General features: G+C 36.9%; 3 protein-coding genes across 4 annotated transcripts; 1 reads left to right on the plus strand and 2 right to left on the minus strand.

The window, feature by feature from the left end:
- Positions 1-20,254: 20,254 nt before the first annotated feature.
- On the plus strand, positions 20,255-23,233 carry LOC145794950 (phosphoglucan phosphatase LSF2, chloroplastic-like). The gene is made up of 4 exons (XM_082877405.1): positions 20,255-20,650; positions 21,266-21,471; positions 22,313-22,483; positions 22,767-23,233. Exons 1-4 carry the CDS (start codon positions 20,410-20,412, stop codon positions 22,968-22,970), a joined length of 822 nt encoding a protein of 273 aa, XP_082733531.1. The 5' UTR covers positions 20,255-20,409; the 3' UTR covers positions 22,971-23,233.
- Positions 23,234-23,909: 676 nt separating this feature from the next.
- On the minus strand, positions 23,910-37,543 carry ETG1 (E2F target protein 1 (ETG1)). The gene is made up of 14 exons (XM_082877397.1): positions 37,146-37,543; positions 36,936-37,049; positions 36,730-36,837; positions 36,361-36,501; positions 35,823-35,867; positions 35,105-35,224; positions 34,834-34,992; positions 33,720-33,794; positions 33,476-33,589; positions 33,075-33,277; positions 32,854-32,989; positions 32,417-32,644; positions 24,281-24,348; positions 23,910-24,193 (listed from the first exon to the last, which is right to left on the minus strand). Exons 1-14 carry the CDS (start codon positions 37,314-37,316, stop codon positions 24,067-24,069), a joined length of 1,809 nt encoding a protein of 602 aa, XP_082733523.1. The 5' UTR covers positions 37,317-37,543; the 3' UTR covers positions 23,910-24,066.
- Positions 37,544-47,587: 10,044 nt separating this feature from the next.
- On the minus strand, positions 47,588-55,076 carry LOC114257931 (potassium transporter 2). Of its 2 annotated transcripts, none has more exons than XM_028197749.2 (10): positions 54,998-55,076; positions 52,714-52,817; positions 52,275-52,509; positions 51,947-52,192; positions 51,810-51,863; positions 50,086-50,346; positions 49,674-49,726; positions 49,425-49,542; positions 48,987-49,241; positions 47,588-48,890 (listed from the first exon to the last, which is right to left on the minus strand). In XM_028197749.2, exons 2-10 carry the CDS (start codon positions 52,750-52,752, stop codon positions 47,770-47,772), a joined length of 2,382 nt encoding a protein of 793 aa, XP_028053550.2. In that variant the 5' UTR covers positions 52,753-52,817; positions 54,998-55,076; the 3' UTR covers positions 47,588-47,769. The 2 variants fall into 2 exon arrangements, with proteins under 2 accessions (XP_028053550.2, XP_028053549.2); XM_028197748.2 differs by lacking the exon at positions 54,998-55,076 and adding an exon at positions 52,993-53,503.
- Positions 55,077-72,089: the final 17,013 nt, after the last annotated feature.

A 72,089-nucleotide genomic window follows, 5' to 3' on the forward strand; every position in this document is an offset into this window, starting at 1 on the left:
TCTTCTTCTTCTAGGTTGGGTCGCTGTCCATGCCGTCTAGCTACCATCTTTGTGGCTGTCTCACCATCACGACTATCACCCCACAACTGGTATGTGAGTTTGGAACCTAAATGGGCCACCCCACTCCATTCCATAACCGTCGCAAACCTAGATGCACTCTTCTTTGCCTTTGTCGTCAACTGCTTTGAGTATGGAATCAGCAATGCTGAATAGGATTGAGATCGGGGTCTAGAGATAGCCAGAGAGAAGAAGAAGCTAGGGGTGGCGAAGGAGGTTGGTGGCGGTGCGCCGCAGCGAAGGGTGTACCCGGAGTTAGCCTCGTATTCAATGGCCACTGGAGATAACGGCAGTGGTTATCGGAGTTGGTGGGGATGAGATTAGGGTTTGGGTTTAGATTTAGGGTTAGGGGTATAGTTGGTATTAAGGTGAGGGTTTAAAGAGAAAATAGAGAGGCTTCATTTTGCTGGATGGAGATTCAAAGAAATGGGAGAAGCAAAGTAAAAAGGTGGGAGCAAATAGCAACTCTTTTTTAAAATTAAAAGAAAGAATTTAAATTTTATATTAGGGTAAATTACAAATATACTCCTAACGTTACTTAAAATACAAATTGTTCCTATAGTTTCAAAAATTACAACAAGCCTTTTTCAATTTCTAATTGCATAACAAATTATTCATTTTATTAATAAATCATTAAGTTAATTAACAATTTTTAGAAATATTAGAAATTTAATTCAATTAACAATTCTGATAATTTTATTATTATATAAGAGATTAGTTAAAAAATTATTTTTTCTGTTAAGTTTGTTAAATAAATTTTTTTGACAAAGGAGTGTTTGTAATTTCTAAAACCACATGAAATAATTTGTATATTAAGTAAATTTTAAAAAGTGTATTTGTACTTTATCCTTTTAGATTTTCTATATTTGTAGGGTGGCTCTATTTATTAGTTAGACATCCCGATTCTTTGAACACCCCATTTTAAAATTTAAAATATATTATATTATTTGGAACGTCCTAGCTAATACCTATTATACCCTCAAAACCCTTAGAGAGATACTTAGAATGCTCCACAAACAAAATTGATCCTAATTATCTCTAATTCAGCTTCTCACATAGAATAACAAATCAAACCTCTCCCATCGCCCCCCCATCCCCATCGGGGCCGTTGTCGCCCACAAATGATGTCATAGATCACCTTAAAGCATAATAACAGAAGTTAGACAATTTAAATATATGAAAATGCATAGTTAAATATTTTTATTTTTTTAATACTCAATACCAAACAAAATTAATTTATTTGGAAATAAGTTTCCAAACAGATGTAATTTGTTTGGAGATATAATACCGAGTAGTTCTTTTTGGTTTGGTGTTGGAATATGAAAAAATTAGAAAATTAAATGTTCAAAAACAATAAGTTGAACATAGAATCTGTTTGGATATATTGAACAATGTCAAATCATTCGGAAACATAGTGTCGAATATATGAAATTTATTTTTGAATAAACATAATTTGTTTAGTACTAAATTTTTGAACAAATCCTGAAAATCTATTGACCATAAACGATGAAGATGAACAACAAATATACATTTTCTATATAAATAAATAAACAACTTGAAAACATTTTTTTTCATTGTCCATTATTAATTTCAATATGAAATAGAATATAAGAATAATGAATTCAAGAAAAATTTGATTGAATATAAAAATACAAAGGGAAGAGTGAAAAGAGAAGATAGAATAAAAGATTGAGACTTATTGTAACACCTTAAATATTTAATTAATTTTTACATCACGTATATATACATAGTAATAAATATATTTAATTTCATAATTATATATGTTAAAATGTAATTTACTCTAAGTTAGTCATTGTATTTAACCATCGGGAAAAAAAAAATGAAGCAAGTGATAAGGATAAGAATAAAGCTTTGGACCCCAGTGGGGGTACTGGGGGTCACCTCCCATTGGTCCAAAAAAAAAAATAGTTTTTTTTTTTTTTTTTGAGTTTTCAGCCAACCCCAGGCCGACACGTGGCGCTGGGGGTCATCCCCAGTGGGGGTCTGTAGCATTGCTGTAAGGATAAAAGGTGACAAGGTTGGGGAATGAAATGACTTACCACATGGTATCACCACGTGGTCATCTTGTCTAAGGGAGATACACCAGCACACTTATAAATAGGGCGGGGTAAGGAGGAGGGACGAGAAGAAATTGTAGTCACTCAGTAAAGGAGGGAGTTTTGGGGAATGGAGAAGTAAAAGTAAGGAATTTATAGTAAGGTGGGTAATATTATATTTTGAATTATTTTACGTATATTTTGAGTTATTATAAATTATTTTATGTAATTTATGTTTATAAATTATATTAATGTTCAATTACGTTAATTATATATAAATCCTATGTGCACAAAAATGGAAACTTATGGATATAACTGTTTATTAAATATATTTTTGAGCAATTATTTTATAAATACCACCATAGAGATCCCATGCATTGGGGGCATAAATAACCATTCACCCTCTAATAATCCCATACTTTGGGGGACTCAAATAATTATGGGCTTCTGATTAGTCACTTTGTGACCCTTTGTGTGTCATGGATCTATTGACTCCTCTATTATATTCTGTTCTATACCATGGTTACGATTATTTTGTTACAATTCTGCATTTTGTTTCTGTTATTTAAATGATTTACTCGAACCCAACTATTCTCTATTTGGCTTAAATAATTATTCATGGTGATTTTGTACCATTATCCTCTCAGTATAATATTTCTCACTTTGCCATGTACTTATAGCTGTTATCTTTTTTCAGGTGATAAAATGTAAGGAACAGCAGTAATCTCGTGTAATGGGACGAGTACAGGACTTAATGCGGACGTCTTGTATTTCTTTTTTTTGGGTAATAATTGTCCGATCATTAATAAAATAAATAAAAGACTTGAGGATTTTTTTTTTTTTGGGTAACATTATTGAGTATTTTGATTATTTATTTACCCATTAATTCTTTATCTCATCTTTGTCTACGCTATTTAATTTGTTAAAATTAAAATTATTTAACTAGTTGCAATCCAGTCCTAAGCACTCGGGGTTTGGTCACAAATGCTCCAGCAGCCTTTATGAACCTCATGAATTGGATGTTCAAACCAATGGTTTGAAAACTGGACCAATGAGCGAACCAAAAAATGGACTGGGTGAACAGGTCACCGGTTCAACCGTTGGGTCAAAGCGGTCGAACCGTGACGTCATAATTAATATTATATAATTAAAAATTATAATTATAAATTATAAATAAATAAAAATATATATAAATACTCAAATAAAAATAAAAATTGTTGCATAGTATTTATTAATAAAGTCATAATTGATAAGAAAAAGTCATTTTTTTTAAAGAAATTAAATTTTTTGACATTCTCTCCAAACAAATTGATTACATGCTATATTTAATTTTGGAGGGAAATGAAATTTTCAACTCTCTCTCCAATTAATATGATTCAAATAATTTGATTGAATCCCATATAGAATTTTGTAGATTCTCTTTGAAAAATCTTTTCCTATAAATAGGAATAGATTTTCATAATCTCTTCAAACTTCCAATGAGACTCCTCCTTATGAAAGGAAATTCTTGAAGTAAGAATTTTTAGTCAAAATTTTGAAATATATATATAAGAAAGAAAGAACGAAAGAAAAAAAAAGAAAAAAAATTATATATAACAGAAATGGCCAGGTCTCAAAACCCAGTCCGGGTCACCGGTTCTGGCAGTTCAACCACCGGTTCTGCCAATTTTTTAATTTTACATCGATTTTTTCCTTAGTCCGGGTTTACAGGGTTTTCCGGACCAGAACAAGGCCCGGTCCAACCGGCCGGTCCAATTCGGGTTTCTAAACAATGGTTCAAACCCAATCTTGACAAGTTCGTCATCATCTGCATTGACGACATTATCATATATTCCAAATCACCATAAAATCATGAACACCATTTGCAAAGAGTTCTACAGACACTGTGTGATCACAAACTGTATGCCAAGTTAAAGAAATGCGAGTTCTGGATCACTAGTGTACAATTCCTCGGTCACAAACAAAGATGACATCTCAGTCAACCTACAGAAGGTTGCAGCAATTATAGATTGGCCACGACCCATTAATGTGAAGTTCGGAGCTTCTTGGGATTGGCAAGCTATTATCGACGCTTCGTTCAAAACCTCTCGAAGCTTGCATCACCCTTAACGCGACTAACCTAGAAAAACACACTGTTTGAATGAACTGACGAACAGGAACGTTTCTTTCAAGAGTTTAAAAGCAAACATGTGTCAACCCCAATACTAGCACTCCCTACGGGAATAGATGGGTTTGTAATTTATAGTGATACCTCATACAATAGGTTGGGTTGCGTCCTTATGCAAAATGAAAAAGTCATTGCATATGTCTCGCATCAACTAAAGACTCACAAGGAAAACTACTCAACCCATGATCTAGAATTGGCTATGGTGATCTTTGCCCTTAAGATCTGGAGTCATTATCTCTACGGAATAACCTGTGAGATCTATACTGATCATAAGAGTCTTAAATATCTGTTTACACAGAAAGAACTGAATATGAGGCAACGACAATGGCTAGAATTTATGAAAGACTCCGATGTATAGATTCATCACCATCCAGACAAAGTTAACGTAGTAGCAGACATATTAAGTCGAAAGACCGCTAGAAGCTTAGCATGTACCCTCATTCCCCTCAAGATCAATGGATTGCTCACCAAAATAATTGTAAAACCCACTTTGATTGTAGAAATTAGAGCGCGCCAATATGAAGATAAAATTATAAAGAAAAAAATAAGATAAGCAAGGAAGTACGCCCAATCCTGATTTCGCTATAAGTAATAGGATGCTAAAATTTTGAAATCGAATTTGCATACACGACATTCTAGAGCTCAAGAAGAAGATATTGGTGAAAGCTCATAGCTTGAGGTTTGCAGTCCACCCCAGCAATACAAAGATGTGTCATAATCTAAAGGAGCACTATTGGTGGACATGAATGAAAAAGAACATAACGAGCCATGTTTCCAAATGCTTGCAATGTCAACAATTTAAAGCGGAACATCAGAAACCAGCAAGATTTACTCCTCATTCCTGAATGGAAATGAGAACACATTACTATGGACTTTATTATTGGAATACCACAATCGGCCTCGAAGAACGACGTGATATGGGTTATAGTCGATCGATTGACAAAGTTGATGCATTTTCTACTAGTCAGAGTCACGTACTATCTCAATAAGTTCGCCACATTATACATCAAGGAAATCATTAGATTGCACCACACCTTTGTTTTAATCGTGTCTGACCAAGACCCTCAATTCGTGTCTTATTTTTTAAACAAATTACAAAAAGCTTTGGGAACTACACTGAAGTTTAGTATCGCCTATCACCCGCAAACTGATGGACAATCCAAAAGGACAATTCAAACCTTGGAAGACATGTTACCGGTATGCGTACTAGACCTTAAAGATAACTGGGATGAGCACTTGCCTTTAGTAGAATTTACTTATAACAACAGTTACCAAGCAAGCATTGGAATGGCTCCCTACGAAGCACTGTATGGAAAGAAATGTCAATCACCTCTGTGTTGGACAAAAATTGGAAACATAAAGTTATTGAGCCCTGAATCATACAGATAGCAAGTGATAAAATTCAACTCATCCAACGTCGAATTTGCACTGCCCAGAGTCGCCAAAAAAGCTATACAAACACACGGAGACGAGACTTGGAATTTGAAATAGGAAATCATGTTTTCCTAAAGATCTCACTAACAAAAGGAATGATCCGATTTAGAAAGCAAGGAAAGTTAAACCCACGTTACATCGGACCATTTGAGATATTAGAAAAGATTGGTCATGTAACATATCACCTTGCACTGTCACCTGAACTGTCCAATGTCCACAATGTGTTCCACGTTTCGATGCTTCAACGACATCTATAAGATTCCAAGCATGTTGTCAATTATGAGAACCTGAAAGTTCAAGAAGATCTCTCTTATGAAGAACAACCAGTGTAAATTCTCGATCGTCGTGATCAGATTCTTCGAAACGAGATCATACCTCTTGTAAAAGTCTTGTAGAGAAATCATCCGGTTGAAAAAGCAACATGGGAAACTGAAAATCAAATGCGGGCCAAATACCCACACATTTTCGAAAATCAAGGTACGTCAAGTTTGGGGACAAACTTCTATTTAGAGGGGGAGAAATGTGACACCTCAAATGTTTAATTAATTTTAATACCCCGAATATATACATAATAATAAATATATTTAATTTCATAGTTGTATGTGCTGAAATGTAATTTAATTTAAGTTAGCAGTCATTGTGTTTAACCATTGAAAAAAAAAATTGAAACAAGTGTTAAGGATAAAAGGAAATAAGGTTGGGGAATGAAAGGACTTGCAACGTGGTATCACCATGTGGTCATCTTGTCCAGGGGAGATGCACTGGCACACTTATAAATAGGGTGTGGGTAAGAAGGAGAGAGGGACTAAAAGAATATGTAATCAGTTAGTAAATGAGGGAGTTTCGGGGAACGGAGAAGTAAAAGTAAGGGGATTAATAGTAAGGTGAATAATATTATACCTTGAGTTACCATAAAATATTTTACGTATATCTTGGGTTACCACAAATTATTTTATGTAATTCATGTTTATAAATTATATTAATGTTTCAATTACGTTAATTATTTCTGAACCCTATGTGCGTAAAAATGGAAATCCATGGATATAATCGTTTATTAAATATGCTTTTGAGAAATTATTTTATAAGTACCACCACGAACGTCCCATGCATTGGGGGACTTAAACAATCCTTGGCCTCTGAATTGTCACTTTAGTGACCCTCTAACAACTTCATGCCTTGGGAGACTCAAATAACCATGGGTTTTTGATTAATCACTTTGTGAACCTCTGTGTGTTATGGATCCATTGGCTCTCTATTTTGTTCTGTTCTGTACTGTGGTTATGATAATTTTGCTATAATTATGCATTTCGTTTATGTTATTAAATGATTTACTCGAACCCAACTATTCTCTGTTTGGCTTAAATAATTATCCATGGTGATTTTATACCCTTATGCTCTCAGTATAATATTTCTCACTCTGCCATGTGCTAATAGTTGTTATCCCGTTTCAAGTGATGAAATATAAGGAACAGTGGTAACCTCGTGTAATGAAACTAGCACAGGACTTAATGCGGACGTTTTGTAATTTTTTTTTTTTTTTTTGTAATAATTGTCTGATCATCAATAAAATAAATAAAAAACCTGAGAAATGTTTCTCTTTTTTTTTGGTAACATTATTGAGCATTTTGATTATTTATTTACCCATTTATTTCTTTATCTCGTCTCTGTCTGCGCCATTTAATTTGTTAAAATTAGAATTATTTAGCTAGTTGCGATCTAGTCCTAAGTACTCGGGGTTAGGTCGTGACACTTATGCGATGAAGTATCTAAAACACTATATAATTTGTACTTTTTTCAATATCAAATACTTTTTGACCATCTTAAATAGAAACATAGTAATAAAAAAAAATTATTATTTGAGTCATATAATCTCTGTGCTTTTCTACATGCCTTTTTATAATAAACAAAAAAAATCAGCTTATAAGTCATGCCCAAAATAACCCTAATTATAATGTCTAAGCAATAATTTGGATTGTAAATAGAACCACCCATATTTGTAATTTATCTCTAAAAAATAAAAAAATAAAAAGGGTAATTCTATTTACACACTGTGGGGATATATTTTCTGAGTCCTAATACGTGACCAAGGTGACGCCGACGTGTCAGCCGATGTGCCACGTGTCCAGGTCATAACGCCGAGGTGATCTCGGCAAGGCCGAGGTTATCTCCGAAAATATCGGAATCCGAGATAAACGGATAAGGGACAAGAGTCCTAGAATGATAAAGGACTTCAGCATGGATAGGGATAACACTTTTAGGGAGTATATCTTTATCTCTTAGAAAGTCCAGGATAAGCATTGAGCAAGAGTCCATTGAAGCTAGGCTTCTAGTGGGACAAGGATTGAGTTAACTATAAAAGAAAGGCACCCCATGGGTCTAAGGTACGCAATTTATATTCAGTACAGTAAGTTTAGCACTATTGATTATCTTTGAGAGATATACTGACTTGATCGTCGGAGTGCCCCCGGGTGGAAGAACCACCGCCGGAATCTTTTCTTTCTGTTGCAGATCGGCCAGGTGCCATCTATTCTGCCAGTACTTTCCAACTGAATACTAAGTTTGGCAGTGTCATCAGAAAATCACTCACACAATTTGGCGTCATCTGTGGGAAAGAAAGGAGAATAGATGGCCAGTGACGGACAGAAGGAAAAGATTAGGGACGACACTCCTGCTAGGAGTGGCAAACTTATCGACATTGACGTTGAAGGAGACAACCGCAATATAGAAACTCGTGACTAGAATCACAGCAAGAAAGACGTCGGCCAGGATGGCGACGTACCAAAGCAGCCAGATCGAAGTAGGTACTACCATGAGGATGACCTCCAGGTATGGAAGGACAGATGCCTGCGAAGGGACGAAGAGGTAAAAGAGATGGCAAACAAATTGGCAGACCTGTAATTGGTCGTCAATTTTATGATGCAAAACAATGTCATGCAGCCACCATACCCGCTGCAAGACACACCAATTCCAGCAGCTAATGCCCAGAAGGGAGGGCAGAAGACAATCCCAATAGCCCCTCAGCACACCAGAAACGAAAAACACTCTCACCGGCCTTCTAAGGAGGTCGGGCGAAAAGAATCGAAGAGAAAAGAGTCGCGGAGGACGCACCGCGCCAAAGAGGCTGACCCTAGAGAACATCGGCATGTTCAGAGACAGGCACTTTGCTTCGACACAACTCACAGAGAAAGATCGAAGAGGACCCACCACGAAGCTGAGAGTAGTGTGCCGAAAAGACTGAAGTCAGGAGACAGCCAAGCCCTAGACGGAGCAAAGAAGACTTAAGGGATTACCTCAAGAAGAAGCAGCAGAATGTCGATGCCGAGGTAACTTCCCCTAAAAAGTCGAGAACACCATTCTCGGTGGAACTAGACAAATTTGATGCACCAAAGAAATTCAGTATGCCGAGGTTCCAAATTTACGATGGTAAGTCGGACCCCAACTTCCACGTTGGATTATACTTGAACTTGATGGCATTATATAGTGGGAACGAGCCGTTGCTCTGCAAAGTGTTCCCCTCATCTTTTGGGGAGATTGCATCAGATTGGTTCCACAAATTACCGAAGGGAAGCGTCAAGACTTGGGAAGGCCTGGCCGAGATGTTTGTGGCCAGGTTCGTGACAAACAAGCTACAGCCATTAAGGGTGGACGCATTAATGGCTCTGAAGATTAGTAAGGAAGAAGGTCTTAGGGCCTATGCAAAAAGGTACTATGAGGTGTTCAACCGAATACCAGAGTGTAATCAAGAGGTGGCGGTCGTATCTTTCAAGAACGGCCTAAAAGACAACTGTCCACTACGAAAATCTTTGGAAAAGACATTGCCAAAAAGCATGGAAGAGCTCATGGCAAGAATCGAGAAGTATGCCAGAGCCGAGGAAGATACGTCTTGGACTAAGGAAACAAAGCAAGAAAAGGGAAACGGCTCACCGAAGCGAAGCCGAGGTAACAATGGATCAAGCAAGCAAAAGACAGAACTGAGGGCTGCACAGGCAGTGACAAATGTGTTCTGAATTCCAATTCACAAAGTCTTAGATCAAATTCGGAATCAACCCTATTTCAGAACACCAGCAAAGGCACCAGGAGAATTCATGGAAAGAAACCTCGGAAGGCATTGTACTTACCATAATGAAAACGGGCATATGACTCAGGGTTGCAGAGCCCTGAAAACATACTTGGAAGACCTGGTGAGGCAAGGCCATCTGAGAGACCTTGTCGATGAGGCCAGGACAAGGGAAGAACAGGCAAGATTGCCTCAGGCGCCAACAGCTCCACCCCCCCAGCACAGCAACCTCAAGCAGGAGGACCTCGGGTAGTTAATGTGATTCACTCGAAGGTTATTGAGAACGAAATTAGAGGGGAGACCCAGAAGGTGAAGCACCTGCAACATGTCTACCAAGTCGAGGAGAAGAGGCACCGGGCAGCGGAGTGCCAAGGACCAATAGTGTCCTTTTCAGAAGCCGACCTTGAGATGGTACAGCATCCGTATAATGATGCCTTGGTAGTATCCCTCCAGGTTGGGGAGTGCCAAGTAAAACACATCCTGATTGACCAAGGCAGCTCTTGCGACATCATGTACGTTCGATGTTACAAGGAGCTCGGCCTTCACCCAGATGATATGGAGCAATCCAATAGCCCAATGGTTAGGTTCAATGGAATGCCGACATGGCCACTAGGAACAACCAGCTTGGAGGTACAGGCAGGCACTAGGAGGGTAATAATAGAGTTCACCATAATCGACACACCCTCCCCTTACAACATCATCTTGGAAAAGCCATGGTTGCATGCAATGGGGACTGTTCCCTCCACACTGCATCAACTATTGCGGTTCCCAACAGAGCATGGGATTGAAGAGATCAGGGAAGACCAACTGCAGGCAAAAAATTGCTTCATGGAAGCAATGAAATCCACCTGCAGCATTCGAGAACCAGAGAAGGCAGAGATTGAAGATGAGGACGTGGAGGTCCTAGAGGATGTCAGCAAGGAGCCAGCCGAGAAAAGTGAACAAGCACTAAAGAAAATCCTCGTCTAGGAGGGGGATGAAGAATGCTTCTTTCTTCTCGGCTCAGGCTTAGCCGAAGAAGAGAAAAAAGATTTGGAAGCTTTTTTGAGAGCAAACATTGAGGTGTTCGCGTGGACACCTTACGAAATGCCAGGCATTGACCCCGAGGTCACTTACCATAAGCTGAACATTGACAAGTTGGTCAAACTTGTAATCCAACGAGCAAGAAGTCCGACGTTGATACACGTCGAAGCAGTAGAGGAAGAAGTAGACAAACTTCTCGAGGCCAAGGCCATTCGAGAAGTAGATTACCTGACATGGCTATCAAACACAGTGGTAGTGAAGAAAAAGAATGGTAAATGGAAGGTCTGCGTAGATTTTATCAGCTTGAACAAAGCCTGTCCCAAAGACAGTTTTCCTCTACCTAAGATTGACCAGCTGGTAGATGTCACTTCAGGACATGGAAGGATGAGCTTCCTAGATGCCTACAGGGGATACCATCAGATAGCCATGTATTCCCCAGATGAGGAGAAGACTGCATTTGTCACCCCAAAAGATCTGTACTGCTACAGAGTGATGCCTTTCGGGTTGAAAAATGCAGGAGCAACTTTCCAAAGACTGGTAACCAAGATGTTCAAACACCTGATTGGCCGAACGATGGAAGTCTACATCGACGACATGGTCGTGAAGACCAAGGAACCAGAAGGACATCTGGCTGACCTCAAAGCAGTCTTTGGAATCCTAAAAACATATCGGCTCCGACTCAATGCAGCAAAGTGTGCATTTGAAGTGGGATCTAGTAAGTTTTTGGGATACCTAGTGACCAGAAGGGGCATTGAGGCCAGCCCAGATCAGATTAAGGCCATCATGGAGTTGAAGAGCCCAACGTCAACAAAACAGGTACAAATGCTAACTGGAAAGGCCGCAGCCCTGAACAAGTTCATCAACAGAAGTTCAAACAAGTGCAAACCGTTCTTCAACTTCATAAAGAAAGCCACAGACTTCTTATGGACTGAGGAATGCGAAGCCGCTTTGACCGACCTGAAAAAGTATTTGACCACAGCCCCAATCCTCTCAAACCCAGAACCTGGAGAGGAGTTGTTCCTGTACTTAGCAGTTTCAGAACACGCAGTAAGCGCAGTGGTAATCTGAGAAGAAAAAATGGAGCAAAGGGCTGTTTACTATGTAAGCAAAACCCTGGCCGATGTAGAAACAAGGTACCTACCCTTAGAGAAATTGGCACTGGCCTTAGTAATGGCTTCAAAGAAGCTGAACCATTACTTCCAGACCCATAAAATTGTGGTGCTAACTGAACACCCCTTAAAGTCATTGCTGCAACAAGGAGACTTAACAGGAAGAATAGCCAGATGGGCAGTCGCCTTAGGCCAATATGACCTGCAGTACAGACCCAGAACAGCAATCAAGGGCTAAGTTTTGGCCGACTTCATGGCGGAGTTCACGCCAGAATCCATCGAACATCGGGCTCCGTTAAGCCGAGGTAAATGATATCCAAACAAGCAATGAGGAGCCCAGGCAAAGGCAAAAGAACAAAGCAAAGAGGAAAAACTCAGACCCCGCAGCATTTACATCAGCGACTCTTTTTGACTGTTAGTTGATGGGAGTTCCAACCAACAGGGAGCAGGGACAGGGGTAATACTGGTATCTCTAGATGGGCAGATACTAGAACAGTCGATTCGTTTGGGTTTCAAGGCCTCAAACAATGAAGCAGAATATGAAGCACTCATTGCAGGACTAAAGCTCGCAGGAGCAGTACAAGCAGATGAGGTAATAGTTTTTTGTGACTCACAGCTTATAGTTAACCAAACAACAGGTGAGTTTACAGCCTGAGATGAAAGAATGTGGGCCTACGCAAAGGAGGTCATCAGGTTGTCACCCTTGTTTCAGAACTGCCGACTACTTCAGGTAAGTCGAGATGATAATAGCCACGCCGATGCGTTGGCCAACCTAACTAGTGCAATACAACTTGGAAAAGCAAGGACCATAATGGTTGACTACTTGTCAAGCCCGAGCATCGAACCACTGGCCACAGAGCATGAAGCAATGTGTGTGGACATGAGACCAAGCTGGATGGATACAATTGTTGCATTCTTGAAAGAAGAAAAGCTACCAGACGACCACAAGGAGGCACACAAGACCAGATTGAAGTTGGCAAGATTCAGTCTAACAACAGAAGGACATCTCTACAGAAGATCCTTCACTGGACCCCTTTTGAGGTGTGTACATCTTTCACAAGTTGAAGATTTTTTATATGAAATACATGAAGGAATTTGTGGAAGTCACGCTGGGGGCAGATCACTTGCCCATAGGGCCATTACCCAGGGGTATTGGTGGCCCTACATGTAGAAAGATGCAAAAGCCTATGTGAAGAAATGCAAAAAATGCCAAAGATTTGCACCTCTGATACACCAACCAGCAGTAGATCTGAACCCTGTATCCAGTCCTTGGCCATTTGCCCAATGGGGCATGGATCTCGTTGGGAAACTACCCCAAGCAACTGGGCAAAGGAAATACTCGCTGGTAGCAACGGATTACTTCACTAAATGGATAGAAGCTGAACCCCTTGCCAAAATCCGAGATGTAGATGTGAAAAACTTCATTTGGAAAAATATCATCACAAGATTTGGGATTCCAAGAGCAATAGTTACCGACAATGGAACACAATTTGATAATAAGCTAATCAAGAGCTTCTGCGCAAAGTTCAAGATCAAGAACTACTTTTCAACCCGAAGTTTTCATCAGAGCAATGAACAAGCAGAAGCAACCAACAAAGTAATCTTGGATGGGATAATGAAGAGGCTGCAAGTAGCCAAGGGAAAGTGGGTGGATGAACTACAAAGTGTGCTTTGGGCATATCGGACTACGCCGAGAAGATCAACGGGGGAATCCCTCTTTGCCATGGCCTATGGCACAGAAGCTGTCATTCTGCTGGAGGTCGGCATTCCTGGGATCAGAACCCAGGGAGTAGAGAACGGGACTAATGATGTACTCTTAGCCCAAGATCTGAACCTACTAGAAGAAAGAAAAGAAAGAGCTGCAATTCAGCTGGCAGCATACCAGCAGCAGCTTGCCAGAGCTTACAATAAAAAAGTTAACCTAAGGGAGTTCCAAGTCGGCGACCTAGTCTTGAGAAAAGTCGTCGGCAGCAAGAAGGATCCCATGGAGGGCAAGCTTGGCCCAAACTGGGAAGGACCCTACAGAATCATCTCGGTTCTGGGCAACGGGGCATATCGGCTTGAAGATAATGAGGGAAAAGAGCTACCTAGGCCTTGGAACACTTGCAATTTGAAATTTTTCAATCACTAGAATATTTTGTTCTTTTGTCATTTGCCGAAATAAATCAATAAAGTCTCAGCTTGTTTATATTTATACACTTGTGACTGATAAAGATATATAATGTTGTTTCTAGAATCCATGTATAATGAGAACCCAAGTGGAGCTTAGGTTCACATTAGGGGGCAGAGAGAAGCGAAAGGATGTTTAACACTTGTTGAAACTTGAGAAAAGTTTACAAGTTGAAGTTAAACCGATATGATGTTTAACACTTATTGAAACTTGAGAAAAGTTTGCAAGTTGAAGTTAAACCGATATGATGTTTAACACTTGTTGAAACTTGAGAAAAGTTTGCAAGTTGAAGTTAAACCGATATGATGTTTAACACTTGTTGAAACTTGAGAAAAGTTTACAAGTTGAAGTTAAACCGATATGATGTTTAACACTTGTTGAAACTTGAGAAAAGTTTGCAAGTTGAAGTTAAACCGATATGATGTTTAACACTTGTTGAAACTTGAGAAAAGTTTACAAGTTGAAGTTAAACCGATATAATGTTTTACACTTGTTGAAACTTGAGAAAAGTTTACAAGTTAAAGTCAAACGAAGTCTGTATGACCGAGGTATGTTATCCCGAGAAGATTGCACAAAGATTGAAGCATATGCTAAAGATATATTTTAAGTATGGAATCATACAAGAGTAATACAGAGAAGGCACACATACAAGCATTCAGAAAAGAGAGTTATATTAAAAGAGTTGACATATCGGCCAAAGCCTACAATTGTTCCAGAAAGAAAAGTACAAAGCATAAAAGAAAGAGAAAAACATAAAATCAAGAGTCTTCAGCAACAGGCTGGGTTTGGACCTCGGATGACTGCTGAGAAGACATCTCGGTAACCTTCTCGGCCGCAAGTTCAGCATCAATTTCTTGAAGGGTCTCATCTATGCTCTTGTCGGCAGGAGGCGCGTCCGATGACGCCTTCTCTAGAGTGGCATCCTTGGGGACTTCCTCATCCTCCTCATCCGGAGTCAAGTCCAGGACTTGCTCATTTTGAGTAGGTGACTTGGCCCCAGCAGGTTCCTTGGGCTTCCTCACCAAAACCTCCTCCTCAGACTCAGAGTCGTCATCGGCGGTTTGGCTTGGAGTTAAGGGAAATGTCAACGGAATGACATCGGCATTCCTGATGGGGGAGTCCTCGAGGACATCAAGCCTTTTCAGCAAGGTGATCCAGCCAAGGGTCAAACCCATGTTTCATGCCTGCTTCACCTGCTTTTCGTAGTCCGCCGTAACGTCAGCCACCCCCTCGTTGTAGCCCTTTTCATCGGCTGCCTTGACTTCAGATTCTTTGGTGGCCAAAGCGTCTTGAAGTTCTTTTTGGGCCTTGGCCATTTTCTCCTCGGCATCCTTCTTTTCGGCCTCAAGCACCTTTTTAATGGCCTCAGCAGAGTCCGCCTTTTCTTCAGCGTCGTTTTGGGCCTTGATGGCAACCTCGGCCTGGTCCTCTAACTTTTTCATTTTTAATTGCAAACTTTTGTTGGTCTTTTGAAGACTGGAGACCTCTCTCTTTATTTCGGCTAGTTCTCAAAAGATTGTATTGAGAAAGAATGGGCATGCTGGATGGCCTAAAAGTAAAACAGAACAGAAGTTGTTAGAAAAAATTACAAGTATGGAATGAACAAAAAAGAAAGAAAAAGTAGCCAGATAAAGACACTTACTTGAACGGAGCGTTGAAGCATCAGAGCGTAGTTTTCATACTCGCTTAACTCGGCATTTCGATTAAGATCGTCAGGTAAAAGCAGAGCGGTACTGAGGGCTACGCCGACGTTGATGTCATCGGCACTATCATTGGCCATAACTGGCTTGTCCTCCAGAGTGATTTTTGGGCCCCAGGGGCCATCATGTTTTTTGGACCCCGAGGTGGTAGCAGAGGATGACCTCGGCCTCTTTGATTTCGGAGAATCGGATGGTTGGGCCTCGGCACGCCTCTTCTCCGTGGTAGGCTGGGACTTGTCACTTTCAGCCAGTTTGGAGATCAGCAACGTGTCCTCAGTGTCAACCTGAGTCACCTTCGCCTTTGGTTGTGCCTTCTTTATTCTTTTCGGTTTAACAGGGGGCTGAGACTGTGCTGGTGGAGCGTCAATGGATAATGGGATGCTGGCCAAGAGATCTTTGGCAACTGCTTTTTGGCGGCCCATTTCCGCAGCAAAAACTGTTCGTCGCCAACGTTGGCGCTGGGATATCGGGATCAGGTATGGAGCCGAGGTTGACGGCTGCTCGACAGGATCAGAGGTTGATCCTTGATTTGTCCGAGATGTGGACTCGCCTTGTGGTGTTGTGGCAGAAGGTGGAGAAAGGCTTTTCTTCTTCTTTTTTGGGACGTCAGGAAGAGCAGACTTATAAGTGGGGATAAAGTTGAAAAGCAGAGGGGCTTTCTGCTTGAGAACTGGCAGATCCAAAAGTCTCCTCAAGTCTTTGCTGGGAAAGAAAGACTGACGGAAACCCTTTGGTGGCTGAGGAAGAGCTGCAAGCAAAACCGACGTTAGAAACAGATAAAATATTAAAGACTTTGAAATTTTTGAAAAAACAAATAAGTGTGGACGCAGGGCTCTTACCATTGCCCTCTACAAAAATGGTTTGAGGAAGAGGATAAAGATGGAGGTCCTCATCTAGAGCGAACTCCCAGTTCTCCGAGGTAATAAAGTAGTCATCTCTAGCTCCCTTGTTGGAGTCTGGGAGGTCGGCTACGATTTTGTACTCTATAGATCTTGGCTTGAGGTAGTAAACATAGCCCGTATCTCTTTTGAGGCCACACATGGTGTAGCAGTACTGGATGTCGGCTAAGGTGATCCTAGCGTTTTCTTGTTTGGCTAAGGCTGTGATACCGTTAATAATGCGGTAGGAGTTGATGACAAGTTGCATTGGGTTCAACTTATAATAGTAGATTACCTCGCGGAAAAGGATATTGAGTGGAAGCCGAAGTCCGTACTCAATAAAGGCTACAATAGGAAAGGGCATGGAATCAGTAGTGGGCATGATGGAGTCGTCATCCCCAGCCAACCTCAGATTGATGTCGGCAGGGATGGAAAACTCTCGCCTAAAGAATTCTAGTTTTGTCGGGGTGTCTATTCTATGTTTCCACATACCCATGATATCGGCTTAAACTAAAAAGGTTGGATTTCGAAAGGGGTATCTCTAAAGGGTTTTTGTGGACCTCGGCTAAAGCTGGAAGATACACAGAATGTGTGGGAATAGTTTTAGTTTTTCCTAAAAAATTGAGGGTTCTATAAGCGAATCCCAAACCTAGATCTATGAACACAAAGATTGAAGGCGCGAAATGTGGAAAACAGAAAAGCAAGATTGTGCTTCAGAATTAAGAACAGAGATGGACTATCAAGAACATTGTAAATACGAAGGATATGAGACCAAGAATAGTGCAGAAAAATTTTGAACAGTGCGTATAACTCAAGACATGGGAAAAAAGCAAGGTTATGAAATAAACGTATTCAGATACGAGATTCATCAATTAAAAACTTGAGTAAAACAGCAATGGCGACTAATAATGAAGAGGAATTTCTTGAAAAGCAACAAGAAATAGGAGCCAAGGAAAATGGTGGCTTACCAGAAAAAGGGAAGCTGGGATGGGATTTGCCGAAGTCTGACAACGATTGCAGAGGCAGAGGATCGGTGGAAGTCACGCCGAATGTGGTAAACGGAGCAAGTTACAGAGCTCAGAAAGCTTGAACAATTGAGGAGATGGAAAGCTAGAGAGAGAGAGAGAACTTCAGAAACAATGAAAAGTGAAAAGCGAGGGAAAGAAAGAAAGTTTTGATAAAACAGAAACGGCGGCAAAAGGGCCATAAATGTGCCTAGAAGAACGTATACATGTGAGGAAAATTCGATTTACAGACGCGTATCAGGTACTATCCAGTAAGAAAAAGACGCGTGGCTAAAAACAGTTGAGTTGTTATGCATGATAGCTCATGCGCGTAAAGAAGTTCTTGGAAATCTTGATCTTTAAGAAGACATGTCGGCCTATGATAATGATCTCAGCTTACGTCGATGTACTGACAGAAAGTACCGATATAAGTTTTATCACCTCAGGATGCCGAGGTAATAGAACCTAGGGGCAGTTATAGGGATATATTTTCTGAGTCCCAACACGTGGCCAAGGTGACACCGACGTGTCAGCCGAGGTACCACGTGTCCAGGTCATAACGCCGAGGTGATCTCAGCAAGGCTGAGGTTATCTCCGAAGATATCGGAATCCGAGATAAGCGGATAAGGGACAAGAGTCCTAGAATGATAAAGGACTTCAGCATGGATAAGGATAACACTTTTAGGGAGTATATCTTTATCTCTTAGAGAGTCCAGGATAAGCACTGAGCAAGAGTCCATTGAAGCTAGGCTTCTAGTGGGACAAGGATTGAGTTAACTATAAAAGAAAGGCACCCCCATGGGTCTAAGGTACGCAATTTATATTCAGTACAGTAAGTTTAGCACTATCGATTATCTTTGAGAGATATACTGACTTGATCGTCGGAGTGCCCCCGGGTGGAAGAACCACCGCCGAAATCTTCTCTTTCTGTTGCAGGTCGGCCAGGTGTCATCTATTTTGCCAGTACTTTCCAGCTGAATACTGAGTTTGGTAGTGTGATCGAAAAATCACTCACACACACACCATCAATCCTTTCAATACATACTATTTAACAATTAAATTTATGACAATAATATTCTCAAGTAAAATGACTATTAAGGGCAATATGGATATAGGCATGTGTATACTCATTTCAACAATTTACATACGAAAATATAAATATCTCTATACACACCATTCCTTAGCACAATTTTTTTTTCTATTATTTTTCAACCTCAAAATATTATTATTTTGGAAGATTTAGGGTTTTAAAAAAATTTACATACTATGGATGACATTGATTTGGAACAAAATAGCAATGAAAATGTCAGTTTATTTTGTTATTTATCTTGTTCGTATTGATTTGAAACAAAAAACCGCTACTCATCTTTACAACAATGGCTTATTCGTTTCTTACGCATGCAAAGTTGAACATTTACAAAATGTTCAATTATTTATATTTGAATATAATCATTTTGTTCATATTATTAAAGTTGAACAAGTATTAAATGTTCATGCATAAAAAAAAATTAAATATTTTGGTTTAAGTCGAATATAAATTTGCAAATATAAACAATATAAAAACTTTTTTTTATTTAATTTTTTGTAGAATACCACACCGATTGTTTTGTAGCTATAAAATTTCAATCCACCGTTTGGTTCTCGCCATTTGTTCTCACGTTACTTCCATAGATTCAACACAAAGCAGGGGGAGAGAGACACATACACACACAACAATATAAAATTACCATGAATTGTAATTTGGACATTATTCTCTTTTCAACTTTAATGGTGTATATATCATCTTGTGTTATGGTATATATTGTGTTGTGTAGATTAAGCTAAAAAAATAATATTATAGCTTACATTGCGTAAAAAATTAAAATTTTAAAATATTATTAATGTGAAATAAGTAATGGTATGTATTGCGTGATTGATGTAGGTAAATAGAATTAGGGGTGAGCATGGTCCGGATTGAACCGGATTAAAGTAAAATCAGGACCAATCCGTTATTTACGGTTCCTGAAACATTGGAACCAATCCAATCCGTTTAAATCATGGAACCAATCCGAACCAATCCATTTAAACACGGATTGGATCGGTTTAGGACCACGGATTCACATAATTAAATTACAAAAAAATATATATATATATATATAACACTTTAATCTCATAAAAACATAAACATAGCGCTATATTAGTTCCACAATAGCAACATGTTTTTCTATAATAGCGACATACTGCTCTAGAATTTAAACAACCATAAGAAAACTGGTTTTACCATTAGTATTTTGACCATTACAAATTAAAACTAAAAACTAACAAACAAAAGTAATAAAAGAAGATATTATACGGGTTTAGCTTTGAGTTTAGATTTTATATAGAATAAGAGAAGATACTAAGGAGGATGATGTATAATAAAAATATAGACTATTTGTATACGGTCCGGATCGGTTCCAATCCGGAACTGTGGGGTTCAATCCGGAACCAATCTGTGGACTACGAATTTTTAATTCTTCAATCCGAAACCGAACCACGAATTCAAAAAATTAATCAAAACCAATCGAATTAAACTGAATTGGATCGAATTACAGATTTCACGAACTCCTTACTCAGCCCTAAATAGAATCATCGCATAAAAAATAGAAGTTTATCACCGCATAAAAAATAGAAGTTGTGTACCAAAAGAAAATGGAAAAGTGAGTAATTCCAAAGGGCAATCTGGTCAAATATCCCAAGTACATATTCTGCCACACAAAAATGCAGAGGAGAAAATGGCAACTGTTGGCAGCAGCTTCGTTTCTCCATCAATCTTCCCTTCCCCATATCCAAACGATGTGCGCAATGCTACCATGAAATCTATGTCCAATACCATCATGGTTTCTTGTAAGACTCCCTCTAGATCTAGTAAAGTTTCATGTATGTTATCTGAAAATCCCACAACCAAAATGGAAGAGTACAACATTGCTATGAAGAAGATGATGAGAAACCCATATGAGTATCACCACGATCTTGGTCTGTTTCTTTCTCGCCCTCTAAATTTGTTCTTTTTTATTCTTTATATCTTCAATTCTATATATTTGTTTTTATTGCGATGGTGAATTTGATTTATCAAGTGGGTTTCACTTCTCCAGTCCAAATTGATTTTGGGTTTTTGTCATTTTTGTGGTATGAGGTGAATTTCTTGAATAATCTATTCAGATTCATGTTCACTTTCTTTGATTCATCTTAGTTACATGTATTAGATCTATACCATTTGCTAATTTTAGTTGTTTTTGCTTTGTCATTCTAGGCTTCATCTGGTTTCAGATTATCAACATTTTCATACACAATTTATATTTCTGAGATTGTTTTAATTCCATCATGAACAAAACTAAAACAGTGTCTAGAAATAAAGGCTAGCAGAATGGAATGGACATTCTGTGTATTCCAAATGCAATCATCATTCACCAATTTACGAGAATTGACCATTTGTAATTGAGGACAAGGAATGACCATTTTCATTTATGTTCAAAATCATTTTAGTGAACCAAATACTACCCAAGTTATTTACCCATTTTATATATGGAAAGTATCTGTGATGTATTTTAAGGTCTCTTTAGTGGTCTAATTAATCTCATCATGACTCAGGTATGAACTACACATTGATAACTGATAAGCTGATTGTGGGCTCCCAACCTCAGAAACCTGAAGACATAGATCATCTGAAAAAGGAAGAAGATGTTGCCTACATCCTTAACTTGCAGCAGGACAGAGACATTGAGTATTGGGAAATAGACTTGAAGTCTATAATAAAAAGATGCCGAGACCTTGAAATTCGTCACATGAGAAGGCCGGTAAGCAAGTCACCTTCAATACTAATGATTTTGCAAATAAGTTAGTTTCATTTGCTTATAAATTGTTAATGCTGGGAAATCACTTCTACATATGATATGATAATTGGTATGTTGAAACTTCTTGACATGAAAAAATGTCCAACGCCAATGTGGTGAAAAATCACATTACTTATTTCAAAATTGGTGAAAAATCATTTTACCCCTTGTAGTTTGCCCAAAGACGTGTACCCCCCTTGCCCTTATAAAACCTACACTTGCACCTCTGCTCTCATAACTAAATTGAAAATGTGAATGTCTTTAATGGAAAATGGAAAAAGACAAAATTACCCATTTGAACTTCTCCCTCCCCTCCCTCTCTTGTTCTTACTCTATACTTTTCGTTACAAATCTGTCCATGTTGCCTGCCACCACAACCTATCACTGGCCAAAACACCCCAAACCTTGCTCATTAGATAACAGAAATGATACAGGCCCCCTTTTGTTTTGACCCCCACAATCCCTTACATAGCTAGAGATAGGAGGGAAAAAAAACGAAAAACAAAAAAGCAAAAGGTTGGCCAATCATAATGCATTGAGGATGGTGGGGGTCCTCCAAAAAGGGGGTCCCAACCTTTTTCCATTAGATAAATACCTACCCAACTGTAAACCTTACCTCCATATCTTTTTGACTTTCTCTTCTACCTTTCATTTCTCTAAAAGCATGTGTTTAGATTATGTACACACCAAGTTGAATATAATATATATATATATATATATAGAGAGAGAGAGAGAGAGAGAGAGAGAGACGTTTTTTGGTGCTTTTGGGCACTTGACTTAACATCTTTATGTTATGCATTGGAAGGCAAGAGATTTTGACCCAGATTCCTTGAGAAGTGGATTACCTAAAGCTGTTTCATCTTTGGAATGGGCCATTTCAGAGGGAAAAGGAAAAGTGTATGTGCACTGTACAGCTGGATTGGGGAGAGCTCCTGCTGTTGCAATTGCTTACATGTTTTGGTTTTGTGACATAGATGTAAGTTCTCAACTCTTCAATATGCTATCCCAGCTTGATTTATGTTTTCCATCAATTTGTTGATATGTTTTACTATTTTTCTTTTGCTTCTTCTGGTAATTGGAATGAAGTTTAAACTGATTTGCATTGTACAGCATGACTTTTTTTAGTTATTTAGTGATTATTTCACTGCTTAATCCCTTGTTCCCTATCTAAAAAAAAAAATCCTTGTTCAAAATTCCTGATAAATATATATATATATATATATATTATTTTAGTTAAGGCTGGTTTTTTATTGTGATAGCTGAACACGGCATATAATAGGCTTACTTCAAAGAGACCTTGTGGACCCAATAAAAGTGCAATCCGTGGAGCTACTTATGATTTGGCTGAGAATGATCCTTGGAAGGAGCCCTTTGAGAATCTTCCGGGACATGCTTTCGAGGGCATATCAAATTGGGAAAGGAAATTGATTCAGGACAGGGTCCGCGCCCTCCGTGGAACTTGAGAATGATGCTGAGATTTGTCTTAAAATTCATTAAGCATAAGTCTAGAGACAAACTCCCCAGTGCGCTTTATGGCACGAGAAGCCTGACTGTGGAGCCACTTTCCCCTCTGATTAAGTATTTTGCTTCATTTCTAATGAAGAATAAAAGGCAAAGAAGAAACAGAAGACACGCAAAGAATGGAAATACAAACTGTTTTATGAATGATTATTTATTTTGGAATGCAAAGGTGATGGGATAGACAAAAGGGCACTAGTTCCCTGTATGCATAAATTGTCTTGCTGAGGATGGATTTGAATAAGGTGTTTGGTATGCCTAGCCACAGAATTTAGTAGCAAAGGATTTGAAACCTAATGCTCAATTCTAACTAGAAATTGGAAGTGTCAACACAACCTTTTGGGCTATATGTTTGGGAATTTGGTTCCCATATTTTTTGTTTTTTGATTTTTTTCCACTATAAGACAAAGGTTTTGCAAAATCAAAAAAAAACAAATCCAGACAAAATATCACATCTAACGTCATAATTATTTTATTTTTTTTCTCACAAACATCATATCTAACCATAAAAAAATTTAATTATCTTTCCAAACACTAAAAAAAATTTATCTAATAATATTCAACAACTAAAAAAACCTATTATTCCCAAGGTAAATGCATATTGGTCAATATGGCCCAATACCGTAGCTTAATACTTGGTATTGTATTGTGATATCGAATTAGAGGTGACAGCCAAGTCATCATAATCGCAGCTACAACTTTGAACCATTAGGACACAATGTGATTTATAAACTGAACAAGAGCTTTAAAAGAGTGAGCAATGACAAAAGAGCTTACTCGAGCATGGTTTTCAATTTTAAGATGGGAGTAACATCTATGCCCTTGATTCCATCGCTTTTACACATACAATTTGAAACCTGCAAGTGTGGAGGAACAAAGAAAACTGGAATGGCAAAACATGGCAATTCAGAAGAAACCATTCTTACAGCAGCAATTTTTTCAGAACCAAGGGACATTTTTAGTAAGAAAAACATCTATGGCATTCAGTTTACATCATTTACAAGACCCTTTTTTTTTTTTCTCTTCCCTGCCAATTTTTGATCAATTGATCTTTAACTGGAGCCTCTCCGTTCTTAGCCTCTCAAGTTCCTTAACCATTTGCCAGTGTTCCAATGAGAGGCTGGTTTCACCAAAACTCACAGACATTAAACGGCCCATTGTCAGCCATCTGCATGCAAAAAATAAAACCAACTATTATGAAAACTATGATGAATCGGGTAATCCACACACAGACACATATATACGGGCAACTAACCTGCTGAAATCTTGGCTGCCTAGACTCCGATCTGCTTGCCTGGCTGCAACTAAATCATCCTCTACCACCTGCAAGGTATCAGTCCATAATAATGAGGTCCAGCAATGAATGTAGCAACACAACTTCATGCAGTCAAGGGATATGTGCAACCAGGAATACCAATTGACACATTACATTTAATTATGGTTCAAAGAACCTTACAATTTGTCACATCATTTTGACTGAATCCACAAAAGCACATTCTCTACATTAGATTTTATCAATCATAATGTCAAATGAATAGAAACAGTGTTCTTATATAATAGTTGAGCACATGATCCTCTAGAAACAGTGTTCTTATAACCAATGCTTACACACTTGTATCTTTGAAAGCAAATAGAAACAATATTCAGAAACCTTGTGCATTCATTTCCACAAAAATGTTCTGTGAAAATGAAAGGAATAAAATAAACCAGTCTTTGCACAGTAATCAACTTGGCACAATATATTAACTCTTATTAGAAATTGAGAGAGAATGAGAGAGCAAATATTAGCTCTATGTTTTTGATGTGTATTGCAACCAAATGGAACCTCCATTATATAGGAGATGTTTTACAAGACAAAATGATGAACAAAGGAAATATACAGGGGGTGAGGAGTCCGAGGGAGCAAGATCAGGACCATCAGAGCTGGCAAGTGCTTGAGAAAGACCAGTAGGCAAGGCAGTCTCAAGAGAGTCAGGCATGGGCAGTGGAGTAAGCTCATCAGAAAACAGATCTGCAGAAGGGTTAGTAAAACACAGAGAGGGTGAGGGAACGGATAAACGGAATTGAGAGAGGAAGGAAAACATTGTGTGTTCCCAAAAGACCACATGACGAGAGATATGGAGACGCTGGGAGAGAGGATCCCAACAGCGATACCCTTTATGTTCAATACCATACCCCAAGAAGCAACAAAGGCGAGAACGAGGTTCAAGTTTGGTACGTTCATGAGGTTGGAGAAGAACAAAACAGGCAGAGCCAAAAACCCTAAGGGTGTCGTAAGGGGGACGGGTGCCATGTAAACGCTCATATGGAGTGTGATTATGAATGACCGGTGTAGGGATACAATTGATAGTGTAAGCAGCAGTGAGAGCGGCTTCACTCCAAAAATTTTCTGGACAAGAGGAAGAGAGGAGGGCTCGAGTAGTGTCAAGTAGATGCCGATGTTTTCGTTCAGCACGGCCATTTTGTTGGGACGTACCTGGACAGGAACGATGAGGTTGAGTACCATGACTCCTAAGGAAGGAAAGAAAGTCAAAATCTTTATATTCCATGGCATTGTCGGAGCGAAAAATCTTGATAGTTTTAGAAAATTGGGTTTTAACCATTGCAGCAAAATTGTAATAAAGTTATTTGAGTTCAGAGCGATTTTTCATAAGAAACAACCATGTAAAACGAGAAAAATCATCTATAAAAACAACAAAATAACGTGCGCCTCCCATAGTAGGAGTAGGAGAGGGTCCCCAAATATCAGAATGAATGAGATCAAAGGGCGCAAGAGAAACAGAATCACTTTTATTAAACGACAAAGCAGGTTGTTTTGCAAGTTGACAGGACACAATTGAAAGCATCAGAACTTACAGTACCCAAATGACCACTAGAAATTAAAGACTTCAAACGACCAACAGAAAGATGGCCCAAACGATAGTGCCAAAGCTGAAAATGAGATAAAAGAGTAGCAGTGGTAGGAGCAGTGATTTGAGAGGAATCTGAAACATGAAGATGGATAAGTTCGTAGAGACGTCCTTGCTTACGGCCTATCCCAAGAGTTTGCCTGGTCCAAGGGTCCTGCACCAAACAACCAGTATGGGAAAAGGTAACAGTTAGACCATGCTCACATAATTGACTAATGGAGATAAGATTTAAAGTGAGAGCAGACATAAGATATACATGGGATAAAGATAAGTGAGAGGTGGAAACAGACCCAACATGACTTACAGACAGAAGAGAACCATCAGCAGTATGGATAGAAGGAACATGAGGAGTCGAAGAGAGATGAGTAAAAATAATAAGATCAAAGGTCATGTGATTACAACAAGCGGAGTCAAAGTACCAGGAAGTGTTACCTGCGGTGGTAGACAAAGCAGTAGATGGAGGAGTACCGGAATGCTGCCAAAAATGTTGAAACATGGCTTCAACATCGGTATGAGAGAAGATCGGAGTGGAAGGATCTACAGGGACAGAAGAAGGTGAATCTTCGGAGGCGGCAGCAGCAGTGCGTGGAGCAGGCATGTTTTTAAATGGAGTCCCAGAACGGTGAGAGTTGCTGCGGGAAAAATTCCCGATGGAAGGACCATGGCGAGAGGCACGGGTAGGATTGCGGAAGCAATCTTGTTGGAGATGACCGGGGCCAGTCTTGTTGCAAAATCGACAAAGACGAACGGGACAATGAACCAGAAGATGAGTCGATGGAAGATTGCGGTTGTGACAATAGTTGCAGGTAGTGGACCGCTGTGGTGAAGGAGAACTCCGAATCTGGGGAGTAGCAAGAACAGAGTCCACAGGGTGTGAATGGAGAGTACCAAACCTGGTTTCCTCGGACAGGAGTTCAAAAACAGCTTGCTCAAGAGTGGGTAAAGGAGTGCGATGTAGGAGAGATGCGCGGACGGGCTCAAAACGAGGAGTGAGAGCCATGAGAAACTGAACCAAGCGTTGTTGGTCACGGTAGGTAGTAAACAAGGCAGCATCCTCAGTATGAGGCCATGGAGGCTCAGAAAGAGCGAGTTGATCCCAAACATAATACATTTGGGAGAGGAAATCATTAATGGTCTGAGTGTTTTCTTGGCGCATACGGTGAAGATGACTCAGAAGCTGATATTGGTGAGCAAGACCAATAGTCTGATAGCATTCTTGCAAAAAATCCCAGATGGCCTTGGCTGGAGAGGAAGCAGACTCAAGTTGGAACCTACCAAACTGAAGGCTGATGGATGTAATAGAAGTATTGCGAAGCCAGGTGATGATCTGATAGTTTTTACTATCCCAATCTTCTAGTCGGTCGATATATTTGGCAGCGGAGTCCGTGACAGCGGATTCCGTGGTTGCTGGGACTGGTTTGCACACATCCCCAGTAATGATACGCCAAAGTTTCTTGCCTTTGAGGAAGCCAGACATGGCTTGGCTCTGATACTATGTTAAAATTGATGTATTATTGATTGTATGTATGTTATCTATTACAAATGGTGAGGGACTCCTTATATAGGAGATGTAGTGGAGTAGGTGGTAGTAAGTGGTAGTGGTAGGTGTGTAGTAGGTGGTAGTAGGTGGTGGTAGGTGGAGTAGGTGATGGTAGGTTATAACAGCCCCCCGCAAACTCAAGAGGGATAGGAACTAATCAACGTGAGTTTGGAGAGAGTAACAAAACAAGAAAATAGACGAATACATAAAAGAAAAGAGGATAGGAAACACTGTATGGGCGTGTCAGACCGATGGTGAAGACACTGTATGGTTGTGTCATAACGTTGTAGAGGACACTGGATGGTTGTGGCAGACCGTTGTAGTAAATAAAGTCTGGACAGTTGACGAGGTCACACCGAACCGAGGGAGATGCTAACCGGAATCAATGTCGGGACAGTTTAGGGGGTCATGCCGGACCTCTACACATACCTTCACTCCACTGCCACAAATTCCATAACCGAACTACTCCTCTTCCATCACGGTTACATGGCAACACCGTATATGAGATCTTCTTTTCTGTACATCTGCATTGAAGTGGGAAAGTGGTGTTTCACTGGTACAAGGAGCTTCTAGAGGCATTGGCCTTGAATTTCTCCGTTGTGGCACAGGCTTTCCCACATCGTCGAGCACTCCGTCGGCTTACACGACAGCTAGACGTGGATCTGCCCTGTGCGCTCAACCAACCAGCTTGCGCGACCTACGCACCTCGTGTCTGTCGCCTCCAGCCTCGCCATTATTTCCAGCCACAACTCCGCGACTGAGCCACCCCCACCTGCAACCTCGCTCGTCTCGACTGCTTCTCTCTTTCTCTGAGGAGAGGAGAGGAGGGTCAATACACTGACGGTGATCGACACAGGCTAACGATCCACCATCTCTCTCTGCCTCTCTCAACCTGATCTCTCTCCCTCTCGAAAAACACTGCTACACTCAACGCACTCACAAAACAGACATGGGCTACCTCGGGCTCTCTCTCTCCCAAGACCCACACATGGGAAGGGATCTGGACATGCATTTCTTGAGCTGAATTCACTGCACAAACCCATCTCTCTCTTCTCTCTCTCGACATCACCAACCCCATTTTACTTTTCTTCTCTTATTTCTTTATTTTTTTTCTTTTACTTCCTTTACCACCACTCACCCATGTGACCCACTCTCCCACCATATATCTTTTGCAGGGGCACTACCCCCAAAAGGTGTGCCCAATCTTCCAAAAAGCGTGCCACCAAAAGGCGTGCCCAATCCATAAAAAGGCGTGCCATCAAAAGGCGCGCCCATGTTGTCGTCTAGCGCCGAGCGGCGCATGATGCGCGTGTCTGCCTTGGCTATTTAACCAAGACGGAGGCTGAGGCTGAGGCGAAGACAAAAAACTTGCGAAAAAAACCTCTGAAAAAACTTGACATTTTCTGAGAGAGAAACTCTGTAACACGCTGTAACACTCTGTTGCCCAGAAAATGGACAAGCCATGGCGCACTCCCTAAGTCGCCTCCTTAGTGCACCACCACAAGCTTCTACAACGGTCCGGCATGACCCCGTAAACTGTCCCGACATTGATTCCGATCAGCTTCTACATCGGTCCGGCATGACCTCGTAAACTGTCCAGACCTTATCTTCTCCAACGGTCTGGCACGACCACACAATATCTTCAACAACGATCTGACACGACCATACAGTGTCTCCTATCCTATTTTATTTTTTTTTTATTTTCCTGTTTTGTTACTCTCTCCAAACTCAAGTTGGCTAGTACCTATCCTCCTTGAGTTTGAGGGGGGTTGTTAGTGTTATTAGTGTAATATTAATGTAATACAGCTGCACTATCTAGCTGTCCTACTCATGTTGTTGTATAAATAAGGTTGTATCTTTATGCTTTCGGTGGGTTAGCATCCAATGTACCCTATTTACTCTCTATAAATGAGAGTGTTGTAAATCACTGAATTGATGATCAAGCCACATCTGATCTTCTCTCCGCCTTCCGCCTCACACGCGCTCCACGCGTCCTCCACACTGTCCCGTGCTAACGTGCACCGCGCACTACCTTGCTAACGTGCGTCGCGTGTTTCTGACGTCAGCACACGTCAGCCCTCTCTGCTACCGTGCACTGCCTGGCCTATTTTGCTAACGTGCGCCGCGCCCTTTCTTGCTAACGTGCGCCGCGCTCTTTGCCTCTCATTTCTGTGCCTCTGTGGTCATATTTTGCGTCGTTTCACTCCTTTTCCCACTAATTTCGACCTTCTGAATTCACTGGTAACCTCGATTTTTTCAGATTCTACCTCCATTGTGCTATTTTTCCCTCATGGATCGCCCGGATTCCTCTAATCACCCTATTTCCGTTATTCTTGACGGGACTAATTATGTCCTTTGGACACAAGCCATGTCTGGCTTCCTCAAAGGCAAGAAACTTTAGCGTATCATTACTGGGGATGTGTGCAAACCAGTCCCAACAACCACGGAATCCGCTGCCACGGACTCCGCTGCCAAATATATCGACCGACTAGAAGATTGGGATAGTAAAAACTATCAGATCATCACCTGGCTTCACAATACTTCTATTACATCCATCAGCCTTCAGTTTGGTAGGTTCCAACTTAAGTCTGCTTCCTCTCCAGCCAAGGCCATCTGGGATTTTTTGCAAGAACGTTATCAGACTACCGGTCTTGCTCACCAATATCAGCTTCTGAATCATTTTCACCGTATGCGCCAAGAAAACACTCAGACCATTAATGATTTCCTCTCCCAAATGTATTATGTTTGGGATCAACTCGCTCTTTCTGAGCCTCCATGGCCTCATACTGAGGATGCTGCCTTGTTTACTACCTACCGTGACCAACAGCGCTTGGTTCAATTTCTCATGGCTCTCACTCCTCGTTTTGAGCCCGTCCGCGCATCTCTCCTACATCGCACTCCTTTACCCACTCTTGAGCAAGCCGTTTCTGAACTCCTGTCCGAGGAAACCAGGTTTGGTACTCTCCATCCACACCCTGTGGACTCTGTTCTTGCTACTCCCCAGATTCGGAGTTCTCTTTCACCACAGCAGTCCACTACCTACAACTATTGTCACAACCGCAATCTTCCATCGACTCATCTTCTGGTTCATTGTCCCGTTCGTCTTTGTCGATTTTGCAACAAGACTGGCCCCGGTCATCTCCAACAAGATTGCTTCCGCAATCCTACCCGTGCCTCTCGCCATGGTCCTTCCACCGGGAATTTTTCCCGCAGCAACTCTCACCGTTCTGGGACTCCATTTAAAAACATGCCTGCTCCACGCACTGCTGCTGCCGCCTCCGAAGATTCACCTTTTTCTGTCCCTGTAGATCCTTCCACTCCGGTCTTCTCTCATACCGATGTTGAAGCCATGTTTCAACATTTTCTCTGGCATTCCGATACTCCTCCATCTACTGCTTTGTCTACCACCGCAGGTAACACTTCCTGGTACTTTGACTCCGCTTGTTGTAATCACATGACCTTTGATCCTACTATTTTTACTCATCTCTCTTCGACTCCTCATGTTCCTTCTATCCATACTGCTGATGGGTCTCTTCTGTCTGTAAGTCATGTTGGGTCTGTTTCCACCTCTCACTTATCTTTATCCCATGTATATCTTATGTCTGCTCTCACTTTAAATCTTATCTCCATTAGTCAATTATGTGAGCATGGTCTAACTGTTACCTTTTCCCATACTAGTTGTTTGGTGCAGGACCCTCGGATCAGGCAAACTCTTGGGATAGGCCGTAAGCAAGGACGTCTCTACGAACTTATCCATCTTCATGTTTCGAATTCCTCTCAAATCACTGCTCCTACCACTGCTACCACTGCTCCTCCTTTATCTCATTTTCAGCTTTGGCACTCTCGTTTAGGCCATCTTTCTGTTGGTCGTTTGAAGTCTTTAATTTCTAGTGGTCATTTGGGTACTGTAAGTTCTGATGCTTTCAATTGTGTGTCCTGTCAACTTGCAAAACAACCTGCTTTGTCGTTTAATAAAAGTGATTTTGTTTCTCTTGCGCCCTTTGATCTCATTCATTCTGATATTTGGGGACCCTCTCCTACTCCTACTATGGGAGGCGCACGTTATTTTGTTATTTTTATAGATGATTTTTCTCGTTTTATATGGTTGTTTCTTATGAAAAATCGCTCTGATACCATATTAGAAATTGAGAGAGAATGAGAGAGCAAATATTAGCTCTATGTTTCTGATGTGTATTGCAACCAAATGGAACCTCCATTATATAGGAGATGTTTTACAAGACAAAATGATGAACAAAGGAAATATACAAATGAAAGGCCACCGAAAGATAGCTGAAAGCAAAAGGAAAAGAAGGCGTCTATCTGTGCTAGGCTAGCAACAACTATCTATACACATATTTAATATAATCTATTAAATATACTATCTACTATTAGCAGCTGTAGATCTATACAGATTAATATAGTATTAACTTATAACATATTATAGGTATAGTATTAACAACTTTTTATTTTTTGGTAAATAACTCGATATAAACTTTCAATTAAAAATAAATAAATATTAATTCAACAAAGCCTCAATCCTACGATTTTGATAACCATCCTACGATATTCCAACACCACTGTAATGAAATTTCAAAAGAATTATTTTTTGAGTAAAAGTAATTTAATATTTGCTCCCAGGAGCAAGTCAAATATGATATTTAATTGCCAAGCAAAACAATACCCAAATGCTTTTGCCTTGGCATGAAAAAGTTATGATGATTGAGCGGGCTCCATCAACTGTTAACATTTTACTCATACTACCCTACGCTCAGCAGCATGATTACACAGTTTTGTCAGTTTTAAGTGGCAACATGTCCCTAGAGTTGGAAATTGCATTCCCTTAGAACACAGGATTTACATTTGCCTTTCCTAGCAAATGGAAATCCATCTTATTAAAATACAAACTACTCATGTATAGCCAAAGGAGTCAGTCAACTCATACCTTTTGCATGTCTGGCTCAATGGAATGAGGTAATGATTTTAGACTAGCCAAGTACCATCTCCAAGCTTTCAGAGCTTCTGCATCCCCAATTTCACAGGACTCCACTGACAATGGACGGAAAGGAAGAACCAGATCAGCCGGCAGGATGTTTGATTTCCCCTCAGAAAGAATTAGTAATTGGACATCCGCTTCCATCTCCATCTTATAGTACTTAAAATCATACTCCACCTGGCAAGTAAAAGACACAAAAGCATGTACTTAGCCCCAAAAGTTGCCTCTGAAATCAATGTTGTAGTCATTCAACAATGCACAAGAACAAGATCGTAAAAGTAAAATTATACAGCTTTCCAATGCTTGTGTACATAACACCTATCATAAACCTTTATCGCAAGATTTTACATGACATGTATACAATTGGGGCATAAGTTGGAAATTACTTTTTGCAACTCCATTAGATTCTTTATCAATCTTGCATTCTCAACCCCGACAGAGTTGAGTGTCCCTGCTTGTAAATGTGTCTCATCAATCATCATGTGCGAGCCCTTAGCTAGCTGTAGAACTCCAGACACCAGTCTGGAGCATAAGCATATGAACTTGTGAGAAAATAATGAGCAATACAGATGTCAATCTCTAGTTGCACAAACCAAAAAATCTTTACCTGTTTGTTTCGTAATCCTTTCTTGGGGCAAGTGAAGCAGTGTTGAGATAATCCACGGTAAGAGGTATAAAATGAGTAAAAGGTACAAGATTTTTGACAGCAAGGTTAAGACGATTGCCAAAAATAGTCACATTTTCCTTGTTAAAACCAGTAAGATTTAGTGAAAGCTTCCCCACTGCAAGTGTGTCAACCCTGGCATGCACCTGTTATAAAGAAACTTGTTACTTGTGTCAAAAAATGTGCAAAGGCAATAAATCCAGCACAACAAATTCGAGATCAAATGTTTTGAAATAAGAAATGCTCTGATGGAACTATGAAAAGGTATAATATCTGATGTATGGGCTTCATAGAACACGTTAAATAAAATTAAAGAACTGTGACTATGAGGACAAGCCTCGTACCCTGGACAAAAGATGCAATAACATGAAATGAGCTGCCACGCCATCATTTCCAAGAACAGCTGTAAGATGTCCCAGAAGAGTCTCCCTCATCTCTTTCACCAAATTGGATTTTGGCTGTAGAATAATTGAATAACATGGTGAACTAAGCAAGAAAATAAAGAACAAAAAAAAAAACACTAAAACTTGGCAGATTACAAATCAATAATACCAACTATATAGAGATAAAGCAGGGAAATTTAACCACCTCCATTATGGGGGAACTAGAAAGAAAATCATGAACTTCAAGCTTCCGATGTACAAGACAATGGAGGCGTGGCACCTGTAAAGAAAACTAGTTACAACATAACCTATACCAGCGCAAAAGAAAATCTTAAGAGTTGAAAGGCGATAGTGAATATACACAACCAATTTAGTGACAGCAAGACATAAATTGGAAAATGAAAATCTTATTACGCAAATGATGAATATATGAAGCAAAGCAGAAATATGCAAAAGCAACATAAAAGTTGCACTGAGGATCTAAATCTGAACTTAATTTATAATTTTTATCCAATGCATGATCTGACTCGAGAGAAATTTAATTATCTTACATATCTTGAAAATCCTAATCACATTCCTCGGTCCTAACTCATGATGTTAGCTTAAATCAAAACTTGATGCTTCGAGAGATATGGTGAACTATAGTTTTCATAATTTCTCTAAACTGAAGTAACATGAATCAGTTGGAAAATTCATATTTTAAAGGTTAAAGATTCGTAGTTAACCTCAAGCCATAGAGATTGAAATTTGAAACTCTGTCAACTTAATTACCCTGTGATTATGACTCCATACTCCATTTAATTTAAAACCCTTTCTGCTCAAACTAATGGTTTAATTCCAGTACAACTGGCATTGTAATACCAAACACGCCATCCTAATGGCACAATCATATGCCACTAACAAACACATGTCAAAAGTTTGATTGAGAGAGTTACTAGATTTACCAGTCAAGTGGTACAATCTTCGATAGTGACAACATCACACTTAAATGAGCAGATGTTCTTTTGACCATTGGTGGGTTCAAGAAATGTATAGACAATTGAAAAACGGAAGCTTAAAATTCTTAAAAGATGCAACTCAACAAAGCCAGTTTCTCTACTACTACTTGTTTTTCCATTCTGCCCCATCAGTAATGATTACCACCCACAAGGTTATTTATCACTAAATTCAGTAGCATAACCTTTCAATGATGATAGTGTTATAAACCCATGATGAACTTGTCTGTAGAATTATAGTTGTTGCAAACCAAACCGGGGAAAAAAGAAGAGAGATACTACAACAGAAACAAAATATCTGCAAACAAAAGATATATTCTAAACCTTGCTAGGAGGCGAATGAGACAATTCATCTTCACATAAAGTACTTGATAACTCATCAGAATCATCTTTGTCTACACTAGGCTCTAGATCAAAAGTGAGGACACCCACAAACTCAAAAACATCATTCAGCTTCAAGTCATCTTCTAGAGAGTCATATACCTGCATAAATCATTGGAAATACAAAGATGAAGCAATATTGCTAAAGAATGCTTTATAGGGATGATATTTTTTATATCTGTAAATTAAAACAAAGGAGAAGGATCATATTCACCTTCACAAGACAAGGAAACGAATTTCTGTCAAAATCAAACACCATACTTGTACTAGGACAAGTTCCCTCAGTTGTTGACTCCTCCAGATGAGAAGACAGGGAAGCCGGCCCACCTTCTCGCTGTAAAGAAGGAAGAACTATCAGATTAAAGGAAGAAAATTAATGACAACCACCATTTCAAAAATAATAATAATAAAAGAACTACCATTTCAACAATTATCATTTGCTTTACTACTTCAAAGTGATTCAATCCTTAAGGACAAATCTGCTAAAAATGTTCAAGAAAATTTCTATACTATGTGACTGTATATCTGTCTCTGCCCCCTTTAAATTTTGGTCTTTCGCATGGTTTCTTGAGATAATTATATGACAACTGTTAACTTGACTTTCATGTAACGGTAAGATTTACAAAGCAAAAATGAGGCCACCATTGACATTGCTCTAATGTTTTGACGACAACAATAGGGGTGATACGTTATGAGCCACTGTATATCGATCTATAATTTCTGGCAATTAAACCTACATGGTTGAAACTTAAAAGTTACAGCATGGAAGTTTCTTGGTTTTCACCCAATTAGAAATTTTGATATGAACTTGAAGCAAGCTATGCCTGATAATTAAACATAACTTGCATTAACCATGAATTTCTATATTTTATCAGGAAATTGAAAAGAAATCCACAAAGAATAAGAGGCAAACTAATGTCAGAGTAGCTTACCATCTTTTTCGTACATGGAGAATCCTGAATCTCATGATCTGACACCTGTCATCAAACAAAATACGTCAGAATACTAAGAACACAGCATCAGAATACTCAGAATCCTGAGTACTAATACTAAGAATACTAAGAACACAGCATCAGAATGCTAAGAATCCTGAATACTAATACTAAGAATACTAAAACACAGCAAAAAAGAATCTCATGATCTGACACCTATCATCACACAAAAAAAAAATGTCAACATAAGCAAGCTATACGTAAAAAACCAAAATCAACACTATATAATTTAAACACCGTTATTTTGGCAAGTAATTCCAAAACATTTTCTAAACACAAGTATAAACCAAACTAGATCATTGAGCCCAAAGAGATCTTTTGCACAGAACCACTGGATGACTCCAACTATTCACATCACATGGATACCAATGAAACAGACTGTATTAAGGCTTCATGGTGCTCTCTAAATGGTTGTTCTTAGATGACTGATTGAAGGATAATAATTGATATACAACAAAGAAACAGTAATGAAAATTACCTGCATATCTACATCATCAACATCATCAGTGGATGCATTGTTCTCCCTCTGGCGCTTCTCCCTCGTCGGGGATATCCAATTTACATATGGATTTAACACAACTTCAGAAGAAGATTCAGTCCATGAATTCTGCCCCGGAACCTGAAAGTAAGATAAATTAACAACAAATTGTGGGCAAAATTTGCAAAGAACTTGTATTCATGACCAACCGAGATTTAAGAAGAATTTAAAGTTGAATATGCCCCACAATGTGATCAAACCCTAGGGAATTCCTCTAACATACCACCAGTCATCAAGTATTTTTTCACACCAAGTAGAAAAATATTAATGCTCATATAAATAAATTCATAACATATGTAAACAACTCACAGGAACACAATACAAAAGGCGGCGTTCCCAAATGCGAGTATCAGCGGATGAATGCATAGGAAATTGAGAAACATCAGTAAATTTGTTGGTTCTCCATGTTGCTCCATCCTTTAAATAACAAAATACCCAATTTTAAAGGCTCAAAATTTGGGAACAAAAAAGAAATTAGAGATGGGTTCATGAGAGGATATAAGAGATCAATTTACCTTATAAGCACCGACATAAAACTCATTACCCAACATATCTTGTATCATTCCCCTGAATCGAACCAGTGTATTGGGTTGAATCCATCGGAGATTCGTAGCATTAAGAATCGGCACCTAAATAAAAACAAACCCAGTAATAAAATTTGATTCTTTTTTTTTTCTATATTATCGATTAATCAGGAGAGAGAGAGAGAGAGAGAGAATTTGGACCTGAGAGAGGCCGCCATTATCGAAGAGGAAGTCGCGAAAGATATCGGTGGCGCCCCAATCTCTGCCGTTGAAGGTGGTTGGATCCGAGCCTGAGGAGGCAACGGCCTTGTCGAAGGTCAATCGGACGGCTCCGAGAGGGTTTGCCAGGCAATCGTACGGTAGACCCACCATTGTTGTCTCTCAACTCAACTCTCTCGACTCTCACTCACTCTCTCGCTCGCTTTCTCTCTATGGATCTATATCTGTGAGAAATGAAATGATAAAATAGGGTTAGGTATGTGCTTCCCGCCAACTGTGGAGGCCTTTCCCGCCAATTTGGGCGATGATACTCTAAATCCGGTTACAGGATTCTTAACTAGGGCTAGTTTGATTTCGGATTAATTACAATTATCATATTTGCGCTTTGGTCAACCAATAATGTGATATACATCCATTAATATACTAATTAGTCTATTACCACGCGATATAGCATAATTCTAGAGATTTTGAATCTTTATAATTTATATAATAAATAAGGTCATAATTTTAAAATAATGATTTCATAGCATATGTTGATTCATTAATTGGTATACCAATTAATACGTCGTTCTTCAAAATCTCACTTTGCTATATTCTCTCTCAATTATGATAGTCAATCTCTTATACTTTAAGGCCAATTATATTTGCACCATAAATAAATTTTTGATCAATTATAACCTATTGATTATATCAATTATGGCCATAATTTAAACTTTCTGTTAGTTATTATTATATAAGAAAATCTTGGGAGTGAAGAGAAGTAATGAAGATTCAATAAATGGAGGACAAATGACAATGTAAAATGATGGAAGTTATGAGTAATTATTTTTTAGGAGGTGGTTTGCAGTAATTTTTTCTTACATTTTTTTTATAAATTGTCATTCATAGCTTTATTGTAATAGTATCAATATCAAAATAGTTATTTTTATTTTTTTAGCTAAAATAGTAAATAAATCACTAAATTTTAAATCTACCAAATTAGTTATCAAGTTAATCATTTTAGTTTTGATGATTTTAACTCAAAAAATATAACTAGTAGTTTATCCTAGTCAAACATTAAAAAAGTATTATTTTTTATATTTTGAAATTGTGTTGAGTTTATAAATAATGATTCGAAATTAAAATGAATAAAATAATATTTAAAGAGTATAGAGAAATAATAGAAAGTTTATTGAATAATGTATTTAAAAAAATGTAGAACCAAAATAGAAAAAATAACTTCTAAGTTAACATATAACAAAATTTTAACTAGATTCATATTGATACTCTAAGATCTTCAACAAATCAAATACATGATTTCTATTTATTTTTATCCTAGGAATAGTTCTAACCTAAATAAGAGTAGTTTTAAAAGTAATATACTTGTAATTTGATTATTTATTCAATCATTTTATTTCATCATTTTCTTCTCTCTTTCTCTTTTTTTAGTTTATGTTTGTATTGTCATTATTTTTACTTTAATGAAGTTCTTGAAACTTTCAACACATAAAATCTCAACACAATTACGTGATCATTGCATTGTTTGATGAAATTTGTGTTAAGATTTGTCAATTTAAGCCTAACGAAGATTTTACTAACAAGTTGTAATATTACCAATCTATTCATTTGTCGTTAAAAAGGGTGACACAATTTGTTATCTGAAGCATCTGTGATTTTCTCATCTCATTAGTACCCTTACATTTTTACAAAAATCTCACTTTATTCTCTCTATTTTTAATTTTTGTTAACCTTATTATTAGTAAGATGGACGAAACAGTGAAATTGCAACTTTATTTAAAGCGTAAGAAATTGACTGTTTCAACTGAAAGTGAAAGGACTAAAATGAAATTTGATGAAAGTGTGGAGGTACTAAGGCCTCGTTTGGGAACAAGATTTTTTAGTAACTTTTTAGTTTTTTGGCTGAAGTATGATGTAAAAAAAACTAGTATATTTGGGATGACTTTTTGGTTTTTAGGAAAATATGTGCAAAAAATTGAGAAAAAATAAAATATTTGACTTTTTGTATAGGTAGTTGATTTTTTGATTTTTTTAGCAGCTTTTTGACTTTTAAGCTAAAATGTGATGTTACCAAACGAAACCTAAGTGTATTACCCTTTAATTTCTCTGTGAGAATTTCATAAGAAATCGTACATTTTGTTAAAAATTTATTGAATGTATACAAATACTTTCATCACATGAACACATTTCAAATCTGTCTTTTATATTCATATGTAAAGGGTTCGAAATGAACAGTGATTATGAGAATAATTAGATAGGTAAAACTATGTTAATGAGTCAACAAACCTAGGAAAGTTGGAGGATGAGCAGTTAAGTGAGGATGGAGCAAATGGCTCAAAAAGAAAAAAATGGTAATGCACAAATAGGCAGCATATCCCCGAAGTCGAAAGAAGTTCTTTATTTGGCCTTGGGAAATAGGTCATATTTATAGGTTTTTTCTTGATACTAAAGAATACCAAGTGGGCAAATAAGGTAAGGATACGTGTCCCTAAGGATCATATAGAATATTATGTCTTAGACCACCAGGTTGAAGTTGCTACGTGTCCCTCTACATATATTATGTACTATCTGTTTGGCACAGGTGCCTTAGCATGTGCATTGTACTATTTGTTTGGCACATACCTCAGCAACTTCCTTTTTGAACCTCATCAAGTGCATTTGTGACTGTAATATTTGCTGCTGCACTTGCCTTCTCAGTTTAATTTGGCCAAGACATTCATTCTCAAGAATTCATAGCTTGCTATCAGCAATGTTCATGTTTACCTCAATGACTTCTCCATCATTAGCCACATAACCATAAACTTCCCTACTTTCTAAGGTGAAGGCCACAGCTAAGGGTGTGCCTTGTACCAAGCCCAAAAAGGCTTTCTTAGTCCTGCCTGTGCAACCAGGCAGGTCTATGCCCTGGGCAAATGGGAAGGGAGTCTCTTGCGTTTGAGTTACCCTACTCTCATCTTTGCAGGGTCGCCATAGTATACTAGTACCTCCAGGCCTACTATCAACTCTAGCAAGTAAGCTACGGGCCTTGCTATCAGCGCCGAGCTAATAATGACTTTGGGGCCTATTACCAGCCCTAGGCTAAAAATGCTTTGAGGTTTGCTATTAGCGCTAAATATTCTACTTGTGGAAGGGAAGCCTCTTTCAACGGCTGCTATCTCCCCTGGTAGAGTTTTCCCTTTACAAGTTAGTTGCGGTTATTGTGGTAGCTATTTCTCGCGACAAGTTCAAGTGGCGGTGCCAACATTACTAGAGACGGCGACGCCGACAATAGTACGTGTGACACTCGAATTTTCTTTTGTTAAATTTAAAATTCGCAATAAATAGAACTCAAGAAAAAAATAATAATAAATAAATAAATCAATCAATCAATAAATAAAAATATAAATAAATAAATACATAATTTAGGAAATTGGGAATTTATCGATTAAATTGTTAAGGAAACAAATTGTGACACGTTAAATGTTTTAGTAAGTGGCAAGTGATGTTTTATAATTTGATAGTGAAGCTTTTAGACGTGAACCTAATTTATAATTATACGTAATTTTAAGGATTATTATGCATCACCAAATAAATGATAACTCATAAGAATTTTATAAAGCCAAACTAATTTTGATGACTCATGAAATAAGGCGTCCGGATCCTCTAGGGTGAAAACCCTACAGTCATCTCCTAGAGTGAAAAATCTAACGGCTGACATTGAACCTCACCAAAACGACGTCGTTTTGGTGAGGTTCTTTAAAAAAAAAAAATCAATCCATGGTCTCCTCTCCTCTCCTCTTCTCTCTCTACCTTTTCTTTTCCATTTTCTTGATCAAGAAAACCATTCAAAATCAACAAATCTCACAAATCCATCTCTAAAAATCAATCTCTGAAAATCAATCCATGTATCAAGACCTCGGCTAGTGGCGGCGGCGGCGTCGGGAAGTTCCGGTACGGCGGTGGCGGGTACAAGCCGCCCATACCACCGCCACCGCCAGATGGCTGCAGTGGAGGGTAGGAGTAGGTGGTGGTCTGAGAGGGAGGCGGCGGAGGGTAGTAGAAGGTGCCGGAGCTGGGAGGGGACGGCGGCGGGGGACAAATGGAGGAGGGAGATGAGTGCGGCGGCGGCGGAGGAGATGGAGACCGCGGGGGAGGAGGGGATGGCGGCGGCGGAGGGGGGAGGAGTGGAGTGTTGCATGGGTTGTCGCAGGCGGAACACATTGTGCATTCGATTTGGTACTTTGAACCAACCCATGAATTTGCGAATGCTTGTGAGAGATTTGTTGATGTTGAGATGATGAGAAGAGAGAGAAATTAGAGTCTGAATCCATGAATTGTTTCCATTTTTGTGATGTGAAATGTATGAGTTTGTGTGGATTGCAGAGAATTGGAGAGAGTTTTTGGAAGATGATGAGGAGAGAGAAGAGTGAGGGAAGAGAAAGGGAGAGAGTAGAGAGATGGGCGAGAGCCATCATCTGTTTTTTTTTTTTTGAAAAATCCTCAGCCGTCCGATCCCACTTTAGAGGATCACTCTAGAGAATTCACTCTAGAGGATCCGCTCGCATGAAATAAGACAGGTGGCTTCACCCCTCAAATACCAACAAACTGATAACGTGGCAGTGGCAGGAAAATAGAAAGCAACGTGGCTGCCATTGCCCTTGGTGAAAGCATGGAGATGAAAAAAAAAAAAAAACTAAGGGGTGAGACAAGTGTCAATTAGGTGTTAAATTTAGAGAGATGAAGGAACGGGTGGTAATGGGAGAAATTGTCCACGTGGGTGATAATTTGCTTGGGCCTTACACATTTGCATGTATAAATAGTGAGGATAAGGGATGAGCAGATACAAACAAAGTAGAATCAAAGTAGAATTAGACGAGTGTAAGGAGAGCATAGCAGTGAGGCTTTGGAGCACGGGAAATAGGGATAAATTTATATTGAAAGTGAGTTTTATTATATCTTGAGTTATTATAATATGTTTTTTACATGTCTTAAGTTATCAAAATATATTTTACGAATGTTTTGAGTTATCATAATTTATTTTATATAATTTATATTTTATGGTGAGGTTAATGTTTCAATTACGTGATTTATTTTCTGAACTCTGTTTGCTTAAATTAAAACCTATGATATGTTTGTTTAAATTTTAGAGATTATTTGACAATGATCTTGCAAACAATTATTTTCTGTAAGTACCACTACAGGAGTCTCATGCCTTGGGGGACTTAAATAATCATAGGCCCCTGTTTAACCACTTTGTGGTCCCCTGTTTGTCATGAATCCATTGACCCCTGTTCTGATTGTCCTCTAGTGACCCCTGTTCCATTCTGTTCTGTACCGTGGTTATAGTTATTTATTTCAATTTCTGCCACTTAATTAATTTGTGTATTCAACTCAAATTATGCTAACGTTTTAGCTTAAATAACTATCCATGGCTATTTTGTGCCCCTACACTCACAATATAATATTTCTCACTCTGCTATGTGCTTATAGCTGTTACCCCTTTCAGGTGACGAGATTTAGCGGGATCAAGATGGAAAATGAATCGCCGTGTTGTTTTTTTTTAAAATTATTTTTTATTTCTATCTTTTTATTATCAGACTTTTGTAATATAATGAAGCTCAAATGATTATGTTTATTTCCTTTTAAATAAACAGTTGGTACCCAATTATTTTATTTTAATTTATTTAATTTATCTGCTTGTGCTGCGACTACAGAATTATCCAAATTATTTTATTTTTATCTTACTACAACGCCGAGCCTATGGGTACCGGGTTTGGGCCGTGACAGTACGAATAGCGGCATTGAGACAAAGTGTCTCAATAACTTGATCGCTGCAAGTGTTGTAACGCTCCAAAAATTTATAATCATACAAGTACCCTAACCAACGTTCATTGTAAGAAAAGATGTAATTCATCAACATTTACATCATTGATCATTGAGGTTTGTACAAAATTGTTCCACATGCGAATTATACATTAAATGATATCAAATACATGAATCTATAGCATGTAGTACATTAGATCAAAAAATAAATAAATAAATGCCATCAAGGCTTACAAATTCCAAGACTTAAGCCTGATTACACAAAAATGGTCTCTCAGACCCATACAACTATAGCCCTTGGCTAGCAAAAATACATCACAACAAAAGAGGAGCCATATGCCTTCAACAAATATGTCGATGCCCTAATTCGGCAGAATTACCACATTATTTCCTATACCAAAATCCTATAGGGGTGAGCATAAAGTCCAGTAGAAATTTCTTAACAAAGTATATACATTTTGTACAAGTTTCGCAATATGATATGCACATGCCATACTATGATTTTAAAGGAAAAATCACATTTTTTTACATCTTTTGAAAAATCATCATGCTCAATGATAACTTGAAATCTCAACAACTCGAAATTTACAATTTAATTCAAAGAGACAGTAAATACGACTCAGGTAATCCTTAGGTTGGTGTCTGCAAGTAGGTATAACTAGCACTACCAAAACCCCACTTTACAGGTTGCTAACCGGAAAAGAAGTGGCATCTCTTCCGTGCGTGTTTTCGGTCTTTCACCCCGAGCACTTAGGCCAACTTAATCAATTTTATCTACACCTCCTATTCGGACTTACAAACGTATTTACCCCAAAACCATTCCATGAAAACTTGTTTCACAACATTTATTTCTCAATGCAAAAGTTTCGAAGTTTAAATTCAAAGCTTAACATAATCAAATGAATCAATATAAAAATGTGTCAATTAATAATACAATGAAACATTCCTTCTATTTTCCATCATTCCACACAAATATTACCATTGTGATCAAAATTCCCAATCCTCTTCTCAATGCAATTTCACAAGATGAATATATATATATATATATATATACTTTTATTCCAATTCAACCAAAGGATAGCACATTTCCCACATTTTGAGTATTCTCAACTATTTAGTCAATCCAAGACTATATCAATATTTTGAACATCAATTTCCAAAATCACAATTCTAATATTTCATAAAACTCAACATTTATATAAACATAAAGAAGAATTTTCAAAAAAAAATTCATTCATTTTGGCACCCAAAGAAAATATAGCCATTTCATCCATGAATTCTCAACGTCTTTTAAAAACCCCCAAATTTTCTAGGTTTTCTCACCACAACGTTACATCTCCAAAACATTTGAAAGAACCACACAAAAAACATCTTTCTTTTATCAATAAAATTTTAAAATAAACTCTCATGTGATTATTTAAAAAGGAAAAGAGATAACCCACTTTCAAATCACTCATCTTCTTGAGCCAATAACAAAATTTCAAGCTATCAAAGGGGATTTCAAAAATTATCTAGATCTTGCAAAAAATATATATATATAACTCAAAAAAAATTCCTACCTCAATCTTGTTGAAAGAAAAGAGATGAAAGTCCTAAATTTAGTGGTGTTGAAATCCAATCTCCACCGCACAAGATGAAACCCTTGGTTAGCTCTCCAAGATTTGTGAAGGATGTTGGGTCAAAACTCCAAAGGATTTAAGGAAATCAAGGTTTTGATCTTGTTTGGTATAGGAAATGTGGAGAGAATGATGAGAAAATGATTTTTAGAGAGAGAGAGAAAGGCATACAAAGTGATATACACACAGCCCAAGAAGAGAGAAAAGCTGGATTTTTCAGACTCAGCTGAGCGTGCCTCCCGCACGTGCGGCACTAACCCCGCACGCACGATGATCCTAAACCGCATCTCCGCCTGCACCTGCATATAATGCAGTGTGCACCCTTGGGTCTCCCCTGCTTCCCGCACGTGCGACCTCACCTCACCTCCCGCACGTGCGCCCCCTTTTCCGCAAGTGCGCCCAAGGTCCCCGCACGTACGGCTCTACCCTCAACCCAGGAAAATTTTCAACTAAAATGAAAAACTCTTGGATTCAACCTCAAGCCTCCCGAAACAAGCGAAACTCGGAATTGAAATAAGTAGGGACGAAAATTTGAGAAAGAGATTTTCAAAAGCAATGAACCCAACAGTTGATAAGACTTCAAGTTAGACCCCGATACTCTAACACAATGAATCCCGACATGCACAAGGAAGGTAAGACGGGTTACGCACCCAGTCGTCACAAGTGTTGTCCCCGCAACTTAACGGAAATATTTTTTTTCATGGAGCTTGTTCGGACCTTTGACGGGTTGGACCTATTCCAGGCCACTATTGACCTACTTCCCTTGGGTTTTAGCCTATACTCTTTTAATCATTCTTACTCACCTAGTAGAGGCAACCTCAACACTTAAATCCATACTTAATTTCTCTCTTAATTTCTATCCCTTTACATTTTGTTAAAAATTTATTGAATGTAGATACTTTTATCACATGAACACATTTCAAATCTATCTTTTATATTCATATAATTCTCAATTTTTTTGCTAATCTTTAAATGCTATAAACAATTCTTGCATTTTTGTGTTCTAAATTAGTCAAGTTTGTTACAGAATGTGAACTCGTGTTTTAAAGTGTTTTTTTGGGAGACATTCAATGTGTTTGGTTTCAGTTTTCTGAATTTAGTTTTTTTAAAAATTGTGTTTTTTGTTTTTCTTGTTTTTTTGTTTTTAGTGAATATTTTTTAAATTTTAAGATTTTTTTTAAAAACTTTTTTAGATACACCTTACTTAGATATATCTAAATAGTAAAATATTTGTAAAAAAATATTTTAAAAAATTAATAAATACAAAAAAATAAAAAAAATGTACTGAATTTTTATTTTTATTTTTGTTGTATTTTTTGGTATTTAGTGTATTTTTTAAAAAAATTTCATAAATATTATACTTTTTAAGTGCATTTATGTTAAGCGTGTCTAATTTTTTTTTAATAAAAAATGCCCAAAATATTAAAAAAATTCATTGAAAACATTAAAATACGAAAATTAATAAAGTAGAATTTTCTAAAAACTATTTTCTGAAAATCAGAACCAAACAAACTAATTACTTTTTAAATAAATTTTCTCGTAAAAGTTTGTTTAGGACTAATACCATATTCACCATTGAATTTAATGAATGATTTTAACAATTGAATAAGTCTCTAATTTCGAATTTGTTACTACGTTGCCAATTAAACAAACCTTTCAATTTAGGTGATCAGCTTGTCTTCAGTTGGATTTTCTGATTGAAGTGCCTCGTTGGGCCTTGTGGCTTCATCACGGAACTCATATCGATAATTTGAATAGTTCAATGTGTAGGGCTCGTTGAGTATTTCATCCCTGTAAAAAATCACATTGATCGGATATCAATAGCCACTTGATCAAATCATATTTGTGTTAATAATTTATTTTTAAAATCATAATTACCATTGACACAAATTTGATCTAATCAAATAGTTATCGATATCTAATCAATGTGATTTCTTATAAGAATGAAGTACTCGATGAGTCATAAATATTGAACGATTTAAATTATTGATGTAGACTCTGTGATGGGTCTACAGAGCCCAATAATACACTCCAATTCAATTTCAGATGGGAGGTAGTAGCCACTAACTTCAAAATAGTGGAGAGGATGTTAGTAAAAGGAAATTGTTTTTTTTAAGAAAAATTTATTAGAAAATTCTCTTTTTTTAAGTATTTGTACCCCAATTAGTCTATAAGATATTATTATATTCAAATGAGTCTTATTATTTTGGATATTTGATCCACTAAATTCTAATTATTAGATTTTACCCTTATAAATATTTTTTTAAATCATAACAACTTGATAATGTAAACATTCACATTAAATAAATTTGATAATGTGAAAATTCACGTTAACATTGTGAATGTTTATATCGACAATGTAAATGTTTATATCATGGAATATACATATTATCAATGTGAACATTAATGCGCTTCACTCTATTATTATTCGGGATATTTTGATAACTATGTCATAGGATTTATTGTAATATAAGAAAATAATTTGAATTACGTGAAACATAAGTGAAGAATTTATGAATAAATGCCCATTTCTTTTAGTTGTCAAAATAGTCTCACTTTCTTTATTTCTTTTCTTTTCTTTTTTCTTTAAATATATATAAACATCACTTTAAAATAAATATAAAAATATATATATATATATATATATATCTTACTCAAACTGATCTGGTAATGACATTTTTATATTATAAACCAAAATTATAGGTTTTTGTTATAAAATGGGATGGCCATAAAGAGTTACATCTTTTCTTTATAAAAATTTGTTAATTTTTGGATAGATTTTAATTAAAAGATGGAAGAGAAAGTAATCTTTGTGATGACCGAGAAATCATCAGAGTAAAAAGAAAAGTTTTTGTATCAGTTTTAAATTTTGACCTAACATTTTCCAATGTTGTATCTTTTGGAGCACCAGAAGGGAACAACATAGAAAAAAGGAAAAATTTATAGACCAAAATCGTGATTTTTCCTCTTTGAAAAACCATCTAAAATATGAATCATAGAAGCAAACAGTTCTACAAATTGTTATATATATATATATATATATTTACCACAAAATGGCATTTTACTCCTCATTTTCTTATCCATGTGATGACAAAACCATAAGATTTCAACTAAAACAGCATGCTTTCTCTACAGCATAACATCAATCCGGTTAACTTGCAAAATGACCTTTCGTAGTTACAAATTGTAGCCTACACAACATACACCATGCCAACCTCAAGGAGAGACACCGGAGGCACCTTAAGCGCTACATCTGGGCCCCGACAATTCCTCCTCAGGAAATTATACCCAAAATTGATGGCCAATCGCTTCATGATCGACGATCCTTGTTTCGCCTTGACATGTGAATGCCCCAGAATGAATGCGGTCCCAGATTGTTGGGCTTCTAACAAGTCTTGCAGCTCTTCTTGCAATTGTGTATTCAGTTCAGATCGTGCATATTCAGAATTGTTGTCGATTGCAAACCTCACTCTTCTTTCCACAACACCAAGGGGCTCCATTTCAATGACATCTGTCATGCTAGCCACGGTTGGGAAGCCAACAGATAGACTTTCTGGCTGCACGCTTTCCTCTATCTCAAAAGCTGGCATGCCAGAGAGTGACACTGTTCCAATCACTGCCAATCTGCACTCACTTGATGATCCACTGGATTGCGACCCATTTTCTCCATTCTCTGGACTAAGACTTTCATGCCTCCGACACCAATCGTAGCGGATAAAATCAGCCAACCTGGCAACAAGTTCGGTTTCAAAAGAATCGACATCCTGGTGAACGTCACGGTACCCATAACGGACAATGCACCTGTAGGACCGATGCGATGCAGGTCCCACACGGCCCACAAGATACCGCTCAGCTGGAGGCACATGAGGAACAGGAACTGATTTTATACATACAAAGACGAGGACACGGTGGAAGGCAGGTAGGTTGGTGACGAAGCGCGAGAAGTTTGCAGGGATGCCAGAGGTGAGATCAGTGAACACTATGCCAACCCCGGGGACTCGAACAATGCCCAAGCTTGGACCCAAGGCTAGTAACCATTCCAATGAGACTTTGTTGTGAAGGTCATACTCATATTTCTTGATGGTCGTGTAATGCCAAACAAACATGACAGTCACGAGGAAGAGTGCTAGGAGGATGGGGAGCCAAGCACCCTCAAGGAACTTAATGACCGAAGCTGAGAAATACAGTAATTCAATAGAGCCAAAAAAGAGTAGGAAGCAAAGAGCTACTATAGGGGGTTTGTGCCAACAAAGGATAATGACTAAGGAAGTGAGGCATGTGGTCACGATCATCACCGCCATAACTGCTAGCCCTGCAACAGACAATATTAAGATTGTAATACTAGCATCAATATGAAGTTCATGTAAGAAAATGATCCAACTGTGGACAAATTTAAAGCATAATTTACCTGATGCATTGCCCATATGCTTTGTATCTCTGAATCCAATGGTAACAGCAATGCAGAGGATCATGAGCGTCCAGTTGATCTCAGGGATGTAGATTTGGCCGTGTATCTTATCAGAGGTGTGAACAACCTTGACTCTCGGAAAACAACCAAGTGATTGGCTCTGGTTGATGATGGAGAACGTTCCACTTATGATCGCCTGGCTTCCCACTACGGAAGCAAGGATTGCTACTACAAGCACTGGCCACCTCAAACTTTCTGTCAGTGAAAAGAATAGGCTACCATTATGGTTACTTCAATGGGAGGCAACAACGTACTGATCTATGCAACCATTGATTGTACATATAAATGTCTTTGAGCCATTCGACATATGTGGAGAGCCCAAAGCACATCACAATTTGAAGGCAATCTTAAACTAGTATAACAGTGACATCTTTATACCTGGGACTGAGACATAAAAATTGATCTGGTTAATGGAATGGTGATGCTTTGACAAGTAGGCAGCTTGACCCATATACGCCAAAATAAGTGCTGGATAAACCAGAAAGGTGAAAGCAATCTGCAATTGGACAAAGAGTAAAAAATAAATTTTGTAAGCAAGAGATATGTTTCAACTTTCAATGGATAGAAAAGATTGTGTGAGCACAAAACATCCAATCCCAAGAAATTAAAGATTCTGGACAAATGTACCTGAATTGCAGTATATGAGAAGTGGCCAAGATCGGCAAACATTGCCTCTGAACCTTCAATTACAATCATAAAAAGTGCTATCATTTATTTATTGTTGAGATATTTTGTTTTTAGTATTGAATGTATGAAACATAAAACATCTGAAAATGTTCATGTTTTGTGCCTGGAGAACATGTCACATAGATTTTATATTCTTGGGATCTGAAATTTACATTAGATGAGTATTTTGAGTGTCAATCCAAATTAGTTCCTTATGAAGACCAGTCCGATGACAGAGCACAACACCTATGAAATTTACATTGGTGTGTTTTTGCTTCATCTAAGTGGCAACAGTGCTCAGAAAGAACGAATACACTTCAAGGACTAGAAAGAAAGCATAGAATTTCCTTGTACAATTGTTTTTAAATCTTACCTGTTATGCACAATAAAATTCCACCCAGTGACATCCATCCACCTTTTCTTGTCTTCTTCAAGAACTTGAACATGTAATATGGGGAGAGAGCTTTATAAACATGTGGGTTCCAGTGAAATATATTGTACAAGCCAAGGGCACTAATGCATATCAGCCAAGTCAACACCACTGGTGCAAAAACGATGCCAACCCGATGTGTGCCATAGTGTTGTAATGCAAATAGACAGACTAATATGATGCAAGTAATCGGAATCACCGCATCTGCAAATGGAGGCATAGATATAGATGTAAGGGGCATAAAGGGTAAAGTGAAACCTGGGACAAACAGAAAATCTCTGCATTTATTTACAAGTGTCCCTAACAAGAAAAAAATATGAAATTTAAAAGCTTCCAAGCCTAATGTTCTCTAAACACACATACAAAATCTTGCATGCTCATGTAAAATCTAATCTAAAAATTTTTAAATATAATTGCTAAAGGAAAAACATTACTTGGGTGATCTTACGTTGAACTCATATTCCTCAAGTAATATATTTTCCTTTAATTCCTAATAAGGAATGCTAAAGACTCACAATTTAAATCCCTAAATGCACCCACAATGACATGGCAAGGGAGTTGGGCCTTACATGGTTGAATTTGTGACAAATCAAAAGGACATGTAACCTCCTGCCATGTCATTGTCTGTAAAATTAGGGAAGGCTTTTTAGGGGTTTCAATCGTTTTTCAGTCAAGATTATGCAGTAAACAAAGGGGGAAATTTCTTGATAAAAGAAGGAAATTAAAATTTTTCCATGGGAGTTCTCTCCAAGGGAAACAAATATTGTTTATTAATAGTAATTCTATTTGTGGTTATAGTTCATAAATTTGTGCAACTATCTTTGGTCAAATCCACAGGAATTATTCAAGTTAAGTAGTAAGTCCCTGTTGGAGTTGCTCAAAATAAGTAATTCCGAGATGGTCAAATTGCAATAATCAACTCAATTTATCTTTAATGTTATGTTTGACCCCCAGCTGCATAATTATATACCTTTTGCTACTCTGTGTGTAAAGATGCATGTATCAGGAAACAGTATTCCCATAGCCCCCCAAAATCAAAAGTGAGGCGTGGCCATTGCAGACCACAACTTGGACAATTTCAATGGTCCCTGCAGTGTGGGCCAATTAGTTTTTGTTTTGTTTTGTTTTTCTTTTTTCTCTTTTCATTTTCGTAGGTCAATTAGTTTTTGTTCACTAAGTGGGTCGGGATAACCAAGTGAATCCTATTATCCAAAATCACATCCAAACGTTGAAAGCACGCAGCATCTTGACTCCTCTATAGTACCATATACTTTTGTCAAATTTTGGAGACACCAGTTTACTCAAAAACAATGGACCTACAGTTCAACTAAAGCAAAATCTGAGTATTTTCAGAAAAAAAAAAAAAAATTAGCATTCCCCACCCCTGACTGAACAGCAGGAGGCTGCCAAAATAAAACACAGAAACAACAATTACGAATTTAAAAAAAATGTTTCGTAAATCTTTGATGCTTCTACAGATTTCTATAATGAAATTAATCATAAGAGAAAAATGCACAAGTAGCATAATCTCGCCTTTGAAAGCCAACTTGAAAAAAATTAGGCAGTTAACAAGATTGTCATCTTAACTACCTGAAATCTTCTTCTCTACAGACAAGAACACAGGATTAAATATTAACTAATAATTTCATTGCATGCTTGAAACTTACATTCTCGATGTTCCTTAGACATGGATAACTCGAGGCCAGAAACAGCAGTGAAAACTGCAAAACAAACAGGTAGTCCGAAAATTAGGAAGAAATGATAACAAACAAGTTAGAAATTGTCTACCAGGAAAGAGAAGTACCTGACATGGCTGGAGTGAGCAGTCCATCTCCAATGACCATACATGTGCCAAGAAGAACCAGGATTAGCAAAGCAGTGTGCAAAGATTTGTGTTTCTCAAGAAACAATTTCACTATCGAGCTGCTCTTCTTGTCAGGATGGTGCTCCAGTTTATACGTGGAGAGTGCTTCATCTGCAACTTGTCGGTTAGGCAAAAGACCTACTTTAGCATGCCTGCAGATTAGGGAATAGAGGGCAAAAGTACCACCTGAAAAATTATGCACAAGAGAATTCAGTTTAAAGACAAAATTATTTTATTTGGGTAATTCTCAGATTATTCCACTGCTCACCCTCCCCATTGTCATCAGCTCGAAGAACCACAAAGACATATTTGAACAATGGAACTAGAGTTAGAGTCCAGAAAACAAACGAAAGAACACCAAAAATCTCTTCGTTTGTCTCCGAGTGATGAATGTCTTCGGCAAATGTGTTCTTGTAAACATAAAGAGGGGAAATGCTCAGGTCCCCATAGACTACACCAAGACTTTGATAAGCTAAGAGCAGAATTTTCTTCCAAGAATCCTTCTGAAACACAATTCAGCAATCAATTTCTCAGACCTGATCAGTTAAGAAAGCATAGTAGAAATCCAAAGATGTAAATGTAACACCATTCACGCATATTATACAACTTATTGTCAAACCATATAGAAAGAAACTTCTCAAGGTTTAGGGATCATAATTATTTGAAAACACAAATCACTGTACATGAAACAAAAGTTGTGGAAAAACCTTTGATGTACCCCAACACTTTCCGCAATCAACATCCATACTCCTTAGTTGTCAATCTTCAAACTGAATTTTTGTTGGTGGAGACAGATAGATGCAGATCCTCACTAAAACAACAAAAAAATTGAAGGTGTATAGAATCAAAATTTATACACAGAAATTTAAGGCACATTTCGAAGGAGCAGCCAAAGAGACAGACTCATATCTCTACTTTATCCTGTCTAGAGGAGATAAAAGCAACACACTCTCAAATTCAATAAAGAAACCACATGACATACATACCTTCATCATTCTCAGCAACCTTTTAGCAGGCTGACATTTGTGAGAAAATTCAAGAAAGCAATACATATCAAAAATGAAAAGTGAATGCCACAGACCCAGAATTATTCAGATGCAGCAGATCCCTTATAATTCAAGGGTACTAATTTTATTTTTTCTCTAAACCTTCTATTTTTGATTCTTGTTCTTTAGCTCTTTGATGAGAAAGGAAAGGAATAGACAGCTCACTGTTGTCCCCAAATTAAGCGAAAGAGACCAAGACGAAATGTGCAACTCTTGAGCACAATTAACCCAACAAACATAAAAATCATGGGCCAAAAAACTACAGAGAATATTTATATATAACAGTTCACTATAAGCAAAGTGAAATTTTCACAGGAAAAACAAAGGGGAAAAAAAATGAGGGAGAGAATGTTTAAAAAGTGAAAGTAAAGATTGTGATTGAGAATGAGCACCACAATCACATGACCCAATGACAGTTGAGTTATCAAATCAATCCCAACAAGATGAGCCCTCGGAAATAAAGGCTATTTCCCTATACATATTGTTATCTAGACTAATAAAATATATACAACAATGCTAGGTAGCTCAAAATTTTGTGGCTCAAATCACTCAAAACGACGTCGTTTTGATTGTAAATGAGTGTAAAACGACGTCGTTTTGACAGATTTGAGCCATTTGAGCCACAAAAATTTGAGTTACCAAACATTTTCCAAATACATATTGTTACATACATTAACACTATGTTTGGGAATCTAGGAGAGAAAAGAAAATAAATGATTACTTTAAGTAATAAAAGAAAAGAAAAGAAATGATTGTGATTTCTCTCATTTTTGTTCGGATAAGGAAGAAATAAAAGAAAAAAAATGATTGTGATTTCTCTTATCCTTGTTTGGTTAGGTTTCATTAAGGGAAAAGAAAAAAAATTATTTTATATTATATTACCAAAATAACCTTTCTATATTTTCAATCATTTTATTTCTTTTATTTTTATGGGGACAAAATTGATATTATGAAAATAGTGATTTCTTTTCTCTCCCAATCTCTCCACTTTTGGGAATATCGAAAATGAAGCTTATAAGAGAAATGAATTTCTCTCCATTTCTTCCCATTTCTCTCTACTTATTTTATCCAAACAAATAAGAGATACATATCACTCAATTTCTTTTCTTTTCTCTCCAAATCACTCAACCCAAACATAAAAATGAAAAAAAGATGACTGGGTTCCCCAAAATCCCACCAACCAGAGAAAAATATAAGTTAAAAAGATTGAAAACCAATGGAATAAGCATAGTGCTATTTGTGCTCCCTGTAAATTATATAGAGATGGGTCAAGTGTAAATCAATCTGTAGACTTTTCTACTTCCTTTATAGTTCACAAATCTGGAAAATAAACCCAACCCAAAATCCCTAAAGAAAATGAACAAAAAAATAATAATAATAAAAGTAAAGAGAAGTATCATAAGGACTTACTTGAGAAGTATTTAGATCTACAATGAAGAGCCACATGATTAGAACATGCTGGCTCCTCTATTAACCTAAAAAAAATGGAACACAACCCACCAACCATACCCACTCCTTCCCTAACTTCCATTAAAGTGTTCTTGTTTTGCTGATTTGGGTAATTGGGTCCCCATTTGCGTCCTTTTTTCAGTTGCTTGATTGGTACCACTCTCTGTTTGATTTTCGAGAGAATGACTTGGATTTGAGAAAAATCAGAGGCACAAAACCAAGTTTCTTACAGTCATATTAATTGAAGATGAAGATCCCCCATTTCCCTTAATAATCGAGTTGGTACCAGTTAAGCACTGATTTAAGAACAAACAAAAAAAATCCAGAAAAACACTTGAAACGAGAATTTCTTTTAGTACTAGTAGTGGGTTGGGACTTGAATTGTCTGGCAATGTAGAGGAGGGCTTATCCGCCATTAATGCAACTAATTTTGTCAGTTACAAAAAAAGAATCGATTTATATACTGTGAATACACATGCATATATATACAACTCACTTGTATTCTGGGCCGCCATTGGAGAGACTCTGAAGCTCAAAGTAAAAAGAGTGAGGGAGAGAATAGGGACTGAGTGTGATAAGTGTAAGCTGGAGAAATATTATTAGTTATTTATTAATATCTATACACTATTCGTTCTGTCACGTGATATTTTTTTTATTTTAAAATAAAAAAATATTATTCAAAGACGGAAGAAATATTTGAACTCAAGATATTAAATTTTATTAAGAATACTCTTATTATTTAGATACAAATTTTTTTAGAATATTAAAAAAAAATAATTTATTAACTTATTAATTTATTTACATAATATTATTTCTTTATTTTTTTACATATTTTAAAAATAAAAAAAAAACTAAAAAATAGATCTTACTTTAAAAAATGGGTCTAAGGCATTATTTAACATAAACTATAAGTGCACTTAAACTATAAATGCACTTATTTAAATAAATATATTTATCTAAGTTATATTATTTTATACATATTTTATTTATAAAAAATTTAAAAATAAATTTATCTAAATCATTTTAAATAATCTCTAAAGGGTGGTTTAGAATGTTCTAAATAAATATATTTTTTAATTTTTATAAAATGATGTATAAAAAAATAAAAAAAAGATATTAATTAATGTAATTTAAAAAAAATAAAAAGATAGACGACAAATAAAGCCTTAATAATAAACTTTTTACCTGTTTCAAAAAAGTAAAAATGTTTTATTTTGTTCTTTCCAAAACGGACCCACATTTGAATGATAAGAGTTAAACTAAGAGTTAAACAGACCATGACGAATCTCTGACCAAAGGTGACAAAGGTGCCCAACAGTTCATATCACTTTTTTTTTTTTAGCTATTTTAATATGTTATTTTAATTTTTAATTATTTTAATAAATTAAATTTTTTATATTTAGAATGATGTTAAATTATTTTTTAATTAAATGTGATATTTGTGAAAAAAATAAAATAATTATAAATTTAATATAATATTTTATTTTATTAATTATTTTAATTTATTATGAATTTTAATCTTAAAAAAAACAGAAGCTAAACACCGCAACGCAACAATGGCCACTCGTAGTGTAGCGGCAATGAATGTTTTGCAACCGTTACGGCGGATACGTGTGTGCATGGGGATTGGGCCACTCCAAATGCGTGTGGCGTTGCTGCTGTGCATTTCAAGGTTTGTGATGGGTTTATTTTAATGATTTGAATTGTTTATTTTATTAAATTTATAAAATATTTTGTATATATTAAAAACTATATTGATCAAATATTAATAATTATTTAATCAGATTGCATATTTTTTATACTATTTTGCAAGAAAAACATATTATTTATTTTTTTATGATAAATGTAATTCGATTATATAGTTACTGATATCCGATTAATATAATTTTGACATACTTAAATTATTCGACAAGTTTTATAAATGAACCGTTTAGATCATAAAAATAAACTCATAATAAATCTAAATTTGAGACGGCACACCAGCAACGCCTCTTCCACTCCAAATCTAATAGGAGGCAATGTTTAGTCCGTGGGGTATATTTTCTATCATGTTTTGATAATTTAAATAATTAATTTTATATATTTTTTATGTATATCTTTCACCTGTGATAAATTGTTCAGGTTATAATTATTAGATGAATTTTTTTTTTAGAAATGATATGCATCGAAGCAATGTTTTCAAAATCGGACCGGTGAGCGAACCGGAAAAAAAAAAACCGGGTGGATGAGTCACCGGTTCAACCGTCGGGTCAAAGCGTGATGTCATAATTAATATTATATAATTAAAAAATATAACTATAAATTATAAATAAATAAAATATATATAAATAATTAAATAAAAATAAAAATTGTTGCATAGTATTTATTAATAATATTTAATAAAGTCATAATTGATAAAAAAAAAAGTCACTTATTTTAAAGAAATTAAATTTTTTAAACATTCCCTCTAAATAAATTGATTGAAAGTTAGATTTAATTTTGGAGGGAAATGAAATTTTCAACTCTCTCTCTAATCAATATGTTTCAAATAATTTAATTGAATCATACATAGAATTTTGTAGGTTCTCTTTGAATTTTTCTTTTATATAAATAGGAATAGACTTTCATAATCTTCTCAAGCTTTCAATGAGACTCTTCCTCATGAGAGGAGACTCTTGCAATAAGAATTTTTAGTCAAAATTTTGAAATATATATATATATATAAGGAAGAAAGAAAGAAAAGAAAAAAAAGGTTAAAAAAATGGGGCCAACCCTCCCGACCCGGTCTGGGTCACCAGTTTTGCTGGTTCAACCACCGGGTCACTGGTTTTCACCAGTTTTGCTCCCACTCCGGGTTTAGGGGGTTGACCGGACCGGAACAAGGCCCGATCCAACCAATCTGACCGACCGGTCCGGTCCAGATTTAAAAACATTGCATCAAAGGTCTTATAATAAACGATTTAAGCCATTAAAATGAGACTTAGGATGGTCCCAAAACCATAACAGCACTCTTCAATTTAGATTGTAGATTGGGGAGAATCTGTTCTCATAGTTGGAATTGCTTTTTTCAAAGTTTTTTTTCAGTATTTAAAAAAAAAAAAAAAAAAAAACTTAAAACTTTTAACTTTCTATTTAATTAGACACACTGGAAAATTTTGAGTTTTTAAAAAAATATTACAAAGAACAAAAAAATAGTTAAAAATAGTTAACATTATTTTAATATTTTTTGCCTTTAATTTTTATAAAATTTTTAATTTTTTTTAATTTTTTAAATTCATCTCCACAAGACATAATTTTCAAAATGTATTACTAAAGATTAAAAAAAATGTAATCAAGTTTGCTTCGATTACAAACTAAAATACAATATTTTACCAACCTATACACACATGTGAGTAGTTGGTAGAATACTCTGTTTGGTTTTTAAGTTTTATATTTTTTGTATTTTGCTTTTTTAATGAATTTTTTCATATTTAGTCAAAAAAAAAAAAAACTTTTAAATGCACCTTAAAAGTAAATTTTTTGGGGAAAAATCTAAAAAAGAAAATTCAATATATACAAAATGTACTTTTTTTCAATTTAGTGAAATTTGTAAATATTTTTCCATAAGTATTTTACTATTTAAATACATTTAGGTTAGGTATATCTAACATATTAAAAAAAAATTATTTAAAATATTTAAAAAATTAATTAAAGGTACAAAAATGCAAAAAAAAAATGTAAAAACTCAAAAAATGTATGTGAAAATAAAAAAATAAACAGAGTATTGACAGTTTAATTTCTACCTCTATCTTTTTTTAGTAACAAAATTTATTGAGAAAAGACACTTGTAACTCTTACCAAAATTTTTTAACCTACACTTATTTATTTGGGGAAATTGCATATCAATGCAAGTTTTTTTTTTAAAAAAAATAAATAAAATTATAATAGAAGGAAAAATTTATCAATTTTAATAGTAATTAAAACTATAAGTTTTTTCATGAATTTATAAATATTTTGTAGACATTCCACTTATTTGCAATTTTTCCTAGTTATTTGTTAATAAAAATTTCAATACATTATTACAAACACATAGCAAAGCTGAAATTTACTGGATATTAATAAGATACTATGTGAAATTTCATGGGTTACTTTTAAAAAATTCATTTAAAAAAAATTGTTATTGACATTCATTTTAAGTAGGGGGCTTAGTCCAAAAATCCTCGTTTGGCAAATTTCAGTTTTAATTAAAAAGTCAAAAAGTCACTATAAGTTGTCACGTTACTCTCTCTATTTTTCTGCATATCTTTTCGTAAAAAAATAAAAAAATTATTAAAATAGTTTGTTCTCAAACGAGACCTATGCCTTTTAAGGCTATAGAACTAGATGTGTTTTGTTTGGGTTCATAACGACATTAAGTCTATCGGCCCAAATTAGCATTATGTTTGGATCCACAAGGTATGTAGATGCCTATACAAGGAAAGAAAATGATGGCCGAGAAAGTTTGAAAGAGAGACTGAGAGAATCTGGTGGCCTTTGAGCTGTGATTTAGTTGTCTCTCTCTTGTCTCCTCTCTCTTTCTCTCTCTCTCTCGCGTGCGCGCACACACACATACGTACGCTTTACCGAAAATCGCTAGAAAAAACCATCCATCCTCATTTTCTCTCTCCCTAAACACCCAACCCAAATCTCCATCTCTCTTCTCAAATCTCCCCTATTAGCATCTCATATTCCTAATTTAAATCCATATAGAGAGAGAGAAAGAGAGAGAAATATCAATGTCTCATGTGAGATGAAGAAGAAGACTACCTATCATTTCTACTTCAATCTTATCTCGCTACCACTACCCATTTTCTCATTCTCTCTCTTCTTTGCAACTGTTCGTTCTTTTAACAATGACGAATTCACAGACGTCGAAGCAATATACATCAAACAACACCAATTTATAAAGACGAGTTTGGCGACAGAGGCAAGAATGTAACGATAGATTCATCTCAGGTTTTTCGTCCCTAAATTATGCAATGCCCCCAAAATATTAACAATAGATACCCTCAAAATCCCCAACAGATATACAGAAGCTTATAGTCTCAATCATACGATAACAAGAACATTTCCAAAACTAATATTCATTCATTATTTTCCTTAAAATAAAATAAGATGTCATATGCATTGATACATTCATTAACCTTAAGCTATGGATCTATAGTATGTGATTGATACACTTAAGGACAACGGTAACTAATTACAAGTTTATGCCTTAAAAGCTACATGTTTCCAAGACTTAGCTTGGTTACAACCCAAGTGGGTCGATGCCCAAACACAAACAAAAGCCCTATGTTATACAAAAGGCATTTATAAAACAAAATAAATGAGCATTCAGCTCCACGATCCTCCCAAGCTACACCCTTAGCAGAGGCATTTCATCAGCACTTGAAAGTTGATTTCTATATAGGGTGAGCTAATGTCTCATAGAGATAAATTTAATGCTATGTATGATACTTAACAAAGCTATATGGTGAATGTATATGAATATCATTTATCAAAACAATATACATTTTCTCTTTTCAAAATAAAATGCTATGTTTATAATTCAATTCATAAACCACACTAAGAATCTCTAGGTACGTGTCTACTAGTAGGTTATACAAGCACTGCCATAGTTATTTTACCGATACTAATCGGAAGGAACAGTACCTAACTGTGCGGGTTTCTAGACTTTCACCAAAGACACATAGGCCAACATAATAATAACCACAACCACACCCCTAACTATATTTACCAAGGTATTTATTCATTTTTTTCAAAACGATACATTTTCAATGTATAAATATGAAACAAGTGTTCAAATGCAAGGCATAAGTGAATGGTTTCAATTAACCTAGTTCACGTGCAATTTCTATAACAATCAATATTATCCTCTACCGATAACCAAAACAGATATCTCTATTCAAAAGATAGATAAAATTTCATAATTTCAATATAAGAGTAACAACACATGTTCAACTTCACTTTCCAACCCAACATATACTACCAAAATATCATTTCAAAGATTTCAATAACTGTCCATTTTTCCTTAGTTCAAATCATGAATCCCTAAGGATTTTTGGATATCACAAACATATATTCCTTTCACATTTCATCTTTTAAAAGTAATACCCTCAAATCTTAATACTATAAATAATTGTAATATCATTTCAAGAAAAACCCCTCTTTTATAACCCAAATCAATCCAAATCCAACCCAAGTCAAATCTAAAACTCTCAAAAAACTACTCTATTCAAAGAGCATATAACGAAGTTAAATACCATGCAATAACATCAAAGAAATCATTACCTCAAAGTAAAAAGAGAGGAAAAGAACAATCCCAAAAATGATGGAGAAAAAAACTTGAACTTTTTCAGATTAAAACGATCATTTCTTCGCGCTCTACCATTTATCTCAAAGCACCAAGGTGGCAAGATTCACGAATTTGAATGTATAAGGAGGTTTATGTATGAACTAGGCAGAGAGAAAAGAAACTGGGTCTGGACCCTTTTAGAGGTAGAGAAGTTAGAAAAAGTGATAAAAATATCTTTTTCCATAGCTTTTTACAGACAGATCGCTCAAGAGACTAAAACAACGCTCGAGCGTCAGATACAGAACATCGCTTGAGTACCAAAACTTGGCTAGAGTGAAGAAACCAAACTTCTAGAGGATTGACCTTGCAGAACAGACCGCTCGAGTGACCAAAACACCGTTTGAACAAATAATAGAAACTCTTAGTATTTTAGATTGCAAACAGACCACTCGAGTGACCAACATACCGCTTGAGCGAAGAATTACCCTCTCCCAGAAGTTTAGACTTCAAACATTGAAACTAGAAGAAATCGAAGACTGCTTAGCCAAAGAAAAGGTTGTTCGAGTGAATCCAAGAACAAACAAACAGAATTTTTCTAGAACAACTAAGTTCCAACCTGTTTCAAACATAACCAACAATCTAAATTTACACTCCTTATCAAAAACAAGGACTAGAACAAATATAAACAACATCTATATATACAAAACTCAAAACCATGGAGTATAAATGGGTTGGGTCATAACCCAGGTCGCTATAATCTATCTCTCTTCACTCAATCTTCGAAACCTCTATTTTCTACATAAATGGTCGATTCTTCTAGGGTTTCATTCACCATATGAATATGTGAAAATTCTTAAGTAACTAACTGCTTTGTTGAATTGTTGTTTCAACAGATAAAATAAAAATTTGAACGTATAAGTGGTATTTATGGAACTAAATCTGTTAGTGGACTTTTGATCAACAAATTCAAGAAAGTGGTCCTTATGTCCCCAACATATTCATTCATTGTCTTCAATGACTTATAGGGTTGGGAATTTGGATTTATTAAGGATTTGCTCTTTGAAGCATTGGTTTCTCCTTACAAAAATTGAATCTTTGGCGCATATTATTTTTTTCAATGAACTTAATTTTTCTATTTGAATCATCAATTATCATTTATTGTTAAATAATCTATTAATATAAACATAATAGATTTGTTGTCTAACCTAATCACCATCGAATAATGTATCTTATGATACATACTAAAGTACTATAGACACCCTATTTTTTACTAACCCTAAGCTTTTGGGTGCTTGTAAGTTTTTTGATGATGAAATGGTAATTACCTCATCCCTAGAGATGCTTCATGTTGTAATGAGCTACTGTGTAACCTCATTTTAGTCAAAAATCACCTTTTTTGTAAAAATGACTATTGTACCCCTGAACCCATTTTTAGTCAAAACCAAACTTTTTTGTACCACTTGGAGGAAAAAGTCCGGTTAAGCCTAAATTGATGAACATTTTAAAAACCATTGACCTCTTTTGTGTAAAAACATTAAGGCCAAGTTTGGCAATTACAAAATAATTCATCTTTTTATCTTTTTTTCATCACATCACCGCTCTACTTTTCTGCACATCTTTTTGTAAAAAGACAAAAAATACACTTATTTAGGTCATCCTAAACCACCCCTAATTGAGAGTCAAACAAACCTACTTAGGTGATAAAAGGATCCAATACGCTAAATCCACACACTTGTGCATACATGAATGGCATGTACACTTCGGAGCCTGCACATGTGTAGACACCCCATTTTTGACCGACCTTAAGACTTAGACGTCACCGATTGAGCGCTTGGTGATGTTTCATAATGTGCTCGTTCAGAAGTCTCAAAGTCGCGGCCGTGAGCCCTGCCTCCGGATTTCCGAACCCTCTTCTGTGCCTTGTCTCGGTTTGCGAACCAGACTCGGTTTTCTCTGTTTCTTTTCCTGAGGGGAGGGAGAGGTCTCGTAGACCATCTCTCAGTAGCCATGGGCTACATTTGGTGGCCGTAGGCCATTTTGCCCATTTCGGAGCCCGGTTTCCGGTTTTTCGGGACCGTTGGCCGTGTGCCTCGGTTCGGGACCGCTTAACCATCTTCGTTTGCTCTACATTTTGGCATACATATTATTTTCTCCCTTTCAAGGGACACTGGGGTCTGAGAAACCCACTTCGTGGCCGAATGCCACTTTCGGTGCTTAATAGCCCGTTTTCGGGACCCTGAACTGCGTGTTTTGGCCCCCGAGCATTCGTTTTGCATCGGTTTTCGTTCATTTTTGGCAGGTGCCTCTGTTTCATCACCAGGAAGGTCACTGGAGGGTGGGAGGCCAGCAATTATCTTGGCAACCAGTTATATTCCATTTTCGCCCTCCGACACCCGTTTTTCTCACTTCCAAGCCAATGTTGAACACCTTGGAGCCATTTTCTTCAACCCCAAACCACATATTTGTGATGTACATACATGGGAGGACCCTAAAATTTTATGGCCGGCCATTAATTCCATTTGAACCTTTTGAACCCCTCCTCAAAATGGCTTGTTCTCTCTCATGTTTTAGAGTTTCCAAATTCGAACCACAGGGTTGTGAAGAGGAGACCTGGGAGGCCACCTTTTTGTGGTGGCCGGCCACTAAAGCAAGTTGACCCTTTTGACCCCTAGCCGGCCGGCTAGGGGGGGTGGCCGGCCGGCCACCTGCAAGCCCAAAAGGTGGCCGGCCATGATCCTCTCAAAAGGGACTTTACAGCTGTATAGCTGTTTCCCCCAAAAAATATCTCAATCCGGGGGATATTTTGTGGGGGAAAGCCTTGGTCCTTTTTCCCCCACCCTTTCCTTCCATACTCCCACTCCTTTTGGTCCTTATAACCAGCTGCAAGCATTGGTTTTAGGGGTTAGAAAAATTAGTCTTCAAGCCTTGATACACAAATCCTCCTCCATCTCTCTCATTTCCTTGAAAACCTCCAAGTCCAACACCACCATTTCTTCTACACCACCAACCCCCACCCTTCCATCCTCCATTCCAGAAGTTTGAAGGTGTTCTCCAAGGCCTAAGGGTGCTGCAAACTCAAGCCAAGGAGCATCCAAGACTTGTCTTCAAAGGTAAGTCTTATTTCCCCTCTTTTGAGCTTAATTTTGCAACATTTCTTAGCCATACATGCTTATTGTTTTGAGCTCCGGCCCTAACTGAAAGTGGCCTTATTTTGAGCTCATTTTCTTGTTTCATTAAGGGCTCAACCCTCTTTGAGCCCCCCATCTTGCACTTGCTTCAATATCTCCCTTGAATGCCATTTTCTTGCATGCTTTGGCAGCCCATTACGCTTCCATTTTTGGGCGTTTTACAGAACTAAAAATAGGATTATTTTGAGCCCCTCTTCAACATTGAAGAAGGGCTCAACACTTTTTGGGACCTCCATGCTATACTTGCCTTTATATCCCTCTTTGGTCCCCATTTCTTGCATGTTTTGGTAGCCTATTATGCTTCGGTTTTTGGCCTTTTTACAGAACTAAAAATAGTCTTATTTTAGCCCATTATTCATGTTTCATCAAGGGTCTTTGGCTGTTTGATGAATATTTTGTAGACTTTGTGTTATAGCCACTTTTGAGCCTCATTTTGCATTGCATTTCTAGCATGTTTGTATACTGTTTTGGGGTTTTTACAGTTCTGTAAATATGCATATTTTTGGTCCCTCTTCAATGTTATAGAAGGGCATTTTTCATTTTGGGCTTTGCATATACCACTTGCCTCTTTGGCCACCTTTTGGCCCTTTTTCTTGCGTAAGAGCTTAGCCATATCTATGTTTGTTTTTAGGGTTTTTACAGTTATGTAAAGTGGCTTATTTTTGGCTCCTCTTCAATGTTGTTAAAGGGTCCTAACCTATTTGGAGTTAGCAGCTGTGAGTTGCTTCATAATCTCATATTTAGGGCCATTTTTGCATGCCATTGTTGCCCTATCTTTGCTTGCTGTTTGGCCATGATTTGTATTGTAAAAATGCTTATTTTAAGGCTGCCTTGCTTCTATCTTTTAATCTCGTGTACCAATTATGCATGCTTTGTATAGCTGTAGTTCATTCTATGCGCCTAATTTGCATTTCGGGAGAGATTCCATGCATCGGGTGTGTTTTCGCCTCATTTCGGGGCTGTTTTCCCCCCACATTTCATTGCTGAAAATCCATTAGCATGCTTGCATACCATTTTCATGCCATTGCATTGCATATGCCATTGCCTCGGTTTGCGTGCCCATGTGCACGCATTTCGAGGCACTTCTTTTTATCCACCGGCCTCTTATGTGAGTGTGGCTGAGGCTCTCTCATGTTAGTGTAAGTCCATGTTGCATTCTATATACCATTTTGGCCATATTGCATTGCGTATGCCATTGCCTCGGTTTGCGTGCCCGTGTGCACGCATTTCGAGGCACTTCATTTTCATCCATCGGCCTCTTATGTGAGTGTGGCTGAGGCTCTCTCATGTTAGTGTAAGCCCATATCGTATTTCCATGTCATTTGCATTGCGTATGTCATTTTCTTGATTTACGTGCCCGTGTGCACGCATTTCGAGGTATCTCATTTTCATAGCATTGTGCATGCTAGGCTGTATCTTAGTTGCATTCATGCATGTCATGCATATTGCATCGTATTCGGGATAGGAGTTAGCCCGGGCACGGGAAACGAGGTGCGTTTTGTACTCCGAGTGACGGAACGTGTCTCAATTCCCAGTCACCGACACTCCGGATTACCCATGATGGAGTTAGGTTCTTGTTGTGTTTATACGTGCATTCATTCTATATTGAGTTGCACATTTCGACTTCTCTGCCATCATGCATCGATATGCGTGATTGGTGGCACGAGGATCGAGGCATGCATATATCTGTGAAAATACATTGCTATGCCCCTTTCCTGCTCTCTGTTGCAGCAAATCAAGAATCAGCAACTTTTCGGAGCTTGACACGCTTTCCAAGAATAACCGCTAAACAGAGGCTAATTGGGGCATCCCGGTGGATTTCCGCGCAAGACAACCCGGACATGCATCATCCATCAGAAGCAAGGCAGTCCCTGGCTTGCATGCCAGTTTTATTTATTTTCTTAGTTAATTTGTTAATTAATTAGGAATTTGTATATTATTTGGACTGTAGTATTCTTTTATTCGGGACTGTATTATTTATTCGGACCCTCTGTACGAGGGCACAACTGTAATAAGTGTGCGTGTGCGTGTGGTATGTCTTCCAACCCCACGTCTTTCTCCCTTTTATTTACCTGCTTATGATGGTTAGATTAGGGCATGTTTAAATTAGCATACAGTATGACAGCATGTTTGCATCATTTATCTGTATTGCATACACCGGGCTCGGCGCATCATACTAACTGCATTGTATTTTCAATTCCAAATTGAATACATGATAGTTGTAGCATTTCATATGCCATCTTAGAATAGTCGAGCCTGCTATAGTTGTATTTTTGCATGTGTTGCATTAGGCATTTTTGTATACTTAGGATCATGCATGATTTCTAATGTAGTTTCTATTTTGGCTTGGAGTACTCGGTAAGTTTTATGCTTTAGCATCCTTGCATGCGTGTGAGTGATTGCCATGAATAGCATGCTTACCATGAGGCTATATGCTTATGTGATATAACTGCTTGAATGCCTGTGGGTGAAGGTTGGGTTATTTGAATTGGAACAATTCATCAAATGTATGTTTTAAGCCCACTAGATAGTGGCAAAATCATGTTTTCTAAGCCCACCCGAGGGTGGCAAATCCACGTCTTAGCCTACTTGCGGGTAGCACTCTCAAACCATTTTCAAACAAGCAAACATGAAATGTTTTGTTCCAATTTAGGCGATCCAGTCTATACTTGTATGCTGTGCGCATCACATAGTAACCTAGGCTAATAACCGGAATAAGAACTCACAATGTTTTCAAAAAAGATATCATGGTTAGTAGAGGCCGATCTTTGATCGGGCGAGCGGGGGTGCTCACGAAGTGACCTTCCCCAATCGTACCCAAGTTCCCGAGCCGAGGCAACTTTGGTGATGACGGACACGTGGCCTTTGGCACCGAGTCAGGGTTTCCTAAATTTCCCATTAAAAAACATTTAGGTGGCGACTCTGTATCTGGCAAAGCAGTCTATGTTTGGCACTTCTTTCAAAAATCTATTTTTTCTCAAAACGATTTTCCGGATTTGGACTCTTTGGTTCAGACTTAGAACCGTGACAAATTTGAGAGTCCTGAGCTGTAGTGACCCCAAAATGAACAGAACGGGAGCTCACCCTCCCGGGGCGTTCGGGGACGTCTACAACATGCATGTTAATAGGTTGTGCGGCTGTACATAGGTTCTACACCCGCCCCCGCCTCGTGCGACCACACAATCGCCCGACGCCCAGTTTTGTTTTGTAGCAAGATTGTTAGTGCAAGTTGTTCAGAAGGCATAATGGGAAAGGGATGGGGAAACCTTTCCCTAATCCTATAAATAGGACCCTTACCTCTCTTTGGGGGATCCAGGCTTTGAACATTTTTTGAAAGTTTTAAGAGAGAACACTTACCTTCCTTCACACTCAACCCTCAAATCCAAAATTGTCAAATCCTAGCAATAGCTCTACAACTTAAGGTAGATCTAAATTTCGACAAAAAGCACATCCAAGCAAAGCTGAGCCTGAGGGAAACTTGCAAGCAAGCAAGCAAAATTTGTCGTTCTCGCATGTTCTTTGGTTTGTTTAAAACCAGTGGGTAAGTCATGGTTTTTTATTTAATGTCAGTAGCTTCTAGTCTTACTTTCAGGAGCTAATCATAGCTAGAGTGTTAGTATAGCATAAAGCATCATATAGGGTGGTTATCTCGCATGTTTTCACTTTATTTCACTTTATTTCACATGTTTTGTTTGAGTTGTTTAAACAACATGTTTATGCTAGTTTAGTATTCATATATGCATGTATGTGGCTTGGTTTAAGCATCATTGTATATTTTGCATATTCCTTTCTTTTATTTGCTAGTTACTTATAGTGTATTAAATCTTGTTAGTAGCCTTAAATCAGGCTTAGGGTTGCATGTTGTATGTTTAGAACATATTTATATTATTTCATTTATATCTTGCATGGCTTGACACGTGGCGGTGGAATCCAATTAAGTCTTCTTACTTTCTTGTCATATTGCTCTTCCTTCCATTATTTTCCAATAATCCAAGTTTATATGCCTTTTTATGCAAAATTGGTTGTTTTGAATATTTTTATGAATATTGCTTAACTTAGTTCATGTTTATGGCCATTATGAAATAAATAAATAAAAAAGAAACTATTTTTGTTGGAAAATTTTTTGTTTTTATTTATTGAATCCAAGTTAGGTAGTATTTGTTTTATTCAAATGATTTAGTTTTAGGGTACTAAAGGTTTTTAGGGTTTAATAATGAAGTTTGTGAAATAATTAATCATTAATCTCATAAAATAGAATATTAGTATGAGTCAATCACTTGATTGGGTAAAAGGGGGTGCATTACTCAAAGACATTTCCCTTTTGTACCTTAGTTCCCAAATCCTGATTGTTTGGTTGTGATCAGGTCTTTTGCTTAGTTTTTATTGTTAAAGATTTCTTAATTTTTCATAAAATTAAGTGGCGACTCTTTCAATGTGAGATAGCGAATTGGTCCAATATGAGTGTGGAAACGTACTTTATGCCCAAAAAGACACGGCCTTCAGAGGTACCTAAATAGATTTATCTCGTTTGGTTTTGATTAATTTTCTAAAAATTGAATTTTTTATTTTTTATTTTTTCACTTAATATTTTTAATATTTTAACACAAGGAAAATAATATGTAAGCCTACTTTCAAGATTCATTTTTTAGACTCAATAATGTGCAAGTGATATGATTGAGAAAATATGAGAGAGTGTGTTATTTTAAATATCCTAATTGATTGCCACATCATTAAGCTTAAAAATTGAGTCTAATTTTTAAACTTGTATAGCAATGCCCATATTTTATTTCTTTTATTTTTATGGGAACAAAATTGATATTATGAAAATAGTGATTTCTTTTCTCTTTCAATCTCTCCACTTTTGAAAAGATTGAAAATGAAACTTATAAGAGAAATGAGTTTTTCTCAATTTCTCTCAATTTCTTCCCATTTCTCTCTACTTATCTTATCCAAACAAATAAGAGAAATACATATCACTCAATTTCTTTTATTTTCTTTTCTCTCCAAATCACTCAACCCAAACATAAAAATGAAAAAAGATGACTGGGTTCTCCAAAATCCCACCAACTAGAGAAAAATATAAGTTAAATAGATTGAAAACCAATGGAATAAGCATAGTGCTATTTGAGTCCGAATCCTCTGCAGGGCTTTCCTGTAGTGGTTCCTATAATACCCCAAAACATGTCATTTTTGGGCAAAATTCTCAACAACAACAAAAAAAAAAAGAAAAAAAAAACCAACCTAACTATTGTTCACACTTCACGCCTCTCCAGTGTCGAGTCCGTATCTTCTGCCATACATTCTTGCGGTGGTTCCTGCCGTGCTAAAAAATGACGTCGTTTTTGACCCTTTTTTTTTTCTCGTTTCTTATATGTTGCTTCAGAACTCAAAGAGAACCCTAGTGAGACGAATAGAGAAAAGAGGCAAAACGACGAGGAGAGGAGAGGCAGCGGTGAGGCAAGGGAAAACGACGGTGACGACGGCGCAACGACGGCGACGAGGTCCGTTCGTCTTCATTCTCATTTTGATTTGTTGTTGAAACAAATTTTGTGTTTGTTATTATGAATTTATTCCCAATTTTGTTGCCAATAAATGCTTGTGTTTGTGTTATTCCGAATTTATTCCCAATTAATCTGTTCAATTTTTGTTTGTGTTTTATCCCCAATTTATTGGAATAATGACATTACTCTCCATTTGACTGCTGAATAATGAGAGATGGTGAGATGTGGAATATAAAATCCTTTAATTTTTTGTTCAATGTTTGAGGCTGCCAGACTAAATTCAGGACTCAACCATTCATTTTCAGAACTATGAATGGTTGAGTCCAGATTAAGGAACCCAGATTAAGAAAGGCCAGATTGATGTATAAATTTATTTTCCAAGGCAGGCTGCTGCTAGGAAACAAACAAAGGACCCCCTTTGAAATTTCCGTTTCCCCTAATTTATGCTCCTATTCTTCCTCTCAGTAAGTAGTAGTTCTGGTTTTTTTTTTTTTTTTGTAATTAATTTCTTTATGTTGGTTCATTGTAAATTTACTAAATTGTATGTTTCGAATAATGGGTTTGATTCATTCAGTGTTTTAATCTTTGCGTTCTCAATTTTCAGTTCAAATTCAATTGCGACATAACCCTGTTTTGAGGGACTGTTGTATTCAATTGAAATTACATCTCGATAAGGTGTTTCTTCAGAGATTTTTTGGCTTGCTTGCTTTTTTTCTTTTTTAGTATCTGAAGTGGGTTTGGTTTAACCTGTCATCTTCACAAATTAAGTAATTTCAATTTGCTACTTGATCTAATTATGCCTTCTGTATGGGGGTAAATGTTTTGGCAATTTACTAAGTATGTAAGGAAGATGTTATTTTCAACTATGCATGACATTGCTGCACATGTGACTATAATGACTTTTGAATTTAACAACTGGTCTGGTGAATTTATTTCACTTTAAGTTCTTTATCAAGATTCATAATAACCAGGTGACCTTACTTTCAAAATGCATACATAATTGTATATGTAACAATATTTCCTAAGATAGATGGCATTATGACTGTACATTCAGCTCTATAGACTGAATTTTTTATTTGAAATGTGCAGTTGGATAATTTCAAAAGGCATTATTGTGTTAATGTTGGCTTAATTAGGTAGTGGAGTAAAAATTGATGTGCTGGAAAGTTCAACCAACATATATTCGTTTTCATTCCTAGAAATTTGAAGCTGAAATTATCATATGAGATAGCTTAAAATAGAGTCCTTGGAATTATTTTCTCTTAATTTAGTTTTGTGGTTTTGTATTTTTGGTAGATTTGGGCCCTGTAGTTTTTTATGAATTTTGTTTGCAACTGTAATGAACTTAAAGGTGGCCTCTAAACAAAACATGAACTATATGTATGAACATGAACTATGTATAGATACGGGTTTGAACATGAACTATGTATATGAACTAGGAATGAACATGAACTATGTATATAACTAGGAATGAACATTAAGAATGAAAATGACATTAAGAATGAACATTAACATGAAAATGACAATGTTTATTAGACAAATGGTTATTATATCAGTGATTAGTGTTTTATTTTACATCTTTGTTTGAATGTTGTCTTAAGTTGTAATGGACTGATTGTATCATAAAATGCTCTTACTAGGATTATGTCAATGGGTTCAAACATTGATGCTGGATATTTGCAAAATAGAAGATGCAATTGTGGAAAAAAAGCTGCAATGTTCATATCAGAATCAAAGAAAAATCTAGGGAGACTGTATTTCAAGTGTGCAGATAGGATGTGCGAGTACTTTGGGTGGGGAGCGGCTTCGACTGGGAATGCATCAAATATCCAAAGGAAAAGTAAACCTAGTCATATGAAGAATGAAGATGACATAGGCTATGATTATGATGTTGACAAACTCAATGAAATTATAAATAGATTGGAACGAGTTGAGGCAAACCAAGAAGCTATGAAACTGTTTATGTTCACAACCATAGTGTTGATTGGTTTTACCATGCTAATAGCACTACTGAAGTGAATGTAACCTTTTAGTTATTTTTTTTGGTTTTTTGTTTTTGTTTTTGTTTTTTTTTTTTTTTTTGGTAGATGTATTTGGGTTTTGAATGTTGTAAACCTTAAACTATGTATGTTGATATGTAAAACTTAATGGAATTACCTATGTTTGATGAATGTGATGCGCTTCTTTCTTGTTCATGTGAATGACATTACCTGAAATTACCTATGCTTGAAGATTTCATTATTTTATAATGTTGTGGACAGATTTCCTTATTTTGAACTTACCTATGTAAAACTTAACAGATTTCCTTATTTCCTTATAATGTTGTGAACAGATTTCATTATTTTGAATTTACCTGAAATTACCTATGTTTGAAATTACCTATGTTTTGAATTTGTCCACAACATAACACAACTGTCCACAACATAAAAGAAATCTATCCAAATAAAAGAAATCTGTCCAGATTAAAAGAAATCTGTCAACATTATTCCAGATTAAAAAAAAAATTGTCCAAATTAAAAGAAATCTGTCCAGATTATGTCAAATCTGTCCACAACATTATAAACATGTGCAACACAAAATAACACAACCAAATTTGTCCGACATTCA

This window comes from Camellia sinensis, chromosome 1, assembly GCF_055761805.1.
Source record: "Camellia sinensis isolate YWXY chromosome 1, ASM5576180v1, whole genome shotgun sequence".
In the NCBI taxonomy this organism is placed as follows: domain Eukaryota; kingdom Viridiplantae; phylum Streptophyta; class Magnoliopsida; order Ericales; family Theaceae; genus Camellia; species Camellia sinensis.

Bases quoted from the DNA above. Each gene is read 5' to 3' on its own strand.
- ETG1 (XM_082877397.1), bottom strand. From the start codon at position 37,316: ATGGTGGGTCTACCGTACGATTGCCTGGCAAACCCTCTCGGAGCCGTC. The intron at 36,502-36,729 runs GTGAGTTGTTTA...TCTTACTTTCAG, and splicing joins GCCTTTTGTATTGTGTTCCT to GTTCCGGGGCAGAATTCATG. The intron at 34,993-35,104 runs GTGAATATGATC...TGATTTATGCAG, and splicing joins CGTTTCCTTGTCTTGTGAAG to GTATATGACTCTCTAGAAGA.
- LOC114257931 (XM_028197749.2), bottom strand. From the start codon at position 52,752: ATGGATGTTGATTGCGGAAAGTGTTGGGGTACATCAAAG. The intron at 51,864-51,946 runs GTACTTCTCTTT...TTTGTTTTGCAG, and splicing joins GCTCACTCCAGCCATGTCAG to TTTTCACTGCTGTTTCTGGC. The intron at 49,543-49,673 runs GTACATTTGTCC...GTCCAATTGCAG, and splicing joins TCTCATATACTGCAATTCAG to ATTGCTTTCACCTTTCTGGT.
- LOC145794950 (XM_082877405.1), top strand. From the start codon at position 20,410: ATGGCAACTGTTGGCAGCAGCTTCGTTTCTCCATCAATCTTCCCTTCC. The intron at 20,651-21,265 runs GTCTGTTTCTTT...ATCATGACTCAG, and splicing joins TGAGTATCACCACGATCTTG to GTATGAACTACACATTGATA. The intron at 21,472-22,312 runs GTAAGCAAGTCA...ATGCATTGGAAG, and splicing joins TTCGTCACATGAGAAGGCCG to GCAAGAGATTTTGACCCAGA.